Below are 72,089 nucleotides of genomic sequence, written 5' to 3'. Positions count from 1 at the left end.
TGGCTCTATTTGGTTCTATAATTTGTTGGGTTTATTTGATTTTTGAAATTATAATCACAAAGCAACCAAGATTTGGTGATAAATCTTACACCAAATAAATTTTTGAAGAGTTAGGTTAATATCAAATAAGTTTTATTTCTAAATTTATATGAAATTAATGTTAAATAACTTTTGTTCTGAAATAAAACTATTATTTTTATGAGAAGTAAATTATTTATGAGCCGAGTTACGTTATAACAAGTAATTTATTTATAAAAGTAAATTTTTGTTTAAAAATACAAATTTATTTGATATAATTTTTCTCATAATCTAATTGTCTTTAATTCTATTTTGGTCACTTAACTGTTAATTTTTTTAATTACTTACTTTTTAGAAATCAAATATTTCAGTCACCCTCCCGTTAGTTACCGTTATATGAGTGAAACAAAACTAATGTGAGCCTTTTTTATTGGTCTAGTTTATCTTTCCAGCGTTTATTCATCTTATTAATTTGATCTTATATCTAAAATTTTAACAAATTCAACCTTTAATATTTATAAACTGTCATTTTAGTTTGAATTCTAAATATTTAATAAATTTAGCACTCAATTTTTACAAATTTATCAATTTAGTTCTAATTCTTTTTTTTAAAAGGAAAAATATTTAATTCTTTTAATTTTTAAATATTTCTTAACATACCTATAAATCTTGTTGAATAAGAAGAGCACCATTCATATTATGCTCATTTTAAACTAATGCTATCTTCGTTAATATGGTAAAACACAAGTTGCCTTAAATCAACTAAGTGCCATATTTTAAATTAATATAATATCATTTAATTAAATTCTCTAAAAAATTAACAATTTTTAACTATTACAAACAATTATTTTGGATTTCTCCTTATTTTGAAAATATACAAAGGCCTAATATTTAAGTAGAGAAAATAATGTAATGTGAAATTTTTCATGAAATAAAAAACCTTGAAAAGTTTTTTTCTTTTATCTTGTTTTTTTTCGACTTCTCATGTCATCAATAACTTTGAAACTTGGGTAATCTAAATACGCTGATCAAATAACCAAAGTCCTAAAAAATCTAATCTAGAATTGGAAAATACAAGTTGTTTCCATTAGAAACAAAGTGAGGCATGTTCAGTCCCAGTCGTAATACGAGTTGTTTTAGCTCAATTTGTATGCAAGATATATTAGACATAAGATTAATCCTAATCAATTTGAGAGTATTGAAGATAAAGTCCTCTAGCAAGTGAGCTTCCCAAGATTAAAATATTAACCAGTTTAATCAATCTAATCGATGATTTGGTCCAATCTCTTTTTAAATAAGAAATAAATTAAATTTAAAAAGTTAATTATTTTCCTCCTATTCTCAATCTTCACCCTCTTCCTCAGTTCTTCAACAAAACCCAGAAATCAGGAGAGCAGTGCCAAGCAATTTTTCCAAGTGAGAGCAAAGGCAGTTTTACTAGTAAAATTAATGAAAAATCAAATATAAATATATAATAACCGATCTAGAAAAAATGAACCACAAATAAATCAGGCAGCACTAGGGAGATGTAGAGGATATCATAAAAAAGCCAAGAAAACAGTCTTTTTGTTCGATTAATAAAGTCCTTGCTTCAAAAGAGAGATTGAGATTCTAAGATTGGATAATATATAACATGTTAACTTTGATTAGTGGCGTGCAAAATTTAATTTGATTCGAAGAAATTGAAAAAGATTGAATTTAGAGCTAATCGAATCGAGTTATTGAGTCAACTCGAATAAATGATTCGAGTTTCGAGTTCAAATCGAATTGAATTTTACAATTCGAATAACATATTGGTGTAAATACCTCTTTGGTCACTGTCAATTTTGAAAATAAACAAATTAGTCTTTCTCAACAAAAATAAAAAAAATCAAAATAATTTTCAAAAATTCAAAATATTTATAAAATTTTCAAAATTTATATTTTAAAAAATTCTAAAGAATATATAAAGAAGTTAAAATTTTATTTTTTTAAATAATAATTTTGGGACCTAAATAGGTTAATTTATGATTCAAGTTTATTATTGTAAAAAAAATCAAATTTATCATACTAAAGTATCCTATTTTTTATTATTTTTCTTTGAAAAAGTTCTGAAATGTATACGCTCAAACATGAAATTAGTTATATTGTAGCAATATTTTAATTTGACACGTTTAATTTTTTAATTTAACTCAAATAATTTCACTCGATTCGATTCGACTGGAATTTCATTTTACTCGACTTGTTTCGAAAAAAATTCAAATCGAGTTAGGATTATAAAATAGGACTCGCCAACTTGATTAACTCGAAATTTTTTCACTCGATTCGATCGAACGCTCACTCCTAACTTTGATGTGTTAAGTTTTTGATGTAATAACATTTAAGATAAATTATATATATTGTTTTTTCTAAGTCATTTGGTAAAAATATAATTGAAAATTTTATCAAACATTTTCAAAGACTTGCAATATACTCAAAAACATGTTTTAATTTATCTAAATATTTTTTAATTAATATCTAAGTGTTCTAATGTGTTTAAAATGTTTTTAAGGCACTTTGATAGTCAAGTCTCGAGACATGAAAGTTTGATGCAAAATTCTGCTTCAAGGGTTTCATGTCTAGAGATATTGGCTTATATGTCTCGATACATAAGTCTGTATGTCACGAGACATCTTGCCAAGTCTTGAGACTTGGGTTGCAGGGACAATTTTTAAGTTCGAAAAATGCTTTCAACAGTTAGAATTCATCCCAAATGGTCATAAATGTTCACAAACTTGTTCCTTAGTATAAATACACTTCAAGAACATTTCAAGACTTAAAAAGAGATCCAATCTTCAAATCTTCGTTCTTTCATTTCTCTTGTAAACATTCTCTAGGAACTTATTGTTAGATCTTTTATCACTCTCATCTCGTTTCTTTGAGAGTTTATTTTTTGTAAACAAACATCTTGTAGAGGTCTCTTTGTTTACTTTCTTTCATATCACCAATTATAAATTGTAAGGGTTTTATTTGAGCCACAAAAAACTAAGAAAGGTTCTAGTTTAGCTATAAAAGTTAGGGGAAAAGATTCTATGTAAGTCTTGTGAAAAAGTTATACATTCTCCTTGAAAGGTGTCAGTTCTTATAGTGACTTGGAAAATCTTGGATTGAGGTATGCCAAAGTAGTGTAGGTAGGCAATTAGGGTCGAACCACTATAAATTAAAATGTCTAATTATTTTCTCTTTCTCCTTAATTTTCGAGTAGTTTGGAAGATTTTTTAAAAAACACAACTTGTTTTATTTCATTTTAATTTTAATTTAATATTAAATTTAAAATTTAAAATTTAAAATTAAAATTAGAAAAAATATAAAAGAATAAATATTTTAAAAATAACTTTAAGTTTGAACAATTGTTGGTCGTTGTTGACCAATTCGAATTTTAAATATTTTCAAAATTTAATTTTTTCAATATATATTTTCAATTTTAAAAGTATTCAAAATTTCTAAATTATATATATTTTAATTTTTCAATTTTAAGTTAAAATTTTCATTTTTTCAATTTTAGACTTCATATTTTCTTAGTTAAACTTTTTCTATTTTATGATATTTTTATTCATTATTTTAAATTTTTAGAATTTAGAATTTTGGAAAAAAAAAGCAAAATTTTAAAATTTCTAGAATATCTATTTTAAAATTTTAAGCTTTTATTGGCAATTTTCTAAAATATAAATAACTTTTTCATTTTATAAAATTTTCAATTTTTATACAATATTATGAATTTTAAAATTTTGTATTTATATATTTTATAATTTTATGAAATTTTATTTTTAAATAGACTTTTGAAAATTTAAAATTTAAAATATTATATATGATTTTTTTAATTTTTTACTCGATATAATATACATAATATTAAAAAATAAAAGATGATTGATGGGGCATGTTCTAATAGCACCGCATGTCAAATTTTTTTTTTAAACACTGTGGACCATTTTGGATAACACGGGATAGTTTAAGTACTAATATAAAATAAATGAGTAGCTGAAACGAGCATTAAGGGTATTAAAAATTATATTCATATCCAATACAATGCAAGAGTTGTCGAAACTTTTTTTTTTTTGAGAAAGGGTCGACTTTTTGGTTTAAAAATGAAAATAGAGTCGCCACCAATCTTTTTTATTTAGGTGTGATCGGATCACCTCATAATTTAATCATTTTAATAAAATTTTAAATTTACTAAAACGAAAATTTTTGGTCTATAAAATCCAAAAAACGGGTTCGAGAGTCGGTTACGCACGAGGAAGGATTAGCACCCTCGATGCGCCCAAAATTGGTACCTAGTTGATTACTTAATGTCTTAAGTGTCGAAAGTCAAATATTTGAAAGGAAATTTAAAATACGATCCCTTTTTTATAATACTAATTTTTTTAAAAAAAAACTTGAATAGAGAGAAGCAAATATTAAAGACTCTCTCGTCTCGAGATAGCAAAATGTCGCATCCCGTATGTTAGGACACGACACATTGAACCTTTGAGAGTGAGCTTGCCTTTAATTTTTAAAACTCATGCAATGAAGTTTAAAAATGGATATTCAATTGTTTAAGTTAGATGAAAAATCGAAGCCCAGTAAGTTAGGGCACAATTTCTCAAAATTCCAAACATAGAATATTGCCTTTATTTAAAAAATCCTCGTCTCAAGAGAATAATATGTCAAATCTAATGAGTTAGGACACAACGTATTGAATTCCCGAGAATGAGCTTTTTATTTATATGCCTTGATTAAAAAAGATGCTTGATTACTTAGATTCAACGAGGATAATTGAAACCCAGTAAGTTAAGGCACAATCTTCTCGAATCCCAAAATACGAAGTATTATTTATTAATAATTTTTATAATCTTCTTTTTTTTTTGAATTTGAATGAAAATTAATATAATACTTAAAATGACATACGAATAACATATTAAATTATCAAGTGATTACAATGAGGATATTAATGAACAAATCGTGGCACATATAACATCAACGATAATAACATGCATCATTTTAATGCGAGATATTAACAATAAAAGAACAAGATAAATAATAGCCATGAATAGCAATAATAATAACAACAAATAAAATAATATAAAGCAAGACGATATTAAACTTTAAAATAACAAAAGAATATAAATAAATATACAGATAAACAATAATAATAGATTAACAGACAAATAACAATAATAAACTAATCTAAGGACTATATTGAAATCAGAATAAAATTTAAGGCAAAATTCATAATATTTTAAAAATAAAATCGAAATAAGACTAAAATGCAATACGCGCGAAGAAAGAAGGGCTAAATGGGAAATAAACCCATTTCCTGGACACGCGTCACTTCCCCAGGGGATTAGCGCGCTAGGGACTAAATTGCGAAGCGAAAAATATTTGAAATCCAATTTAAAAATAAAGGAAAAATTCTGCAAAGGACTAAATTGGATCAAACTGAAAATGCGGAAGGGCTATCCGCGCAAACAGCCCATTTACCAGAAACACGCGGATTCCCCTTGGGTCGGGTCGCGCGCGGGTCATATACGGACAGAAACGACGCCGTTTTAGCTATTAAAAACCCAAAGCAAAATGACGCCGTTTTGCTTCTCTATATAAATCAAATATTTTTTTAACTTCATTTTCTCACTTCTTCTTCAAAAAAAAAAAAACAAAAAGCCCTCAACATCTCTCCCCTTCTCCCAATTTCTGGTCAGAGATTCAACCGTTAGCCACCGTGGCGGCTGCCAATCGCTGCTGACGGGGCCGCCGTCCACGGTGGCCGAAAAATCAAAAGGAGCCTATTTTTTGGGCTTTCCAACTCCCTTGGCCTAAAAACGCTGATTTTCATCGGAATTGGCACCTCTCCAGCAAAAAAGGTATGATTTTTATCCCTTTTATTTTCTATTTTCTTTATTTTTGAACAAAAATGAAATCGAAAAAATAAAAAAGAAATGAAATGAAACGCCAGAAAAGAGAAAAGAACTACCTTTGAATGTATTTGTGTTTCAAAATTTTTTGATTCCATCTCTTTTTTTTATTTCTATTTTCCGTAAAAAAAACCTTTACAATCGTTTTTTGAATGGCTTTTATAGCCTTTAAAACACACTGTTATTTTCTTTTTCGTTTGTTTTGCAGGTACAAAAGGCCTGCTGTGAAGGACGTGGAGGGGACGCGTGGCTGGTGGCTGGAGGTGTGCGTGGCTGCTGTTGGAGGAGTGGTGGTGGCTGGTGGTGGATGCTGTTAGGGTTTTGTTTTTCTGTTTCTTGAAAACATTATGGGCTAGGGTTAGTTTTTAGTTTATTGGGCTTGTTTTGGGTTTGGTAATTTGGGCTTTAATTTTTGACTTTTTATTGGGTTTTTTATTTTATTTTGGTGATTTGGGCCCAGGCCAAAATTGACCTATTACAGCTGCCCCTCTTTGCTCATTGTCGTGTAACGAGAATGGAGAAAAACTTTAAAGAGGCCAATTTTGCCTGGTCTTGCCGAATCTTGACTTTATGGTGCTTCTTTCTTTCAAGTAGCCTCATTCCATTTCACCGCATCTTCAGAGGTATAGGAATTGTTGTTTTAATCCGCTCCACTACAACTTTAGGGAGATAGGATTGGTCGCTTCAATCTACTTCACTGCAACTTCAGGAAGATAAGATCTGCCATAATTTGTAGGTTTAATCTATTCCACTGCAACGCCAGGGAAATAAGATTCGCTGCCTTCAACTTTAATCTGTTCCACTGCAACGCCAGGGAAATAAGATTCACTGTTTTCAGTCTGCTCCACTCCAACTTCAGGGAGATAAAGCTGGTGGCGTCAATCTGCTCCACTGTAACTTCAGGAAGATAAGGTTCGCCATAATTTGTAGCTTTAATATGTTACACTGCAACGTCAGGGAAATAAGATTCGTTGTCTTCAGCTTTAATCTGTTCCACCGCAACGCCAATAAGATTCGCTATCTTCAGTCTGCTCCACTGCAACTTCAGGGAGATAAGACTTGTTATGGTAGATTTAATCCAACCTACTGCAACTTCAGAGGTATAGAATTCATTGTTTTAATTCGCTCCTCTACAACTTCAGGGAGATAGGATTAGTAGCTTCAATCTGCTCCACTGCAACTTCAGGGAGATAAGATTGGTATCTTCAACCTACTCCACTGCAACTTCAGGGAGATAAGGTTTGATATGATCTTCTCTACTGCAAATTCAGAGAGATAAGATCTGTAATTTATAGATTAAATTTGTTCCACTGCAACTTTAGGGAAATAAGATTCGCTATTTTTATTCTGCTCCACTGTAACTTTAGGGAGATAAGACTTGTAACTTTAATCCGTTCCACTGCAACTTTAGGGAGATAAGATTATTGGCTTCAATCTGTTCCACTGCAACTTCAGGGAAATAAGATTCTCTATCTTCAGTCTTCTCCACTGTAACTTCATGGGGATAAGACTTGTAACTTTAATCCACTCCACTGCAACTTCAGGGAGATAGGATTGTTGGCTTTAATATGTTCCACTACAACTTCAGGGAGATAAGATTTGCCACCTTTAGTCTGCCCCACTGTAACTTTAGGGGGATAAGACTTGCTTTCTTCAGTCTGCTCCACTGCAATTTTAGGGAGATGAGACTTGTAACTTTAATCCGCTCCACTGCAACTTCAAGAAGATAGGATTATTGGCTTTAATCTTTTCTACTGCAACTTTAGGGAGATAAGATTCACCATCTTCAGTCTGTCCCACTGCAACTTCAGGGAGATAAGACTTGCTCTCTTCAGTCTGCTCTACTGTAACTTCAAAGAGATAAGACTTGTAACTTTAATCCGCTCCACTGTAACTTCAGGGAGATAGGATTATTGGCTTTAATCTGCTCCACTGCAACTTCAGGGAGATAAGATTCACCATCTTCTTCAATCCATTCCACTACAACTTTAGTGGTATAGGATTTGTGGTTTCACCGATCTGTTCTCTAGGGAACATGACCCGTAGAATCCATTTCATGGGCCTATTTATGCCTAGTGATTAGGATGTTATGATCGGAATGAATCAAAATCTCCTAACTAGATGTGTATGCATGAATACAAAATGTCATGAAAATGGTCCCTTAATGTTTGAGTTATTATTGCTCGTTGTTCATTAAGATTCTATCACCGACATGTCAGAGCGCCATCTTGTTCGGCGGGTATTTCCACAGAAACACTCATATTTTACTTAATCAGATTGCCCCCACTGTAATCTTCAAGGTTCAATCCACTGTACTTTTGGGACATAAAATTTGAACCATTTTCCTCCCACTGTAATTTAGGAGTATAAGATCTGACTTTTTCTCAATCCTCTCCTACTGCAATTCAAGGATAGAGGATCTTAATCTCTTTGGTCTCCTACACCATTCCCAGGGTGTCATACCAAATGTTTATGCACAATTGCAGAATTTTTTTCCTCAAGAAAACCTCTTCTTGTTACTCAGTGATCATTGTTTGCTTGTTCATTGAAGCTTTATCACCAACACGACATCTTGTCGTTTTGTTCAATCAATATTTTTGACAACAAAATCCAAAGAGATAGTCTTAATTTAGACTTTTCCTCCTCAGATATTTCAACCTTTAAACTTGGTGAATTCTAAACAATAGTCCTACTTCAGGTTCCTGTATTATTTAGAAACTTTTAGAGTAATATGCAAAACTTCTTCTGTGAAAGTATTATTAGTCCATTAATCGTTATTCCAATGCAACATGCTTTGCAAAAATCATAACATTAGATAAGAATAGAATTGATTTGTAACATATCTCGAAATAAATAAATTATCAAGGATAATAATAAGAAAGAATTGGTTGAGAACACATATCTTGAAAAGAATAAAGTATTCCAAGAATAAAAAATTTAGTAATATGAAGACTAGGTGCTCCATATATCAGAGCTTGAACTTCTCTGTACCAACTTTCTAAAAAATCGTTTTTTGAATTTGACATGTGTTTAGAAGATCTACAGTACTTCGTCAATGCCCTAGATGTCGTATTACCTTTCCTGTTAATTCAAGTATAGCAAGATCACCACATGCTTCATTTTGATCAATATTTGAGCCGCCCTTTTTGGGTTTTCAACTCAAATCCCCTTTGGTCTCAAAGCGCCTTTTGCGGGTTTTCACCTTGGCCTCTCCCTTTTTTTTAGGACTCAAAGCGCCCTTTGCGGGTTTTCACCTTCGTCCCTTCTCATTTTTCAGGTGAAGTACTTCTTAACTCAAATCAATGCTCCTCCAGAAAAGGCCTTTTTTACAACATAAGGTCCTTCCCAATTTGGCATCCATTTCCCTCTAAAATCCTTTTGTAGAGGAAGGATATTTTTCAACACCAGGTCCCCTTCGTGAAATTCTCTAGGACGAACCTTTTTGTTGTAGGCTCGCATCATTCGCCTTTGGTACATCTAACCGTGGTGAATAGCCTTTAGCCTTTTTCCTTCTATTAGGTTCAACTAATCATATCGAGATTGAATCCATTCAGCTTCATCTAACTTTAGCTCAGCCAACACCCAGAGAGAAAGAATTTCAACCTCAATGGGTAAAACTGCTTCCATCCCATAAACCAAAGAGAAAGACACTGCCCCGGTGGAGGTCCTGATAGACGTTCGATAAGCTAAGAGGGCAAATTCTAATTTCTCATGCCATTCTTTGTAAGTCTTAGTCATTTTCCCCACAATCTTCTTAATATTTTTATTAGCTACCTCCACCGCACCATTCATTTTTAAGCGATACGGTGATGAGTTATGGTGTCTAATCTTGAATTGACCGCAGACCTCCACTATTATGTTGTTGTTCAAATTCAACGCATTGTCCGATATAATCCTCTCTGGTATTCCATACCGACATATGATCTCTTTGTTTTTCGAGAATTTGCTAACTGCCACTTGGTGACATTGGCGTATGAAGCAGTCTCTACCCGTTTGGTGAAGTAATTAATGGTCTCAAAAATGAAGCGATGCTCATTAGAAGCCTTCAGTGATATTGGTCTGATGACATCCATGCCCCACTTTGCTCAAAATTTAAGCTGCCCTTTTCGGGTTTTCAACTCAAATCCCCTTTGGTCTCAAAATGCCCTTTGCGGGTTTTTGCTTTGGTTTCTCCTTTTTCTTTCCTTTTCTTTCTTCTTCTCTTTTTCTTTCCTTTTTCCATCATTTTCATTTTCATTTATTTTTTTGAAAAATATTTTTTTGATTTGTTCTTTTTTCCTTTTTTTGAAATATTTTTTGATTGGATCTAAACTCATAGGATTAGGCAAGTCCTTGTTATCCCTTCGAGCAGAATTAATGCTTTTCCAGATAAAATCTTCCACACAAGATCTTTCCCATCCATTTTCATTTTGTATACGAAGGATCTTCTTTGGTATCAGGTTTCTCTCATAGAGCTTTCTGGGGCGAAATTGTTTTTGATACTTTTGATTATGACAGAAAACTTTGGATCTTCCTTTTCAATCAGGATAAAATCCAACAAAAACTCGGAGAGATAGAAACTCGACTTCAATGGGCAAAACTGTGATAAGCCAAAGAGAAAGGCGTTACCTCAGTAGAGGTTTTTTTCTGAACATACTGTAAATTTCTGATATCGTGCTGTTGTTCAAATTTAATGCATTGTCAGATTACAATGTCAGTGCTTAATCCGGGCATATCCTGGTATGACCAGGCGAAGATATCTTTGAACTCTTGAAGTAACTCAAGAAGTTCTTACTTCATTTTTTCAGTTATGCATGTTCTAATTTTTACTATTTTTCCCTCCTCCAAGGTCACAATCTCGATTGTCTCCTCATGAGGTAAATTTTTTTGCTCTATCATCCTCAACAAGTCCGGAGATTGGCTATAATCTATTTCATCTTCAAATTCATGAGATCCCTCTAAACACGTGTCTCACTTAAAAGGAAATTCTGAGTCTGTAGCAGCGTCACTCATGTTATTGATATCCAGGGACCTATTGTAGGTACAAAAGAATATACAAAGAATGTATGAATTTATGAATAATTATTTGTACAGTATGATTATGAATGAATGAAAGAATGATTTGGAAGAAAATCGAAAAGAATAAAAGAATAAAAAATAATTAATCGTAAAGAATGAAAGAATATTGGCTCAAAAATGATCGCAAAGATGTATTTCATTAAAATAATAACGTTCAGACATGGGCCTATTTCAAAAAGGAGTTCTTATTGCCTCTAAGCTAAAAGCAACAAGTGTTTCTAAATATTACTCTGAGTAGGCTCTAAATACTATAGGGATTTCTTCTGCAGTCCAATTATTTAGAACACTCCCAAGTTTATAAGGGCGAATATCTAACAAGGTCCCTTTTCAGTTGTGTCTTCATGTATGGCATTGATGTGAACGTTTCCCTCTTTTTTAACTTCTTCACAAAACTCTATTTCTTTATTGTCCATCATGCCTTGAATCAAGACCCTGAATTCTACACATTCTTGGATTTCGTGCCCTTCCTCGTGACGAAATTCATAGTAATTTTTCATCCTTTCATAGCTCCCTTCTAAATCTGAAATTATTAACCCTCTTCTTGCCATCTCCTTCCAGACCCATCTCAAAGGAGTTTTTACTTCTGCAATATCTGGCTTGATTCTTCTTCCCATATTTTCACTCATCATGTTTACCCTATTATCACTATGATTGGGTAGTGAATTTTCTGCAATGGATGAATCATCGAATTTGACAATGCCCATACTGATGAATCTTTCAACTAACTTTTTGAAGGCAGTGCAGTTTTCTATCAAGTGCCTCGTGATTCCTGCATGGTATTCGCATTGGGCATTTGCGTCATACCATTTGGGGTATGGGGGTTGTAAAGGTTCTAAGTAGAAAGGGGAAACAACATGTGCATTAAATAAACTCTAATACATCTCCCTATATGACATTGAGATTGACGTAAATTGGAATTTCTCGGTATTATGCTTTGCGCGGGATTCTTGCCTTGATGAACCTTATTGACCAGCAACCACTTTTCTTGGCTGATTTACAATAATTGATTTTCCGTTCTCCTTGAGGCTGAATTTTTGTTACTCTCTCCTGCATCTATTTTTCCATTTTTTATGGCATTCTCAATCATCTCACCATTCATGATTATATCTGAAAAACTTTTTGTGGCACTTCCCAGTATGTGCGTGATGAACGAGGACTTTAGCGTGTTGATAAAGAGCATAGTAGTTTCTTTTTCTAGGAGCGATGGTTGGACCTGGATGGAAACTTCCCCCATCTCTGTGTATATTGCCTAAAACTCTCACTCGATTTCTTCTCCATATTCTGCACAGTAATTCTATCAGGAGTCATGTCCGTTGCATGACTATACTGTTTCATGAATGCTTGATCTAGATCCCTTCATGAACCAATTCTGGTATGGCTCAATTGATTGTACCATTTGGATGCTTCCCTTACCAAACTGTCTTAGAAACAGTGTATTAACACTTGATCATTATTAACTAACCAGTCATCCTTCTGCAAAACATATGGTTACAACTGGTTCCATTGTATTTTTCAAAGTCTAGCATTTTAAACTTGTAAGGAAGTACTAAGTCTGGGACCAAGCTCAGATCTTTAGCGTCAATTCCATGATGACTATCAACACTTTCCATGGCTTTGAATTTTTCCTCCAACCATTTACATCTGTCCTCCAGCTGCTTTGGCAATTCCGCCTTCACTTTTTCGTTCTCAGCCACTTCATCAAAGTCGGGTATAACAGGATTCGTTGGGTTATCTCTTGGGTTTGAACCTGATCCAGTTTGAAATTTTATTGGCATTGAAGCACCGGCCTGAAATTATTAAGGCCCAATTGTGACGGATGGTCTCCACGGGTGCATCTCAGCTTGGGTATGTACATTTTGTGGAGTAAAACCCGGAGGATACAACGGCTCCTCACTATCTTCCTCAGGATTGGCCATAGGGGCGTTTCCCTTATCTACTCCTGCAGTTAGTAATGGGTCAACTGAACCATCATATTTCTTTGAGATTCCAGCATCTGTTCCGTCATATCTTGCTGAATTTTAGCTAGCTGCTCTTGCATTTGCGTTTGTAGTTGATCTTACATCTCCTTTTGAATTTGTTCATGTCTTTCCAATCTTTGGTCCATGCTTCTTAACTTTGCTCGAGTACCGTAACGGTGTTTGGTTGGTAAATTTTTGTTGGTTTCCAGATTAACTGAAATGATTTTAATCAATTAGGATCTTTTTGGTGGACTTTAATGCATATGATGTAATGTAATGTAAATGCATGAAATGAATGCAAAAAAAGAGACGTTGATTCTGATTCAATTCTATTAGAACAACTTTACTAGAAAATAAATCTCTTTACATAAAGCAGATATATGTACAGTTTTGCCCTCATACTTCAGGCGAAGACATCAATCCCTTTCTTTATATGGATGTTAAGATAAATCTCGCGAATTTTCCAATGGATGGCTCTACTAGCTCTTTTTTGCTTGATTCGGGCCATGACTCATTGCTCACTCATCCTCGTAATGCTCGTTAGCTTCTTTAAAAAGGTCGAGATATTGACGACTCTCGAATAATTTTTATCAACTTGAATCCTCGGGCAACGAAGCAAAGTCGTGTAGTCCTCCATTAGACTATCATCCTTCTCTTATCATGTTTCCTTGGACCATATTTAGACAACCGTATTGTATTCCACTTTATCAAGAAATCTGTTTTCCATGACAAGCTCTCTATTTAGCAACTGAACATGAATCAACACTTCTTTTTTATGATAAAAATGCAATGCAATTATAACCAAAACAAAACAGATTAGTACAAAGAAAAAGCAAGCAAGAACAAATAAATAGAGCACCTATTTAGGTGACCACTAGGGGTTTGGAGTGGTTCTACCTAGGGTAGGCTCTTAGGGCTCACTATATGCGGTTCGGTTCTAAAGTAAAGGTACCTGAACCAGCAGATTCCTTGATCCTCACCCATTATAGGCTCATATAGACCAAGTTCAGTTCAAGGGAACACATTTCCCTATGGCTGCACGGAGATGAAAATCTCACGAAGACATAGGTACAGATGTATCCCAAAAGCGATCCACTATCCTGCACGGAGGTGAAGACCTCACGAAGGAATAGTTTCTCACTCCCATTTAAAGGGTATAACCGAACGGTTATGCAATGCAATATGCAGAGATTAAAAGACTTGAATCAATAAGGAAAACATAACAAAATGATGCAGACCGTAAAAATGCAATGAAAAGATTGTAAATTAAAATCAAAATTTCAAATTTCGACAAAAAGACAAAAAATAATCAATTTGTGGCTTGACTCTCTAATCATGCTCCCATCGGAGTCGCCAAGCTATCGAAACCATTTTTTTTTGAGAAAGGGTTGACTTTTTGGTTTAAAAACGAAAATGGAGTCACCACCAATCCTCTTTATTTAGGTGTGATCAAATCACCTCATAATTTAATCATTTTAATAAAAGTTTAAATTTACTAAAACAATAATTTTTGGTCTATAAAATCCAGAAAATAGGTTCGGGAGTCGGTTACGCATGAGGAAGGATTAGCACCCTCGATGCGCCCAAAATTGGTACCTAGTTGATTACTTAATGTCTTAAGTGTCAAAAGTCAAAGATTTGAAAGGAAATTTAAAATATGATCCCTTTTTTTACAATGCTATTTAAAAAAAAACACTTGAATAGATCGAAACAAATATTAAAGACTCTCTCGTCTCGAGATAGCAAAATGTCACATCCCGTACGTTAGGACACGACACATTGAACCTTTGAGAATGAGCTTGCCTTTAATTTTTAAAACTCATGCAATGAAGTTTAAAAAGGGATATTCAATTATTTAAGTCAGATGAAAAATCGAAGCCCAGTAAGTTAGGGTACAATTTCGCAAAATTCCAAACATAGAATATTGCATTTATTTAAAAAATCATCGTCTCAAGAGAATAAAATGTCATATCCAATGAGTTAGGACACAACGTATCGAATTCCCGAGAATGAGCTTTTTATTTATATGCTTTGATTAAAAAAGATGCTCGATTACTTAGATTCAACAAGGAAAATTGGAGACTAGTAAGTTAAGGTACAATCTTCTCGAATCCCAAAATACGAAGTATTATTTATTAATAATTTTTATAATCTTCTTTTTTTTTTTTGAATTTGAATGAAAATTAATATAATACTTAAAATGACATACGAATAACATATTAAATTATCGAGTGATTACAATGAGGATATTAATGAACAATTTGTGGCACATATAACATCAACGATAATAACATGCATCATTTTAATGCAAATATTACCAACAAAAGAACAAGATAACTAATAGCCATGAATAGCAATAATAATAAAACAAATAAAATAATATAAAGCAAGACGATATTAAACTTTAAAATAACAAAAGAATATAAATAAATATACAGATAAACAATAATAACAGATTAACAGACAAATAACAATAATAAACTAATCTAAGGACTATATTGAAATTAGAATAAAATTTGAGGCAAAATTTGTAATAATTTTAAATATAAAATTGAAATAGGACTAAAATGCAATACACGCGAAGAAAGGAGGGCTAAATGGGCAATAAACCCATTTCCTGGACACGCGTCACTTCCCCAGGGGATTAGCACGCCAGGGACTAAATTGCGAAGCGAAAAATATTTAAAATCCAATTTAAAAATAAAGGAAAAAGTCCGCAAAGGACTAAATTGGAACAAACCGAAAATGCGGAAGGGCTATCCGCACAAATAGCCCATTTACCGTAAACACGGATTCCCGGTCGAGTCGCATGGTCATATCTGACAAAAGCAGTAGCCGTTTAGCTATTAAAAACCCAAGGCAAAACGACGCCGTTTTGCTTTTCTATATAAATCAAAAAAAAATTTTAACTTCATTTTCTCACTTCTTCGTGAAAAAAAACAAAAAGCTCTCCACATCTCTCCCTTTTCCTTTTTCAGTGGGGATTCGTAGCCAGCACACCGTGGCGGCCGTCGATCGCCGTGCCGCAGCGTTCTTCATCCACAGTGGTCAGAAAATTAATAGGAGCCCTTTTTTTGGGCTTTCCAACTCCCTTGGCCTAAAAACGCCGAGTTTCATCAGAATCGGCACCTCTCCAGCAAAAAAGGTATGATTTTTATCCCTTTTATTTTCTGTTTTCTTTATTTTTGAACAAAATGAAATCAAAAAAAGAAAAAAAGAAATGAAATGAAATGCCAGAAAAGAGAAAAGAGCTACCTTTGAATGTATTTGTGTTTCAAAATTTTTTATTCAATCTTTTTTTTATTTCTATTTTCCGTAAAAAAAAAACCTTTACAATAATTTTTTGGATGGCTTTTATAGCCATCAAAATACACTGTTATTTTCTTTTTCGTTTGTTTTGCAGGTACAAAAGGCCAGCTGTGAAGGACGTGGAGGGGACGCGTGGCTGGTGCCTGGAGGTACGCGTGGTTGCTGTTGGAGGAGCGGCGGCGACTGCTGGTGGATGCTGTTAGGGTTTTGTTTTTTTATTTCTTGAAAACATTGTGGGCTAGGGTTAGTTTTTAGGTTATTGGGCTTGTTCTGGGTTTGGTAAATTGGGCCTTAATTTTTTACTTTTTGTTGGGTTTTTATTTTATTTTGGTGATTTGGGCCCAGGCCAAAATTTGCCTATTACAAGAGTGATATTAAAAATTAATTTAAAAAATAACTAGCAAAACACCCTATATATATATATATATATATATATATAAACACTTCTGGTTTTTTGGGTACACATATATGGTTTAAATTACATTTTTGTCATCCAACTTTAAAAATATTATATGGTTACTAACATAATTGATTTGTTACGTTATGGTCACTAAGTCGTTAGTTACCATTAATGTTGTATCAACAAGTTGATCGACACATTAATATTATCATTTTAGATTACAAAAATAGGTTAAATTGTAAAATTAATCTATGTATTTATTCTTTTTAAGCGTTTAATTCATTTAACTTTCCTTTTCCTTTTATTTGTATAGTTTCATTCTCTTCTTCTCCTCCTTTTATTTCTCTCTTCTCCCTTCCTCCATCGACTATCAATCTTTTAATTTTTTTAATTTTCTTCGTTTTATTCCATAAAAAAACTATTGGTTGCATCATCTAACCCTTCAAATAAAAATCTTTTACTTTTTTCATTCCTAAAACTGTCATTTCCCTCCACCAACCACAACATGAAGTTCAAACTCATGGGCCTTAATACAAAAATAAAAATAAAAATGAAGATCCAACTACCCAACTTGATCCACGATGAAGCCTCCTCCAAAGACAACTGTCCATTTCTCACATCTACCACCAACACCCACGATGATACCATGGGGGCATGGGGGCTTCCATTAATGTAGAAATTGCAGAGTAGAATCGAATTTGTAATGTTGCTCCCTTTACGTATCATATTGGGGGTGACTTTTTAGGTCGTGTACTACTTGATTTGTATAATTTGTATGTAGTTCTCGATCCCAATCATGATGAAGGCAAGAGGATATACGCATTTGGGTAGGTGGAGGCAAACTGTGATTTTTCACGTTGATCAATACTTGTAGAGGATGTTGCTTTTTCTTATGATATTTTATTGGATCAATGAAACTCATTAAGATTCAACAAATTCTCAAATATAACTTGAAGACGGAGGTATGCCCAAGTTGCCAACTTTTCTTTTCAAAATATACTTCTTGGGCATTGATTGCATCAAAATTGTTTCATGGTCCAAAGTGGTACATTTAAAGAGAATTTATGAGACTTCAATTGTACAAACCTCTCAATCTTCAATGGACATTGACATAAAAGGGTGATTGCCAATTTTATTCTCAAAAATTTAATTTTTGGGTGTTTAAGTTCAGTATAAGGTATTCATAAGCCCCTCTAGTGGTAAAGACAATTGAAGGTTATTACCTAAACAAGCTAAAGCATTCACACACTTGTTCCCATCCTGGAAAACATGTCTCTAGCAACTACAACTCATAGGACGAGGAGCATCCTACATTTATCAATCAAAGGAGATAATAGAGGATTCTAGTTAGTAGTAGACCGCATAGCTTCAACTCTATTGTTAAATACAACCATAGTTTTGAAATTAGTTTCTACCTCATTGTGTTATTCAAAATAGGAAGTAAATATTCTGAGTTTTTCTCATTCAACATGTTTGGTTCCTTCTACTAGTGTTGTTTCCTCATCCTATTTAAGTCCTACACTTTTCATCTATCGTGTGGAGAGTGCACCATCACACTGGAAGACGTTGCGATTCAACTCGGATTCCAGTCGACGGGGTTGCGGTCATGGGTCAAAGTCAAGTGGTTGAACCTTCGGCCCTTTACTACCAGTTGCTTGGACGCTCACCCGGTGGTGGGGAAGCAAAATTTACCACTTTTAAATTTTCATGGTTGAAATAAATTTTCCAAACGTTATCGAGCAGTGCCACTAACTCATAGTTGATGTGCATTGCTCAAGCATATATACTTAAGCTAATAGGGGGTACTAATGCTGAACGTAAATCAAAATAAAGTCCACTTTATGTACTTGCCTTTATTAGGTGATCTATACAATGTACAATCCTATAGTTGGGGCTCAGCGGTATTAGCAATGTTGTATCGTGAGCTTTGTCAAGCTACAAAGCATGAGACACAAGATAATAGCGGCTACCTGCTGTAGTCCTAGGCTCTATGCAGGATGTCATTTTTGGCATCAATGAGTCACCAACCACACGTGGGGCCTCACGTAAATAGGTAAAATAAAATATGAAAAGTTATTCAATATAAAGTTTTTTTATGTGAAGTCAGAGACACTCATGGTATATCGCCAGATGATTGAGGCGTACTCCGGAAACAATGTAATATTTTTTTTAAAATTAGAATAATTTTATTAGATTTAATTAATTTGACCATGTTATTTGACATACGTAACAATCAAAATTCAAAATATTGTGTAGTTTGTCTGGATGCCATATTCTGGTGCAGGCGTTATAGTTATTATTCCACCGCGGATTCAGCAGCATGCACTTGTGTGGACTATCAAAATTCAAAATATTGTGTAGTTTGTCTGGATGACATACTGGTGATCAGGTTCTGCGATAGTTTGGATGCATACAACACGTGTCGAACCTTCCACATGGGAAAGGAAGGAAAGAGTTAGGCAGTCAAACATCAACAATATATTTCCTTGTGGAACACCCGATACGAGAGGCGGCCTCAGTTGGAGTCCTGTATGTTTAAGTTCACGCCTTCGATCGAGTACCAACATTGGTACATGGAGCACGGGTTGCCATGTTTATATGGTGGGTAGTTAATGATAGTTCCGAAACACTTGCATTGACGAGGGTCTCAACAAGTACAATCGAGTGAACCACGCTATCCCCGAGGTCACCAATCTCATTTAGACCAAACTGTTGTGGAGCCCGAGCCATAACCTTTGGGGTTCGAGATCTACAGATATCATGTGGAGATGGGTGGTTTCAGTTTTACTTATCAGCAATCGCAATCATCAATGATGGAGGATATGTTTAACTCGGCACCCCTGTATCCGCAACACTTCATCCCCCGGGCTGATCCGACATACGATTTTACAAATTTCTTGAATACTCCTCAATGAAAAACGGATGATGCGTGTGCTGGCTTTGGTAAGGAGGATATAGACTGCGAAGTTGCACCCCGACGCTAATGGAGGTCGCCGCAATGTTTTTGTAACAGCCTAATTTTAACCCTAATTGGACATAGTGGTTTTGAAACCACAAATTTGAGTCAGAAAAATATTTTAAAATTATTTTTAGTATTTTCAGTATGTTCATTACTATGTGTGAAAATTTCGTATGAAAATTTGATCGTTTGAGTGCTCAATTTGATAAAAAGGGCTTAATCGCATAAAATAAAAATTTAGGGGTCAAATTTTAAAAGTACTTGAATGTTGTTGTCTTTTAAAGTATGAGGAGTTAATAAGCAATAAGACCAAAAGAGCTTATAGTGTTACACCCCTAACCCGTAACTGTCACTGGAATAGGGTTACGAGGTATTACCGAACCAAATTCAAATTTAAATAATCATAGATGTACACATGTTCAACCTACTAAACCAACCAAATCTTAAATCAAAAAAGTAATATCAACTTATTACGAGTCATTTCGTATCATGCATCAAAAATATTCGTAAACACATAACTCATAATTAAAAATTATGCAGAATATTTCAAACACCACTTTTGGTCATACCTTATTTAGCCTACTCGACTAACAAATCAATTAAAAACAACAATGACACAAATGTGTATATAAAACTCACATTTAAAATTTTACCTATTTTACATGTAATCATTATATTTTAACATATGTACCTATATCAACCCTTATAAATACAAGCAATTATAAATATTGGGCCGAATATGCCATAAGCATCTGTATAATTATCAAAATTCAAAATCTTCCAAAGCATAACATCACTTACATTAGTCTCAACCATTTACGAAACATAGCCAAATCATCAACCATAATATTTAACCAAAGCATGAAACCATTCATGTCAAAATAAACAAGCCATTTTTGCATGGCCTATTATATATATACACATCATTCAAAATATATTCAAAAGGGGAGTATAGCGTATACATGCCATAGATTTTAAATTTAACTTATATAGGTACCGATGGATGGATGATAGTGTGATTGACTACGCTGACGATCCCCGAGCCCGTAACTAGCTTCCAAAATCTATAAAATCGAGGGAAACACACATACACAATAAGCTATCACAGCTTAGTAAGTCATAAGAAATTAAACAATTCAATGAAGTTAATAATTCAATAACAAAATTGAATAATGCAAGCATATTTATATATATACACATTCGAGCTTGCAAAACTTAAATATCAAATATGTAACTATAAACCAATTTCAGCTTGGCCGAATATACCTTTAAATAATAACATAGTTATTTTTCATCTTCAAATCATATACCCACTATTTACCGAATGTACTCATTCATAGACAAATGCAAATAAAACATAATTATGACTTCACATATACTTATCCCTTTTGCCGAATATAAGCTTTTCACACACAGACATACTTCTGTTTGCATCAAATAAATAGTATCAAAATTGACATAACCAACTAACTTTGATAGCATATATTAATTAACTATTACGTACTTATACTAACATATACATATATGTCACATTTATCATTCATCGGATCAGTACAATTTGTGCTAAATAATTTATCGAGGCCATAATGAAGTTGCACAATTAGTGCTCTCTCTCATTTAACCAAATTGATCTCGATTTCGCACACTTAGTGCCCGTTATTAACATAATTATTTGGTTTCGCACACTTAGTGCTCGTTATTCAACATCAATACTTAGTTTTGCACACTTAGTGCTCGTTATTCAACATCATTATTTAATTTCGCACACTTAGTGCCAATCATATAGCCGTAGCTATTCTATACTCGCACACTCAGTGCTAAATATTGATATATCACATCCACATCTATTTCTACTTCCCGAGCTTAAACACATTCGGCTACACACATATAAATATGTATTTGCATATTTTCATTTCAGCATATATATATTTAATATTTATTTAAAGATTATAACATCTATTTGCTTATAAACTTACCTCGTACGGAAACGAACGGATCGGATCAACTACTCGTCAACTTTCGATTTCCCCTGATCTAAATCTGATTTCTTTCTTTCTTGATCTATATGAATTCAAATTTAACTCATTTAATCACCTATTTAACATTTATATTGTAAATTTATTTATTTTCACTACTAACAACCGAAATTTAGTAAGAATAACATAATATTTTAGCTACTAAACTCGATTTATCAATCCCTATAACCATAACTTACCTGCATGCAAACATCATAATTTAAACATGAGAATTTACAAAGTTTCCTTTGAAAAACTTACTCACAAACATATTCAATTTGTCCTATTTTGGACAAAACAAAATAGCAAACATGTAGGGCATTTGTATCCACTAGAATACACTCAATAGTATTAAAATTTACTAGCTTATCACAGCAAAAAAAATCCATGCTTTTTAATCCTGTAATAACTCAATTAATTCATCCTAAAACTGGACAGCATAATGCAACAAATGGGACTATTTTTACAGCCCCCAATCGGCATGAAAATAGAACCATTAATTTGTTCAAATTTTGGACAGCTTAAAAAGGGCACAAAATTGGGCAGCATTAATTTTTACACTATTTCCGAGCAGCATTTAAACTTACAATAAAAGAATCTAACCAATGCTAGATAGTAAACATTTTCAACCATTAAATCGAAACCGAAACATCAATGCTAATTTAATAATAATTTAGTTTAATTAATTAATCCAACCAACGAAAATATTTAAACACCAGCAATTAACCCTTCTTAGTATTTTTTTGAATTAAATATTAGCTAACCGAATTTACAGTTTTTACCATGCTATTTTAATTTTAATTTTTTTTTGTAACACCCAACTCCTGAAAGATAAATGCTAGCAAAAATCATTATACAAAAACTATTTTTATCCACCTCCTTAACCAAATTCCCAGCTAATCGTACATATACAACTCTCAATTAGTCCCCCCAAACCTTGGCAATTTATTGATTAACACCATGTTATTATAGATTTAAAATATCTAAGTCACTAGGGATTAATACAAACAATAATTACTACCTAAAGTAGCTAAATTGCTCAAAAAAATATTTAGCCATTCATCTACATTTTTCCAACACAACGTAATACTTCAAAAAAAAAACTAGTCCCTAAATTTATTATAATTTAGCAATATAATCCCTTTATTAGTTGGGCCTAACATCAGTGGTTCCAAAAATACAAATTTTACCAAAAATGAAAGCTAAAAACACTTACATGCATTCAAAGTTAGTAACAAATAGCTAAGCTTTCTCCAAAGCTTTCCATGGTTTTCGACAGCAACAAGAAAGAAGAAAAGCACCCCTCTCCCCCGCTAACCTTCTTTTTCTTTATTTTATTATAATAATCATTAATTACCAATTTACTTAATTAACCTTTAAAAACTTTAAAAATTACTCAAATTCCAAGCCATTAAAATCCGCTATCAAATCTAATGGGTTAATTACCATATAAGGACTTCCACTTTAAATCCCTATAGCTATTTAATACCTTTAGCTAGTAGAACTCAACTTTTACACTTCATGTGATTTAGTCCTTTTTATCAAATTAAACACACAAACGGATAAAATTTTCACACGAAACTTTCACACATCTTAATTCATCTGAGTATTTTCTTCCACGGCGAGACTTTCAAAAATACTTTGTCTCCGATCTGAAACTCAATATCTTTACATTTTAAATCTGCATACGATTTCTGACAATCTGACGCAGCTTTCAGACTATCACGAATCACTTTCACTTTCTGTTCAGTCTCTTTGATTAAATCGACTCCGTGTAACTTATTTTCACCGAGCTTAGTCCAATACAAAGGTGTTCGACATTTACGACCGTACAAAGCCTCGTAAGGTGCCATTTTGATACTCGATTGAAAGCTATTATTATACGCGAATTCAATCAAAGGCAGGTATCATTCCCACGAACCTTCGAACTCGAGAATGCCACATCTCAAGAAATTCTCAAGTATCTGAATGATTCATTCTGACTGACCATCTGTCTAGGGATGGAAAGCAGTGCTAAAATGTAATTTGGTACCTAATGCAACTTGCAGTTTCTTCCAAAATCGTGATGTAAACCTCGGATCTTTATCCGAAACGATAGAAATAGGTGCCCCATGTAATCTCACAATCTGTGAAACATATAATTCAGCAAGCTTATCAAGCGAATAATTCGTACAAACCGGAACAAAGTGAGCCGATTTAGTCAATCTATCCACGATAACCCATATCGCATCTTTCTTACTCGATGTTAGTGGTAAACCGGACACAAAATCCATCGCGACTCTGTCCCATTTCCACTCCAGTACCATGACCGGTTGAAGCAATCTAGAAGGTACTTGATGCTCGGTTTTTACTTGCTGACAAACTAAACATTTCAAAACAAATTCAGAGATGTCTCCTTTCATACCGTGCCACCAGTAAAACTGTTTCAGATCATCGTACATCTTTATGCTACCCGGATGAATAGATAACTGACCGTTATGAGCTTCGTTTAAAATCATCTGAATCAACTTTGTATTTCTTGGAGCACATACTCGGTTTCTGAACCATAGACATCCCTCAGCATCAATTTGAAATTCTGAGTCAACATTCGAATCACATTGAGCCCTCTTTGCTTCCAAATCATTATCGGCTTTTTGAGCGTCACAAATTTGTGTAATAAATAATGATATTGATTTTAATTTTGCTATTATTGCTCCATCATTTTACATAGCCATATGCGCATTCATTGCACGCAAATTAAATAGTGATTTTTGGCTTAGAGCATCAGCAACAACATTAGTCTTTCCCGGATGTTAATCGATCACAAGATCGTAATCTTTTAGCAATTCTAACCATCGGCGCTGTCTCAAATTCAGATCTTTCTGGGTCATCAAATACTTCAGGCTTTTGTGATCGGTATAAACATGAAATTTTTCACCAAACAGATAGTGGCGCCATATTTTCAACGCAAACATAATAGTGGCCAACTCCAGATCGTGCGTTGGATAGTTCTTTTCGTGTTGCTTTAACTGTCTCGAGGCATAGGCTACAAATTTGCCTTCCTGCATCAAAACACAACCCAAACCATTTAAAGATGCATCGCTATAGATAACGAACTCTTTACCCGATTCTGGCTGAACTAGTACTGGAGCTTCGGTCAAAAGAACTTTCAACTGATTAAAACTTTTCTGGCACTTTTTTCACCACTCGAATTTAATGTCTTTCTGTAGTAGCTTTGTCATCGAGGTCTCAATCATAGAGAACCCTTTCACGAACCATCTATAATAACCAGCAAGTTCCAGAAAACTTCAAACTTTCGAAACATTTCTCGGAGGTTTCCAATCAAGTATAGCCGAAATCTTACCCGGATCAACCTGAAACCTAATGTTGATATAACATGCCCCAAAAAGCTAACTTCACTTAACCAGAACTCACATTTACTGAACTTCGCATACAACTGTATGTCTCGCAAAGTCTGTAACACAAGTCATAAATGTTCTACATGTTCGGTTTCGTCACAGGAATAGATCAAAATGTCATCAGTAAACACGACCAATAACCGATCCAAATACTGTCTGAAGATTCGGTTCATCAGATCCATAAAAATAGCAGGTGCATTAGTAAGTCCGAAAGGCGTAACTAGAAACTCATAGTGTCCGTACCTCTTTCGAAAAGCAGCCTTTGGTACATCACAGTCTTTAACTCGTAACTGATAGTAGCCAGATCTCAGATCTATCTTCGAGAACACTGAAGCCCCTTTTAACTGATCAAACAAGTCGTCAATACGTGGCAACGGATATTTATTCTTCATAGTCGCCTTCTTGAGCTGCCGGTAATCAATGCACATTCTCATCGTTCCGTCTTTCTTTTTCACAAACAACACTGGTGCTCCCCAAAGAGAGAAACTCGGTCGTGCGAAACCTCTATCTGTCAACTCTTGCAACTGTGCTTTCAACTCTTTTAATTCAATCGGTTCCATACGGTACGGAGTTATCGAAATCGGAGTCGTCCCCGGTACTAACTCAATACCAAACTCTGCCTCTCGAATAAGTGGAAAACCCGGCAATTCTTCGGGAAACACATCCGAATACTCACCCACAACTGGTACAGATTCAATCTTCTTTTCATTCACTTTACTATCAAGTACATATGGAAAGTAAGCTCCGCAACCATTTCTTACGTACTTATATAGGTAACGATGGACGGATGATTGTGTGATTGACTACGCTGACGCTCCCCGAGCTCGTAACTAGCTTCCAAAATCTATAAAACCAAAGGAAACACACATACACAATAAGCTATCACAGCTTAGTAAGTCATAAGCAATTAAACAATTCAATGAAGTTAATAATTCAATAACAAAATCGAATAATGCAAGCATATTTATATATATACACATTCGAGCTTGCAAAACTTAAATATCAAATATGTAACTATAAACCAATTTCAGCTTGGCCGAATATACCTTTAAATAATAACATAGTTATTTTTCATCTTCAAATTATATACCCACTATTTACCGAATGTACTCATTCATATACAAATGCATAGAAAACATAATTATGACTTCACATATACTTACCCCTTTTGCCGAATATAAGCTTTTCACACACAGACATACTTCTATTTGCATCAAATAAATTGTATCAAGATTGACATAACCAACTAACTTTGATAGCATATATTAATTAACTATTACGTACTTATACTAACATATACATATATGTCACATTTATCATTCATCGGATCAGTACAATTTGTGCTAAATAATTTATCGAGGCCATAATGAAGTTGCACAATTAGTGCTCTCTCTCATTTAACCAAATTGATATTGATTTCGCACACTTAGTGCCCGTTATTAACATAATTATTTGGTTTCGCACACTTAGTGCTCGTTATTCAACATCATTACTTAGTTTCGCACACTTAGTGCTCGTTATTCAACATCATTATTTAATTTCGCACACTTAGTACCAATCATATAGCCGTAGCTATTCTATACTCGCACACTCAATTGTAAATATTGATAGATCACATCCACATCTATTTCTACTTCCCAAGCTTAAACACATTCGGCTACACACATATAAATATATATTTGCATATTTTCATTTCAATATATATATATATTTAATATTTATTTAAAGATTATAACATCTATTTGCTTATAAACTTACCTCGTACGGAAACGAACGGATCGGATCAACTACTCGTCAACTTTCGATTTCCCTTGATCTAAATCTGATTTCTTTCTTTCTTGATCTATAAGAATTCAAATTTAACTCATTTAATCACCTATTTAACATTTAATTGTAAATTTTTTTTTTCACTACTAACAACCAAAACAGAGTAAGAATAACATAATATTTTAGCTACTAAACTCGATTTATCAATCCCTATAACCATAACTTACTTGCATGCAAACATCATAATTTAAACATGAGAATTTACAAAGTTTCCTTTGAAAAACTTACTCACAAACATATTCAATTTGTCCTATTTTGGACAGAACAAGATAGCAAACATGTAGGGCATTTGTATCCACAAGAACACACTCAATAGTATTAAAATTTACTTGCTTATCACAGCACAAAAATTCCATGCTTTTTAATCCTGTAATAACTCAATTAATTCATCCTAAAACTGGACAGCATAATGCAACAAATGGGATTGTTTTTACAGCCCCCAATCGGCATGAAAATAGAACCATTAATTTGTTCAAATTTTGGACAGCATAAAAAGGGCACAAAATTGGGCAGCATTAATATTTACACTATTTCTGAGCAGTATTTAAACTACAATAAAAGAATCTAACCAATGCTAGACAGTAAACATTTTCAACCATTAAATCAAAATCGAAACATCAATGCTAATTTAATAATAATTTAGTTTAATTAATTAATCCAACCACCGAAAATATTTAAACACCAGCAACTAACCCTTCTTAGTATTTTATTTTAGTTTGTTTTTTGAATTAAATATCAGCTAACCGCATTTATAGTTTTTACCATGCTATTTTAATTGTAATTTTTTTTTGTAACACCCAACTCCTTAAAGATAAATGCTAGCAAAAATCATTACACAAAAAACTAATTTTATCCACCTCCTTAACCAAATTCCCAGCTAATCGTACATATACAACTCTCAATTAGTCCCCCAAACCTTGGCAATTTATTGATTAACACCATGTTATTATAGATTTAAAATAACTAAGTCACTAGGGATTAATACAAACAATAATTGCTACCTAAAGTAGCTAAATTGCTCAAAAAAATATTTAGCCATTCATCTACATTTTTCCAACACAACGTAATACTTCAAAAAAAATCAGTCCCTAAATTTATTATAATTTAGCAATATAATCCCTTTATTAGTTGGGCCTAACATCAATGATTCCAAAAATACAAATTTTACCAAAAATGAAAGCTAAAAACACTTACATGCATTCAAAGTTAGTAACAAATAGCAAAGCTTTCTCCAAAGCTTTCCATGGTTTTCGGCAGCAACAAGAAAGAAGAAAAGCACCCCTCTCCCCTGCTAACCTTCTTTTTCTTTATTTTATTATAATAATCATTAATTACCAATTTACTTAATTAACCTTTAAAAACTTTAACAATTACTCAAATGCCAAGCCATTAAAATCCACTATCAATTCTAATGGGATAATTGCCATATAAGGACTTCCACTTTAAATCCCTATAGCTATTTAATACCTTTAGCTATTAGAACTCAACTTTTACGCTTCATGCGATTTAGTCTTTTTTATCAAATTAAACACACAAACGGATAAAATTTTCACACGAAACTTTCACACATCTTAATTCACATACTGTAAACACCAAAAATAATATTAAATTATTTTTTTGACTCGGATTTATGGTCCCGAAACCACTGTTCCGACTAGGGTCTAAACCGGGCTGTTACATATAGTGGGCAGCATTTGACAAGTTTAACCTTATGTAATATGTTTTATAATTTATTTATTTAAGGTTAATTTAGTCATTTAGTAATTATAGCATATATTAGTTAAAATAAGTTAAGAAAAGATGATTTTTATCATCTTTGAAAGCCGAATGTGGAAGAGAAGAACTCATCTATGGCTTTTTGAATGTACGGCACTTCCAAAGCTAGGTTAAGGTATGGTTGGATTTCAGTTTTTGATAATTTTTTACGTTTTTGAGATGATTGCTTTGTGTACTACATGACCCATGCTTTAATTTTAGAATTTGATGGTGATTTTGAGATATTCCATTGATGAATGTTTGAGCTTTTTGATAGTTGATGATGAAATATGAAAGATGGGTGAAAGGTTAATATGTTTTGTCTTTGAATTTTTGGTGAAATTGAGTAATTAGGGCTAAATTGTGAAATTAAATTTTTGAGAGACTAAAATGTGAAATAAATGAAATATGTGGACTTGTATGAGCACTAGGGATATTCGGCCTTGTATAGTATGGACAAATTTGTGTATTTTGTGTTTTATGCACTAGGGACTAATTGTAAAAAGTGTAAATGTCAGGGGCAAAATGGTAATTTGCCCATTTATGTGTTTTTTGACTAAATTGAATATAATAATATTTAAACTAGCTCATTTTAAATATGTTTAGATCAAGAACCAAAGAAATCGGAGTTAGATCGGGGAAAAGCTAAAGTCGTCGACTAATTGTCCCGTTTCAATTTTTCACTGTCCGGGGTAAGTCTATTAGCTATTTAATTTTAGTAAATCAGTATATGTGTATGTATATCAATTGTATTTTTGTTGAGTTTAATTTAAAAGTATAAAAAAATCAAATTGAAAGTAGGAAATTATATTTATACATATATATGTTAAATTCGATTATGTATGAGTATACAGGTATAAGTTCTTGTTTGAATATAAGTATAGATTAATATATATATTTGTTAGATTTGAATATGTATATATGTACATGTATAAGATCTTGTATTGAAATGGTATATGAAATTATATAGGTATATGTGGAATTGAATGTTAAAGGTACATAGTATATTATAAGTTAAATCTTATGATATTAGTAGTGGAATCTAAAGTATAAGGTTATATATATAAATATGTTTCGGTTGAATTATTGAATTATTAAAGTTAGTTTTGATGATTGGGATTTATATATCCATGTGTTTCAAAGATATAAGTTATGAATTTTGAGCTGAATTTTAATGCATGGATTTTATAAACATATATAGTTTGAAAGTAAGATAATTCAGACTCGTCTAGCAGGCTTGATGCCGGTGAAATATTTCAGACTTTAGGTCTAGCAAGCTTGATGTCGGTGAAATATTTGAAACTTTATGCCTAGCAGGCTTGATGCCGGTGAAATATTTCAGATTTACGTCTAGCAGGCTTAATGCCGTTGAAATATTTTGGACTTTACGTCTAGCAGGCTAATTGCCGGTGTACTGAATCAGGTTTTAAGCCTAGCAGGCTAAGCGCCGGTGAATCTGTTTAAATTATGGGAATGATTAGATTTAAGTGTTTGAAGAGGGTGTGCATATATTCGGCATAGGTGGTTGATAAATATATATATGCATCTGTTATATGTAGTTGAAAAGTATATATATATGTGTGTGTGCATTTAGCATATTAAATTGATTAGTATCCTTATATGCAATTGGGGATATATATATGAGTATAAACATTTTTTATAAGTAAATGTTGAATAAGAATGCATTCATTATATGCATTATATATGAGTTAGGTTAAAATTTTATGATTGATATATATATATATATACAGATATGAAATGTAATAGGTATTTTTGTATAGGTTTAGTTATATGTACATGTTAAGTACATATATGCATTTGGATACATGCAGGTGATAAATACATATACACAATTGGTTTGTAATATTTGTTAAGCATATGTATATATGCATTTGGCTATTCATGTTTATAGTAAATATACATTCGGTTCACGTTCAAAGTGTATATACATTTGGAGCTAATATTTGTTAAGCATATATGTATATATACATTCAGCTATTCTTGTTTATAGTGAATAAACATTCGGTTTTAAGAGTTGATGATTAAGTATGCATTTGACTATATGTAATAAGTTAATATATATAGTATTTGTGAATTCATTAAGTGTACCAGGAAATTATATAATTATTTATATAATTTTTGTTATGCTATAGACTTAGCTATAAAAACTTACTTTATTTGTTTATGTCTTTCTGTTTTATAGACTTAAAGATCAAGCTTCAAGCTCGAGGATCGTCAGAAAGTTCATCACTCTATCTACTGTCTCGGTATTAAACTGTTTAAATTTTAACTATCGCATGTACAGGCTAGATAAATGTTTTCGAAAGTCACACTTTGATATATTGTATATGAAATTAATAGCCATATGAAAATGGCTTATTTTCTTATGCTTTAGTTGGAATGTAATGTTTTTGTTTTGTTTTAAATGGTCATAGGAGAAGCTTAAAATTTTTCATTTTTAATATTTGACCTAGCTTATTATATGTAACTGTTAAAAATTGATTAAACTATACTGAATGTCTGTTTTGAGTTGTGTTTGATTAGTAATGCCTCTTAACCTTAATTCGGCGACGGACACGAGTTAGGGGTATTACAGTTTCATTCCATGAGACAAGTCCTCGGTTCCTAGAATTTTTATATTTATAAATTTTAGATGATAAAAGAATTTGTACAACACCGCAATTATATTTTTCTGTACTTTTATTTTTCTAAATTTTGTTATAATTTTTTGCTGATTTTTCAAAACATTGAGTATTTACAATATTTTATATAAAAATAATAATGAAAAAATAAAATTTCATATAAAAATTTTAACTTTATCAAATATTACATTATTTTCATAAAAATAAAAAATCATATAAATAATAATGAAAATAATAATAATTTCATATAAAAATTTTAACTTTATCAAATATTATTTTATTTTCATAAAATAAAAAAATCATATAAATAATAATGAAAATAATAATAATTGCATATAAAAATTTTAACTTTATCAAATATTACATTATTTTCATAAAAATAAAAAAATCATATAAATAATAATGAAAATAATAATAATTTCATATAAAAATTCACTTTATCAAATATTACAATATTTTCATATAAATAATAATGAAAAAATAATAATTTCATATAAAAAATTTCACTTTATATAATATTACAATATTCACGAGTATTTACAAAATCCAATTTTAAATAACAAATTAATCGCAAAGAATGATAAAATTAAAAAATTGGTAGTACAATGGAACATTGGGTACATTATTTTAGCTTTCCCTCGACCGTGAAGATTAACCAGCATGGTAGTTATGATGTTGACAATTGTTTCAATTTTGGCCAATTGTTCTACACAGCCGGTAACGCTTTGGTTCGACCATCTCCTTAATGTCCGTGTAACCACGAATCCTAGTGATTTGCGGTCAAACTTTGGGTACCCTACATAGTCCCTGGTCTGGCAACAACTGGAATGCAGGCGGAGGCACTTCCCAAGTCGAGACATCCCGTAGTACGATAAAATCATTCCCCCAAATACGCAATGTGCGTTCCAACGTGTACACCCCGTCAATATATTGTTCAACATTCAGATTGACGGACGCACACGCTACATGGGCATGTACAAACGGATATTATAACACCTCTTACCCAGTCTGATCTTTGAACTCGAGTAATAGAATGCTACAGACAAATACAAAACATTTACATAAAAATTATAGTTCAAAATTTCAATTCAATATCAGTTTTCCACATATGATCATATATAACACGTGATTCAATCAATTTTAGGTTTATATCAAGCTTACTAAAGTTTAAAATTAACTCGATATCAATCAGGGACAAATTTGAAATACATACAAAAAGTTGGTAAAATTTTGTAAACAGAGGTCTCACAGCCGTGTCCCAGACCATGTGAAAGGATGAGACCATGTGATGATGGGACACACGACCGTGTGGGCAAACCGTGCGATAGACTAAAGCCGTGTGGAGCTAGAGTCAAGCGGCCATGCGAACAAACTGTGTAACTCCTTGAGGCCATGTGGGTAAAAAGTGTAATTACTCAAAAGTTGACAAACGATCGTGTCACTAGTCTGTGTAACAGGTTGTGGTCCTGTGCATCGATTATCATCCAAAACATACAAACCACACGACTATGTCATATGCCCGTGTATGTGGAAACATGAAAATTTATATGTTTTTACATGTCCTTTTTAACTTAAAATCATGCTATTTCGGTTAAATTCTTGTCAAAAAATAATTAAATATTATAAAATAATTAAATTATGTTAAAAATATGAACATGATGAATTTTAATTAATTTTATATTTAATTTTGATTAATTTTGACTATTTTCGACAGATTCGCACAAAGGGCAAAAATTGGCTCGGTAGACAATGCTCGAAGAATAAAACTGAGAAGCAATTTGAAGCATCAAGGAAAATTTATTTCCAGCCTAAGATGGTCCAAAAATGTGTGTTAATTCATAATATAATTAATTTTAATTTATTCCCAATTTAATTTTGGCTAAACAAATTATTATTAATTAATTATGGAAAAAAAGGGTCTAGTTGAACCGCATTGGTTGAACCGAATCTAATGAACCGAACCAGCCACCAATTGGGCTGCCAAGAACCGTCCATATGCTGACCCAAATCAGAATTTTAGCTGACTAAATAAGCTTTCAAAGAAGCCCTTGAAGAACTTTCAACCTTACATTCAAACCCCTCCAAAAAATGTGGCTTTATGGATTTGCCCTAGGCTATTTTTAGCAAAGTTGAATCTCTCAACTTTGCCATGTGTGTGGCCGGCCAAGGGGTGTCTCTTTGGCTGATGGAATTTGCTATTTTTAGGAGCCACAATCAGCTATAAAAGCCACCCCTTTCTGATCATTCAACTCATCCCTCACACTCTCATTCTCTCTTCTCCTCTCTCACTTTCTCTCAACTTTTCCTTCCCATTTTCCCTTTTGTTCAAGTGCCAATTTCTTCTTTTGGGAAAGAGGACCTCATCAGCCATTGTTGAGAATCAATTAAAGTGTTCATAAGCCACCTTGATAGCTGAGGACAACGGAGAAATCAGTCAAGCCACGGAGAAACACCGGATTTGCTTATTGTTCCCTATCTCTTAAATTTCGTTGCTGTTTTGACAAACATATTTATGAATATTTATGCTATTGAAATGGTTATTTTAATCAATCTAGCTTGAATTTAATCCGTGTTGGGTTGATTATATTTTGCCTGTTTGAATTATTGAAATTGTGTTTGTGCTGTTATAAGCCTCAATAAAATGCTTGATTAAGTAAAATCATGCCTAAGTTATTCTTGCAATCTTAATTGTTAGATAACTAATGAATTAATTATTAAATCATATTGAAATTGTAATTAATCGACACAATACTTAACCAGTGCATGTTTATTCTTCTAAGGTAGCTGAAGTTAATTTAGCATTGTATTTGGCGATACATATGCCTTGCATAACTTGCAAGATTATTGTGATTAAACTGTTTCAAGGTAGAAATACTCTGTTACCTCACTTGATATTTTATATGCTTGTAAAGATTGATTAATCGCTTGGATTGACATTGAAAAATGTTCAAGAGATTGATTAATTTAATAAGTATGTATGACCAGTAGTTAGCAAATTACCGAGTTGCCGTGAATTTGTTCGTAGCAGTATAAACATAAGTTTAATAATTCTAAGTTAAAGGAATGTAATTAATCCAACACAATTATATCATCTTGATTAAACCTTATTTGAAATCGTGCATTAGTTTTTTTTACTTAGTTTTTAACCCTTAGTTTTTAATCATCTTTAAACCAAAAATATTTTTCATCACCAAAGTGTTTTAACATTAATTTCATAAATATTCCTTTTTACAATCCCTGTGGGTACGATAACTCGACATTTACTTGTCACTTTATTACTTGTTGTGATTGTGTACACTTGCACATTTTCTTCGTTCCAATATGGCACACGATCGTGTATTCTAAAGAAACCTTTCAAAACAAGCTTTGTAGTCCTAGTTCACTTAAGCCACAAGCAAGTATTATATCATTTCTCAACCAATTCAAAAGTATCAAAATCATGCCTAAAACATCAGTTATAACAATGATCCTAAGTGCCTAACCAATATGCCACAATTGAAACCTCAATTAAACAATTCAAAATAAACCAAAACACCACATTCAAGCCATTCCAATATGCCTTCCAAGGCAGCTCAATACAACCAACAAATTTGAATAAATTTAGTCATTCAATCAACTTCAAATTCAACCTTGTAAGCATGCATTAATATTACCAATTTACTTCATCTCAACATAGGCATACCATTCATCTTTCCATACCTATTTCATGGCACATCACATAATCACCATTTAAGCAAATAGACATACATGCCTAAGCTACTAATCAAGATCACCACCAAATAAGAGCTTTACCAACGCATATACATATATATATATATACAAGATTCTCAAGATGCCAATAAAATCCAAAATAAAACATTGTATAACCAAATGATACCTTAGGTACATGCCATGACCAAAATAAAAACATCACCAACACTTGAGTCTGAGATTGCCGTTGGATGTTGAAGTTGACAACTGAGTTGAAAAAAACCTAGCCTATGCACGGAAAACAAAATTGTACGCCGAGTATAAATCAGTGGTATTTCTATAATCCGAATATTAAAACATAACATAATTTATTTAAAATGCCTAAGTTAAAAATAAATGATGATATGCAATTAACATGTCAATTATACCAATTCACACATTTTTTTTGTTCAAATCTAACACAATTTACTAATTTAAATACATGGTAAATCCACTTAACATATCATTTGTTATCTCAATTCATAATGTAGCACTTTCCATTTCATATTCTAATTTCATGTATTTAATGAACATACCTATCATTTTTCAACTCATTTCACAAATAGACATTCTGTTTCACATTTTTCTTCCGTTCTTATCCATTTGCCATCTCAATATCAAATATCGCATCTCATATTCAATTTTCCAATCTCATGAGTTCAAGGGCTTATTCATTATCATCATTTCAATTATGAACATTTCATTTTTATCTCCCTATTAACACGACTCGGACTCGGACGGATACACGGATCCAACCAAACACCAGTTCGGCACCTAATGCCTCATCGGATAAATCTGAAGTAAATAGTTGCGCCCAACACTTACCAGTAAGTTTGATACCCAGTGTCTAATCGGTATAATCGCAGCAATTTGGCACCCAGTGCCTCGTCGACTCGTAATTGAAGTAACCCTGAACTCTTCCTATCCTATAGCATGCTAACTATATTCGACTCTGTCCGACCAGTTAATAGGGTATTCATTACTCAATTTATTATCAACCAACATCTCAATTCACATAGAGTTTCATCATGAATTCATTTATCCGTGCTCATGACAACATCAATTATCTCTGTATATAGTCAATTACACATTTATATAAACATACACATTTTTCACATAAATTCAATTTAGTCCTCCCTAACCTTATTCAGTTCAAATCAATCCCAAAGTATCACATTATAACAAAGTGTCTCACCTTATGTTCTTACCATGCACAAAAAATTCAATATGCAGCAATTAGAAAGTAGTTTGGATTATAGAAACACAAACCGTAAACTCCGAGCTATTCGCCCACGATTTTTCTTTTCCTTTCCTTTTCAAGGAATTCGGGTCGATGTTAGCTATGGATTAAGACAAACATATAAAATTATTAATACACAAACAATTTTACATTCAATTGCTAACTTATGCAACTTTTGCATTTTATTCAATTTAATCACTAAAATCAAGACTAACATAACTTTCAATTCTAGCCTCCGTTTTCCATGTCAATTTCATCCTAATCCTAATTGAACCTTCTATTTCTAAATTCCACCAAAAATTTCAAAATTTATGCAATTTAGTCCCTATTGAACAAAATCATCAATTGCCTTCACAATTTAGTCTTTTTTCAGTTTTAAACTTAAAATCTATCAAATTGACACCTAAAAATTCAACTATACAATAATGGTAACATCCTCAATCTTTAACAATACCAAAAAATAAGACATGGGTCAACTAGCTTAAGCTTCCTAGATTCTGAAAAGATAAAAATTACAAGAAAATGACTAAATTGAACTAACCAAAATGAAGCTTGAAAACTTGGAACTCTAACCGTTCGTCTTCTCCCCTTTTTCTTTGTTTCGAAATTTTGTAAATGTAAAGAGAAAATATGTTTTCTCTTTCATTCCACCCAAGTTAACATCTTTTTCTTTTATTTAATTAAAATGTATTTTATAATATAATTAACTAATGTTTTATGATATATACATACATAATATTAATTCCTTAACCGGCCATTATATATACTAAGGGTATATTTACTATATATGCCCCTTACATGAGTTCTAATTATAGATTCATAAGCAAATTACACTTTTATTACTTATGTGATTTAGTCCCTACACCTTAATTAATCCCTAATTCACAAAATTTTCTGGATCGAAATTCAATCTACTTTTCATATAGCTCCATAAATATTATAAAATATTTACAAGTTCAGTTTATGGAAACGAGGTTTTGAAACAACATTTTTCAACACCATTGACTTTCGGGTCGTTACAGACATCGAAGGTTTAGAACCTCTCACACTCGTACCGCCTATTTTGGAGATCAACTCCGTAGGACTTTTCATGAAATTCTTCGTCTTGAATAATTGGACTTTCCTGTATCTATCTTTGGCGAATACATTCCTATTTTCAGTTATGCACCTCTCATAATTCATACCATATCCTCATTCATTTAACCATTTGGCTAACTCTAGGTCTCGACATTCGAACACTACACTTTTTATTTCCCTTAAAACATTTTTCAACGGTTATTCTCGAACAATTAATCACAAGCACTATTCTTCGCAGATATCACTTTCTGATCATACTTTTGGCAGACACCCTTACTGGTCATACTTTTGGCGGATACCCTTACTGATCTTGATAAATCAAATCATAATCCAATCGAACCTTAATTCAGCCCAATACATAACCATATAGGTAAGAGTTTTTCTAGATTGTTCAGAAGAATTATACACATCTTTGTAACAAACACTAGATATCCAATTTTCAAACATCATATATTCTAACAATTTTTAAAACAATACATGATTCTAAACAGATATGTCAGATAGCTCAGAATTCTACCATAGCAGCTGTAACTTGAATTGACAGATTCTTGTATCGAATACGCCCATATACTAGGTTGGCAGATTACTACATCAAATACTCTCATTGAATATGTTGAATCATACTTTGTTTAAGGTTTATTCGTATTTATCACAAACTTCACAAATTAAAGCTTCAGACAAAACATATTCTTGTTACATATTTACCATAGTATGCCACTATGGCCTATAAAAAAATACGCCATAAAGGCAACATATAGATTACGCAACAAAGGCTAGTAGAATGCCACAAAAGTCATATTAGAATACCACAGAGGCTAACAAAATTTCACAAAGGCCATATCAGAATACGCCATAAAGGCAAGATCACAGTATGCCATAAAGGCCAGCAAAATGCCATCCAGACACCCCATAACTATCGAGTTTGCGATATGAATTTGCCTAAACTCATATCGCATGAGGTTTGCCCATCATTGGCTTAGGACACACAGAGAACCATAGTCGATAAATGCAGCCCATACGTCCTTTCCAAAATGTGCCATAGCCATGGACTTTCTTCAGAATTTACATATCAAAATTCGTGTTTACTGTCCCGACAGACTTCATCGTATACCAGCGCAGTGAACAAACTCACAACTAAACCTCTGCACACTCATAGACACCCCTATTCCCCCAAATAATTTCCAATCATAAATTACACATTCAAGTGGACTAACTCATCTTCTTAAGCAAAACATACTTCATTACATACTACACACACATCATCACAATCATATCTCATAGTACACATTCCAAACACATACACTTCGTTGCTCCGCAAAATTATATTCACCCATACACATAGTTTATTATGTTCTACACTCACAGGGACCAATATCAAATACACATACTTATTTTTAGCAACCATTCATCTACACACTCATCGTTTCTGAGACATCAATCACATAAGACTTGTATATAAAAAATTGTAGGAATAGATATTAGGGACTCACCTGAGACTCACCTACTGTAGCTACCAGCTTCAAACTTGGACATCCAATTTGAACCAGCAACAACAACTGCATACAAAACACCAATTCATCATTAAACCCATTTACACACAGGTTGCTAACATTTCAATTACAGAAAATCCCTATGCAAGGCTTCTCATTCATAACTTACTACCCATATACTTCATAATATCCTTATTCCTAACATGCAAAGTTACCATACTTACCAGGAGATGGAACACCTTTATCTTATTCAAGAATCCTTAGCTTCCATATCACATAAGAAGAGCAACTAGAAATAACATTTAGTACTTAGGAAAAGAAAGAATTAAAGAATTACTCTGAAGGAAGAAGAAAACATTCTCACGAACTTTTCTCACACATATATATAATCCACTTCCATTTAGTAGAATTTGACAAGTGTACCAAAATTTCAGAACATGCCCTTAATAATGGCCTATAGAATCTAAAGAAAACATAAATGAAAGTCTTTTCCAAATGCCATTTGTCCAATCCGTTTAGTTGGTTTATAACCAAATTTAGTTACTGAGACTTGCCCTTCACAGTAATGGAACAAACTAGGCGTAATATACATTTAGCGGTTACCTATATAAAGCTTACTTTTCCTATATGTCGTCTTCTTTCTTTACTGAAGAACACATCGAAGATTGAATCCTAATATACTTCTCTAGGTGGATACTCAATTCGCCTAAAACATTAGTTCGCCAGAAGCTACAATTTGGCGAACTAACTTTCGGAGTGCGACATAAAAGACATCTTGTCGCCTATACGCCTAAAATTTGAGTTACTCGAATTTAGGGTGTCATAGTAGACTTCGCCACTTTGTAGTCCACCGAGACCTTTATGTTGTACCGCTTGATGGCAAATACATAGTCTGCCTTATTTTTGAACTGTTGCCCTACGAGCAACTCTCCAAAATTTGAATCTGCCTCCAAGTGGTGAGCAGGTATTATATCTAGATACTCGGGGAATCGAGTGCAAGCATCGCATCAAGGTTTGCACTCAAAATGTGGTCCCTAGGATCATTCCTTATAACTATACCATGACTTGGGATCACGACTGAAGGAAAGTGTACATCTCGGTCCCTCTTTGCGCCTTCATCGTCAATATCGTTTGAGACTTCATCCAGATTGGGGTCACTGTATTCTTCACCATCATGATGAAAACCATCGTCATTATCGAAACCTTCTTCACCATCTAAGTTGGTGGCTTTCACCTCTGGATGTATCTTTAGACGGGGACCCCAAATAAGGTTGTTATACAAACTCTCAGCATTGTTTGGATTTTTGGGCCTTTGTAATGTCCTTCGACATCCTGACTGATCTTCCCATCCGACATTAAGATCAATGTCGAACTAGACATTTTGACTTATTAGAGTGACAATTTGAATGGGCTTGGGATCGCCTAACTCAGGGAATAAATCAACTGGTACTAGGTTGTCGATCCCAGTCGGACAATACTTGAGATTATAGTGCCAAAGTCATCATCATCTACAAGTTCCATCTCCATGACTTTCCACGGATTTGAGGAAACTAGAAACTTGTAGAATAATCTTGACATTATATTTCCCCAACGGAGAGCTATTTCCGCACTAATATTTCATTTCAGTTCTTCCATCATTGAATCTTATTGAATCTCATCCCTACTTTCTAGCAAGCTTGAAATCCACATCCTTCTCTAGTATTTTGTAGAATTGATCTATTGAAAAGAACATATACGAAAAACATTTGGTTATTCATCTTCAATAAAATTTGTGTTCTCTTCAACTAAACACTGATCATTCCTTTTTTTTTCATTCCCTCTTAAACAATTAAAACAACCAAAACTGACTCATATATATCCTGGTGGTCCCGGCAACAAGAAAGCCCTAATCATATCAATCTTTAGCTCCCTCTCATTTCCCTGAAATTTCTTTTGCAATCAAACTCTTTTATTGTCACAGGTTTCTTGAAGATTAGAAATTGTTGAAGTTTTTTATCGTAAGATTTTCAGGGATTTCACGATTTGAGAATTAGAGTTTTAGGGATTTCACGATTTGGGAATAAGGTAATTTTAGGATAGGTTTTAATTTTAGGGTTAAAAAATTCATTTCTTTTTAATCTCATATTTAATTCTTTATTTTTGACACTTCATCTCTATCATCGCACACCACATAAGCTACTTTGTTGATCGGAACTTGACTGAAGGTCAACTGACATTTTTCATTGAAATTGGGCTGATTTGTGAAAAACTCATAACGTTGAGGACATTAATAAAAAAAAGGTCAAAGGCATAAAACTGAAAACCCATAAATGTTGAGGGTATTTTTGATAATTATTGCTTTTAAAAACTTTAACTTTTTTGGGAAACTTCGAAGATTCTACCAGTTTTTCTGTTGATTATTTGGTTCATGGGTGATTTTGAAGAAATCTTTGCTTGGGTAAGTCTCTAGTGTTCTTCCTTGTGTTGTATTACCATTTCTTTATTGTACTACTTTGTTTTCTTCTATTGCACTTTGTTCTGGTCGTGTTGTTGTCGTTTCCTTTATTGTTTTGAGTTGGGTTTTTCTACCTTTATTGTCTCGTTTTTTTATTTTATTTTATAATTTTTGTGTTTTCTGTCAATTTTTTAGATAACATGGTTGATAAAAGGAAAATAGGTTAACTAGCAACTTTAGGAAATCTAACAGTGAAATTGTGGGTACCTTGTGGGAATGTAAGACCACAGTGGTAGGATGAAAAGTATGCTAAGAATTAGGGGAATCCAAGCTCCCATTTCATGTATGAAATTTTTGTGCCTACTGCTATCTACTGATTGACCAATATGGAATTCAATGGGTAGGGATGTTACTCGCCTCTATATGTTTTTTAGGCAGGTTTCCAATTATCCTTACACTAGTGGTTTGTTGCTATCTTGAATGATTTTGGGATTACTCTTGGACAATTGGTGGGGTATTCCTAGTAAATATTTTTGGCTTTCTTCTTAGACTAACGTATAAGGGGTGAGCTTCTAATTCCTAGTAGATATTCCAATGCTTCTATATATTTAGTGCCTTCAAGAAGCTGTATAGGTTTGCTTTTGCAAATATTGATAGAAGCTTAGGGATGTGTTACTTTGTTGCAAAGAAACGCGATGAGGGGTTTTTAGCTAATGCCACAAATGAAGATGATTTAACTAATAATTTTGATTATAATTTTATGATTTTTGCAGACACGATTGCTATTGAAGAGAGGGACAAATTCTTTTATTCCAATAATAGTTCTTGAATCTTCTGATGATGAGGGGATAACTCCTTTAGTCCCAAAAAAAAAGGGATTAATGTCATGGCTCCCTCTCTCAATATTGAAAGGTTAATTTTGCTTTCCTTTAATTTCAGGTTTTTTTTATATCTTCTTTTTTCTTTTATATTATTTCTTATCAAAAATAGAAAAAGGATAAAGTTTAATGAAAAACACTGAATCACGTGTGACAATTTATGTGTATTCCATGCAGCCAAATAATTAATAGTTGTACACATATCAATTCATTGTTGCCAAGTTTTGTGTTAAACCCATAGTATTAAATTGTGGATGCGGAGTCTGTTGCGATTGCGGATGCTGTGGACGTTACATAACGCAAAATAGTTGTTGCAGACGTAATTTTTTTTTCAAAAATCACGATGTTTCAAAAATATTATATTTTTACATTTTACAATCATATTTTATTATTCTAATAATAATGATACTCTTTTATGTGTTTTATTTAATTTATAAAAATAAAATCTAATTTTATAAATAAAAATTCATTGAAAACAAATATGAACCATACAAACATTATCACAGTAAATCATGAATAATAGTAACTATAATTTTAATAAATAACATATAAATTATCTCATATTTTGATATGAAAAGTTAATTTTACATCAATTTAAAAAAGAAAAATATAAACATACAACTATAAAAACTCCATTTTTTTATATAATTCACCACCATACTAAATGACATGAGGATTTAAATCATCTCTATTTTCATCACTCCCTTGGTTTCAATCACCTCTCGTTCCATGTGAAAAAGGCATCACATTGTATGCAAAATGTGGAGGGATAGAACCATGAGATGCATCATTGGTAGGAAACATGTGATGAGGTAAATGGTAACCAAAAGATCCATAGCTTGAATTATGTCCAAAGTAAGGTGGATAAAATGCATTTGGTTGGTAGGAATGAGAACTCTGAGATAATGATTCATTAATTTCATTCTCATTTGTAGCTAAACTACGTGATGATGAGCCTGTAAATGAATCATGAAAGTGCTCTCTCATCCTCCCATGAGTTCTATCATCTCTACCTCTTCTATGTTGTGAACTAATAGATGCATTTGTTTCATACAATCTTAGATCAACAGCATAATGATATCTATTCATACCTTGGCCTCCATAAAATGTGTCAGAATACATGTGCTCAAGTTCTGTTTGGCAGGCATTTTCATTATTTCCACCAGGATAACCACCATCACCACCACTTGATGTCGATAGTTGAACACTTTCCTCATTAGACTGAACAGGTGAAATGTCATCCATATTGTTGCCTTGAGTTTCTTCATCGACATTGCAACACCCCTAACCCATATCTGTCGCTGAAATAGGGTTTCGAAGCATTATCGAAGTTTATCGATCAAACAGACAGAATTCTCAAACATTTCAAATCATCAAAACAAGTCATCAAAGCATCATTTTAATGCAAATTATAAACATACCAAATCCAAATCAATTTGCCTAGTTCATGCGCACTTAAACAGAATTAAATTCACATGCACCTATATATATTTAATTCAATTTACCATGCCATAATATGGCTTCAAAAACAAACACATATTTATATTTATAAAACCAACCAATATTAAACTTATAACCTCATTTAAATTCAATCCACAAAATAACTATTATTTAGACACCCTAGGTACATATCGACACAAAAGAGTAATCATCACTAGGTTTGAGTTCGGGAGCGTTGTTGGATGCTGAATCGACGATCAAAATTGAAGTACCTAATCTGCGCATGGAAAACAAAACCATACACTGGATAAAACTCAGTGGTATTTCTATAATCCGAATATTTAAAGACAGGATAATATAATATGCATATTTTAATTATAAGCACATTTGATTTAAGACCACATTTATTCATAAAATGGCATTAGCCATTCAATATTCAATTCATAAATACATCATTTCATACCATTCTCAAATCGCATCACTTGCTATATAATAACTTTCACAATTTAATATATATATTTAAACAATAATATTATTCAATCCATATTCAATTCATGAATACATAATTCATGTGTCTCATTTTCATGTTTCAATTCACTATCCCATTTTCTTTTCACATACAATATCATCCAATATCAATCATAGTACTATTTTATTTAATTAACCCTATTAGCACGACTTGGACTCAGACGAATACACGGATCCAACCAACATACTAGTTTGGCACCCAGTGCCTCATCGGATAAATCTGAAGTAATAACTACGCCCAGCGCTATATAAATTTGACACCCAGTGTCTCATCGGTTAAACCGAAGTAAATTTGCACCCAGTGCCTCATCGACTCAAAGTCGAAGAAATCCCTGAACTCTTCCTATCCTATGGCATGCCATCTATATCCGACTCAGCCCGATACAGCTAATAGGGTTTAATTTCACTTTCTAAATACAACCAATATTCAATTATCATATTTGCACATATATATATTCATTTCAATTCAAATAATCAATATATTCATAATATTTATATCAATTCAATCCATTCAATCAACTTTTAATTCAATTCAATGTCAAAGTGCCAAATACTCACCTCAACACTTACCATATGCATTAAATAAAAAATACAACAATTAATAACTAGTTTCGGATTATAGAAATACAAACCAGGAATTTCGAACTATTTCACGTCAACTTTATCTTTCTCCTTTTAGTTGAGGATTCTGGTACGACGTTAGCTACTGAATTAAAACAATTAAAATTTATCAATACAACACAATTCAATTTCATATTGAATATTTCAATTTTCATTTAATATTTGCCTAAATTTCAATTTAGTCCTTAAACCGAGACTAATTTTTATTCTTCACAATTAATTCTATATTTTCATACAATTTCCACTTTAAACTAAATTTAACTCTCTATTTTACTTAAATCCTTAAATTTCAAATTTTTCACAATTTAGTCTCTATTACTCAAAATTTACAATTTATTCTACAATTTAATTATTTTTCATTTCTAACTTAAAATCTATCAATTTAATCCCTAATACTAAAATTATTCAACATTAACAACACTTAAAAACTCAATAATTGCTAAAATTTTGACATGGTTCGGGTAGTACTTAACACCGGGATTCAAAAAACATAAAAATTACAAGAAAAATGGATTAAATTGACTAACCAATTGAACTTGGAAACTTTGAAACCCCTAAGCCTTGCGTTTCTTCTTTATTTCCTTTTCTCTTTTTCTTTCTTTATTTCTGTTTTGTTTGGCTTCTTTCTTTCTTTCTATTTTATTACTTGTTTTATCATAATTATATATAATATATATACTTAATACTTAAGATTTTATATTATAATATATATTGAATTTACAAATATATTACCTAATGTCGCCTCATTAGAGAACAATGGCATAATTGCTTCTTTAGTCCCTTTAATTATTCTTTAATCTATAATTCAACTTTCACCCTATATGCAATTTAGTCCTTATACCTAATTACTGTTAATTCATGCAAATTCACTTAACCAAAACCTAATTAACTACACAACTAACTTCGTAAATATTTTTAAAAATATTTACGAGTTTGATTTATGAAACGGAGTCCTGGAAATGCACTTTTTGACACCCCTGACTATCAGGTCGTTACAGACATTTTCTTCACAGTTTCATTAAGTAACTCTTCAAGCAACCATGAAAAATTGGGTTCACTATCAAGCGTAAAATCTTTTCTTTCTTCAATCCATGCATCTAATGGGTCCTCCTCTTCAAAAATATTATCGAGATTGATTGGATTAAATTCCCATTTCTAACTCTTTTGCACTTTTTCTTTTCACGTGTCTTAGCTTCAACTTCATATTATAATGGACATAAACTAATTTTTTAAGCTTTTTATGCTTGAGCCTGTTTCTCTTCTTTGTGTGGATCAAACTAAATGTACTCCAATTGTGCTCACTATTTGAAGATGAAGTTGTTTGACTCAAAACTCTAACAACCATGCATTGAAGTTGATGAGCACAACCTCCATAATTAATCAACCATTCAGCTACACAAAAAAACATAAATAATAAGATACAATTCGTAAAGTATCTATAAATATATCTTTATTATCTACAAAACTATAAAGGTAAAATTCTTTTTTACTAGGATTAGTCCTCAAAATTGTAGCTTGAGCTAATGGTGTTCCAAAAGAATCCACTTTATCTCGATATAGCAACAACTAAAAATAAATAAATCAGTAATTACAATATAACAATTTATAGGTTCCTTTACAAATTTAGGTATATAAATATATACCTGATTCATTGCCAAAACTTGATTACTCATGTTAGGCTTTAGCTTTTGTATAACATTTCTAACTCAGTTCATGGTTTCACAAAGCACATGGTTTGTGGAACTGCCTCCATACAGAAATTTTGGATTTAAGAAATATCTTGTATAATAAATAATATAGTAAATATCTAAATAATACACTTTACAAATTAAAATATTTAAAAGTTTTACGACGTACCAACAGAATGCAAATCATTATGAAGTTGATTACTCTATGTCTTACCAATAATATCCCAATATTTCTGGTAATAGCGACAATCTCTTTGAATTGCCAACTTTGCTCGATCCATAGCTTCATAAATAAAACCCATAGTTGGTTTTTCAGCACCATCACACATTTTTAACACTTTAACCAACGGTTCTTGGATCTTTAAGACATCAACAACCTTTTTCCTTAAGTCACTTGAGTTAATGACTTCCGTCATTTCTAGTCCAGTTGGTTTTCTTGCATATGTGGACCTTTTCCATGCTGAAGAAGTCACCATTTAACCAACGGTTCTTGGATCTTTAAGACATCAACAACCTTTTTCCTTAAGTCACTTGAGTTAATGACTTCAGTCATTTCTAGTCCAGTTGGTTTTCTTGCATATGTGGACCTTTTCCATGCTGAAGAAGTCACCATTTCCTTTAGTGCTTGTTTGCTTCTAACAATTCTCTCTAAAGCAATAAAATTGGTAGCAAATCTAGTGATCCCAGGTCGTAAGAAATCTGCACCCCTGGTATATTTTTTCATATAATCAGTTGTCCAAGTATGATTGTATATGAAAGAAGTTATCTTTTTTGCCTCATCTAAGACCTTTTTCACACTTTTCCTATTACTAATTTCTTCCAAAATAAGATCCAAGTAATGAGCAGAACATGCAGACCAATACAAGTGCCTTCTCTTTTGCATCAACATATGACCGTCGGCTTTGATAGCTGCTTCATTGTCTGTAACAACCTGAACAAGAAATTCTTCACCGATTTTATCGACTATTTTGTCCATTAAACCAAAATAATACTCAGCAGTACGGGAGGTAACACTGCTAGCATCAATGGATTTTTTTAAAAACAGTACCTCTTGTACTATAAATCAAGAAATTGATTATATGTTGATTAGTTGTCTCTTTCCACCCATCACACATAATGGTCACCTCTCTTTCTTCCCATAATGGCTTAAAGGTATTTACCCATTCTTGTATCTCTTTATACTCATCTTCCAAATACACTCCTGTCACCTCATAAGCTGAAGGACCCCTGACCAATTTTTCAACTTCTGCTGCAACTTGAAGTACAGGTTGGAGAAATGGTGACTCTGTGATTCTTACAGGTAAAGCTTCATGCAATATCAACTTGGACTTTGCTTTCCCTAGCTTAGCTTTTGCACTTTTAAGAAAGCTCAAACTAAGTTTTGATTGCTTCGAACTTTTTGATCTTTCAAGAACAGGATCCATGTTTGCTAATCTAGCTTTAGAAGGGTCAAGAGTAGTCCATTGACGTTCCCTCCCACTTATTTCAGAATTACGGACACTAAATGATTGTCTAATTCTTTGAGTTCTAGAATTACTACCTCCTCCAATTTTAAAAACTGAATCTTAACCAGTTCTTACTCTTCGACATTGCCTTTCTTCCCATTCAACTTGAGATCTCATACTCTCACGTCTTGTGATAGTTAACGCATCATCATCATCATCACCACCACTATTACCATAGTCTCCATGGTCTCCTAATCTTATTCTTTCCTCTAATTCTTCTTTCCCCTCTGCTTCGCAACTTTTTCAATATGATATTCTTGAAGCTGTTGTGCAATGGCTTTTCTAACTTCTACCGAGACATGTGGACAACGTGCTACATTCTCTTTTTTGCAGCCAAATGCTCTTTCAACTGTGTTATTCCTCCTTTAATCATTCTTCCACAAAATCTGCATTTGACATTATTATGATTACCTTCAATAGGTTCTCCCCACCTCCAACCATAATCATCACTAGGAGATGCATCTTCTTTATTTCTTGAACGTGGCCTTTTTTCTTATATTTGCATGAAAATCATTATTAATCATTACTTAAGTTCAAACCAACTAGTAAAAGATTCATAAAAATGAAAAAAATTTGTAGGACTTAAAACTAACAATAAAAATATTCACCAAAATGAAACAAAAATGATAAGGCTTAAAACTAAAAATGAAACAAAAATAATAAGACTTAAAACTCTAACAATGAAACACACGCTAATAAGACTTAAAACTAAAAATGGAAAAAAAATTATAAGACTTATAATTAATAATACAAAAGATTCACAAAAATATAAAACTTATAATTCACACTACAAAATATTTACAAAAATTTAGATAAAATTCAATATAAATATAACTAATTATTAATTAAATATGTAAAAATAATAATTACATAGCAAGTCTAAATTCAACTAGTAAGACAAATATATTATTTAAACTAAGTAAAAAATAAAATAATAATATTTTAAAAATAATAATTACATAACTTACTTGTATTTCTTGCCTCACAAATGAGTTGAGATGATGTCGATTCCTCACTATTAACTCAAGAACGCAACTCTTGAAATAGAAAACAGAAGAAATAGCTCTTGAAATGTTGAAGAAAATAGTTGAGAGAGTTTGAAATTCAATACTCCTGCTCTTTCACCCGAAAATGTTATTCTGTAGTAGACTAGTAGTGTAAAAAAATTAGAGCCTTTACAATTTTTGCTTTAAAGCTTTCAGCTGAATTTTAGAGGAAAAGGAAATATATATATATACATAAATACATGAGTTCCTGTTCTTACACAAAGCATGTGATAGTGTCATTTCATTTCATTTCACATAGCTTTAGATAGCTTTATTTTGTAAAAATTCAAAAGAAACATCAATACCCACATGCCTAGTTCCTGCCAAAATAACTGTACAAGTAGGCACAACTCTTCAAAATAATAATTGATATAAAAATTTGATATATTACCAAAAGTTCAAAACTAAAAATCTCGGTCAAACTAAAAAAAAGTTTTGTAGCTTACATGAAACATGATCTAGATCTGTCTACTTTTAACAAATTATATTTATGCATTTTATGAGTTTTGTTTAATTTTCAAGAGCAAGAAACCTAATCATTTTAATTGGTTTATTGTATCTTATTAGGGGAACTTAGTTTTCAAGTCTCTCACAATGTCTATTAGTTTCATGCTTGCTACTGTCATACTGCTAATGATTATTTCTGGTTCTTACTTTAAAATTATTAAGATTCAATGTTGTTTTATTTTGATTCCCTTATTCTTTTGACTCACAAACAAGTATCTTTGGCCATTAATTATCTTGGTGGTTGCCTACTATAGTTATCTCGTTATAGCCTAAACATTGAAAAACTCCAACATTAGTTTGTAAAAGCTTTAAATTTGATTATTAGATGTAATTAAGTTTGCAATTAAGCAAACAAAGCTCTAAGCGGTTGCTGCGGTGCTAATGCGGCGTTGCACCGCTTTTTAATAACTATTGCGGCATTACATAACGGATTTTAACCACAATAATCGTGATGCGATTTCTTTGATGCGTTGCGCCGATATTGAATCGCGGTAATTTCCATTTCCATTACGATGCTGCCGTTACATTACGTTACGGCCACAATTTAATTAAACCTTTCTAGATCAACTGATACGTGGAGGATCAAATTAGTCATATTGATAATGTATCAAATTCTATTGAAATACTAGAAAGCTGGTGATACTCGTATTCCATCTCTTGGAAATGACTACACGACGAACTAATTAAACAAAACTCCAGATTCCATGTTTAAGTATTATAAGGAAACGAAATTACCCTAGATGATCCAAAACAAAAGAAATAAGAAACAAGCTATAGGAGGAGGATTCATATAAACTAAACATTAGTTCCCACAAAGAGCAATGGATAGATCTAAGTTTATAGCACTACGTCGGGTGACTGATGAAGATGACGATGACGATGAAGAAGTAGAAGTAGAAGAGGAGCCCCAGCAGTCTTTATAATTTGATCTTAAGTACGAAGAGAATGCCTCGCTGCTGCTGGTTTCACTTGTGGAAGATGTATTATGATATTGCAACGACAATGACAATGATAACTCACAGCCACCACCTCCACCATCCTCTTCTTCCTGTCTCCTTATATTACGTTCGACAAGTTTAGCGTCTTGCGCATGTGCACGTTTCTGATCTTCTACTTCTACCTTGGTTGCCTGAGTCAAGGAAAGCTCTGGTTTAATTACCGCTACATGCAAATTCATGTCACAACATTCATATTTGACATCCATTTACGAATTGGAGTACCATACATACGATAGGTCACAGTCCATGCCCAATGTAAACATATATGCTAGAAATCAGATGGCTGAAAGCCCCTAGGTGAATCAATTTGATTAAATAAAGCAGTCACAGAATAGGGGAAACATTTACTACCATGAGAAATTTGATTTGCCCGTAACAACTAAAAACTACAGTAAAATAAAATAAGAAAATAGAACTTGCGTCGATTAATCTATGGAGGATTTTGGATAGGAATAAAAATTATTAAAACACAGATTAATATAAAATATGAATATAATATATTAATATATAATAACTTAAATATTACTATGATGCATGGAAATAACATAGGATGAAAGAGAAGAAAATCTATATTACTTGGATATAGATGTAATTTTTTAATATAATTTTAGGTCTAGCACATGAATTTTTTACTCTTGAACAAATTTTTCGACGGAGCTAAAGGGTTGGCAGGGGCTGCGGCCTTCTTAAAATAGATATCTTTTAGGCCTTTTTATAATTTATAAAATTTTAAATTAGTGATGATAAAATAATAAAATTTTAATTTAATTTTTTAAAATATAAAAATAGAAATTATTAAAACGATCAAACTACATTTTTATCATCGTAAAAATATATAATTTAATTTTACTCTAAAATTTTTTTTAAAAATCATTATATATGCGTTCAAAAATATATCATGAAAAAAGAATAAAAAAGAACTATGAAGAAAGTCAATAGAGTGGTAATCCTAATTCCTTTTTAATGAGTGAAGACCATAGGCTTTAAAGAAGCAATGTGTGAGTTTGAATTTCCATAAAAAAAGGGTCCCCTAATCGTTAGAAATTAGAATTGCAGTGGACCACATAATACAACTCTTTCCTTGGAAAAATAAAGCAATTTTATCAATGTTGATTTTTATATTAATAAAATATTACCTATTGTGTTAAATTAGTTGGCTTGATAAAATATCAATTATGAACAAAATTATTACCTAAAATTATTTTAGTTTTAAAATTATGATAGCTTATATTAATATATGTGAACTCTACCATAATATTTCATTTTATTTAGATAAATCATCTATTTCAAATTTAGAGTAAATAAAAATTTACAGAAATTTTTTACCAATATATTAATATGCAATATCCTAAACTTAACAATATTTATATAAATATTAATATCTTAATAAAAAAAAAGGAGAAAATCACCCCCATAAAAATTAAAAGGAAAAGTTGGCAAAAGAAATAATATATCGAGTGAGGAAGAGAGGGAAGCGTTTTATCTAGCGTAGCTCAAGGAAATCAGATTGTACCAATGAATATGATCTGAAAGCGTTGAGACTGTAAAGATCATGTGGCAGAGACAAAGCTAAGGGTTGACCCAATGAATGAGAATCGTTGATTGTTTGATCCCATACGTAACCCCCATTGTCTTGTTTTATCCTCTTACGTGCATCCATGGTTTGCTTATAATCATCAAAGGAGCACGTATTCGAGACCCTCGTCTCACATATTCCATGCCTGCATGCATAGTGCAGATTCTCATCAGATCAAAAAGAAAAACATCATGCAACACAAGTCGTTTTGGTTTGATTGTTTCTTGCATTACAATATCACCTTTTTTTTATCTAAAATTTGAAAAGTCAACCCATCGGATATTGTTTTTGGTCGGGATTTTGTCTCGAATCTTGGTATGTTCATAGGGTGAGAGTGACCCAAAGTGTTTGGATAAATGAAACCATAGAAAACTGAAAAGTTGGCCTAAGAGCTATAACATCTAGGGCCATTAATGCTAAAGTTAAGCTGCTGACCTTTTAGAAGGAAATGGATTATTGTAGATCAAATGAGAACATGATTCTTCAATCGGTACAACACGTCCATCAAAGTCATGGTTATCATCAAAAGATTGTCTTCTTTCATAGGTTGAGCTCTTAACTGTCATTGCAAAAAAAAAAAAAAAAAGCCAACAAATCAAACACAAAAAAGTCAATAAAAACTTTGTTAGGTAGAGGAGGCCAATTTTTCTAATGTAAATGAAAGAAAAACTGAGTCGACGAAGTTTGGGTTTATGATAATATGCATGCATATATCTTGGGATTTTCTTCGTTTGATTTGATTCGGACAAGTGAGTCATGGGTTTTCATCAAAGATGCCAATAGTAGAAGATTTGCAATTAAACAAGTTATTAATAATAAATGAAGAAACTGAGAGAGAGAGAAGATAATAAATGAAGTTAAACACATGGTTTTTAACTCCAAAATACAAAATATTCCGGTAAAATATCATAGAAATTCTGGGTTTAATTTAAAGAAAAAAAAGAAGCATTTAAAAGGAGATACCCTGTCTGCCATAATCACTTCTCATGCTTCGATACATCTGGTTAGAAAGGAAAGAAAAAAAACCATATGAACAACAAAGATCAAAGGACAAACGATTTCAAAGAAACAAATTAGGAGTTGAAAAGCTAAGGAAATAAACCTGAAGATGACTCTTGACATGTGAAATGGTGAGTCCTTTCACATCCATCAACTGAAGAACAAGCTTTGGCGTAGCTTCTACCATGAATGAAATAAAAAACCCATTGTTAAATGGCATTTTCGTCTCTCTCATAATCTTAAAAGTAACATTAAAAAAAAGAGGAATAACTTACTATGTTGGCCACCAAGTCTGTCAACGGCATGAAGAAAACAGTGATGAAGTTGAGGAGTCCATCTTAAACGAGGCACCTTTGATCTTATATATTGCCTCACTGCACCATTATGCCTCCCACAGCGACCCATCAATCTTTTAAAACAATCCAATTCCCTTAACACGATCGATCAATCTTATCTGGTTTTCTATCCGCTGTTTCTCAGCAACTAGTTCTTTCAGTCTTGTTGAAGTTTTTGTCTAGGTTACAAAGCAACAACAATGGTCAATGGCCAGAAGAGAAGAAGAAGAAGAAGAAGAAGAAGTTTACAAGAAGGGTAAAAAAGGAAAGATAACGAGAAAAGGAAGAGATGAAGCTGAAAATTCCCTACTAATCCCTGCAACTTACTGCAGATTATAAACTCTGAACATTATTACTGCTGATAAAAATCAAAAATTAAGAAAAGAATGAAAATTCCATCACGAGATTTCTGATCTGCCCCTCCCTTAAATCATTACCCCCTCTCTCTCTTCAACTGTCTTACTTTGACCTTTGCTTCACTTTCTCTGCATATCCACAGAATTATCAGCTATTTTATGTACGGCCAGGCCAACGTCGTCATGATGACAAAAAGCCCCATAAATATATAATATCATGTGATGTGAGTTTATGTGATTTTATATTTTTTTTAATCTATTAAATAATATATTTTATAATTTTAAAAATATATTTGTGCTAATTAAATATGGGTTATTTTAATTTATATTAAAGTTGAATTGATTTTGAAAAAAATTGAGAGAATAAAATATCACTTTCAAAATAATAAAAATAATAAATTAAATTAATACATAAAATTATTAACATAATATATATATTGGAAACTATATAAGAACCAAAGCTAAAGATATTTACACTAAATCAATGATTATATTTAGTAATACCTATTAAAAATAATTGTTGAATTTTAATTTTCTATTCAAAACAAATTCACAAAATATTTTTTTTCATCTGGATTAAACGACTTAATCATGAGTCGAGTTCAAGCTCGGGAAATAAAATTTGCTAAACCCGAGTTTGGTCTAGTTCACTAGTATTGAAACTTGTTATATTATTTTTATATAAAAATAATTTTTTTTTAAATATAATACATCAAATACGCTAAAAACATTAAAATAAATATTTCCCAACAAATTGAAAATATATTTAAAAAAAGTCTTTATACTTAAATAACACTAAGATAGTTACAACTTAACAAGCAAATGCCTCGAAAATAGTAGAAAATTTAATAATAAAACAAGAGTTATACAATTTCCAAACAACAACAACAAAATAGTAGTAATATAATAGCAGAATGGTAGCAAAATAACATCAAAATGGTAGCAAACAACAACAAAACAGTAACAAATAATAGCAAAACAGAAGTGGAAATTATTTTAGGCAAATCCGGGTCGGGCCCGGGCCAACAAAACTTACTCGAGGCCCAACTCATTTCCTAAATGGGCCTTATTATTTGTCCAATCCCACTTTTCAGGCGAGATTTCGGGCTTGGGCAAGCAGCCTGACTCGTAGTCAGGTCTAGACCAAACAAATATATTCTATCTCTCTCCGATGTCATTGTTATTCGAATATGGTTTCATATTGCCTCTTCGAAAAACCATTACTTTAACCATTCTTTTCAATATAATTCTAACTTATTATTGCTAACAACCTCTATTTTTTACTAGTATTTTTTCTTAGACGTTATTTGATTGAATATACTTAACTACCGAATGTTATTTATAAAGCTGAAATTAAATTTTAATTGGCATATAACTCTAATACTATTAAGCGATATTTAATATGCTTAAGGTTCTACTCAATTAATAACTCTATTTTGCATAAATAAAATTAGCACAATTTTTAAAAAATAAAATTTTAATTTTATAATAATTTCAAAATTAAATTATAATTATTTTTAACTAATAACTATAAATTAATTTATAGTTATAATTATCAAAAAATTTCACATATTCTATATTTAGAGTTCTTTTCCTAATAATTCTATTTTAGAATTGGCAAAACTTTGTTTACATAAAAAAACTAATATTTCCAAAATCAAATATTATAATTATTTTTAAATGTTAATTTTGTAATATGATAGAAAATAAAATGTATTCTCGCTGATTTAAAATTTCTCTAAACACAAGCTTATATATATTATAGATTATAAATTGTAGATATATAAGAATAAGTAGTGAAGATTTTTATTTCAGTAAAATAGCGACACGCAATAAATTTTTAAAAGAATATGTAATTATTAGTATACACTCAATTATAATATTAGTATGGTTATAAAAAATCACATTTAATGTTCTCTCTAAATCAGTTTTAACTAATTTTATTTTTCAAAAAAAAGAGTAAGTTATAATTACAATTATAAACAAGATTTACAATTAAAATAAAAAGTTACAATACATCATCAGCTTAATAATTATAATATATTTGGATTTAAATTAAAATAAATCTGGAAATTTTGGGACTTAAATATGAGACTTTAAAATTCTAATAGTCTCCTCAATGCCATGAATATTTATATACATTAGTTTTAACTCTGGTGCGTTCTCGAAGGATATTATATTATATATTTTAAATAATAAATGAAAAATAGAAATATTGAAAAAGTTATAATTAATTTTTACAATATTTAATAAAATAAAATGATTTGTAAATTTTTTGAACCACCTCATACTAAAATAATTTTATTTTACTTTATTTTAAAAATAAAATACTATCAATTCAAGGATTTAAAAATCATATACATTAATTCATCGTAATTTCAAATAAAATGTTGATATATAATAATACATGTAATAATAATTTAATATATATTTATAATATATAATATTTATCAATAATTTATTGTCCAATAAAAAATTAATTACAAATAATAGTGTGTAAAAATTCTTTAAATAGGTAATTTTCCAATAAAATCTAGTGTAAAAATTCTTAAAATAGATAAATAGATAATTTATCAATAATTTATTTGAAGAGCTTTTACTCAAGATTTACTTTGAATTGAATGAACTTCAATATGATAATTGAATATTAAAAATATTTTTTCGTGATTGAACTGATCTATGATTAACTTATAACACCAATTTAACCGAAATTTTATAAACACTAGATAATCTCGTATCCAAAATGTGGGTTAAAAATAACTTTATATAAAAATATACTTATAAAATATATATTCATCAATTGAATCACATGTGGGGTGGTAAAGGACTTGTATGCAAATTTCACTAATATGAAGTTTGATCTTTGGGCAAATAGTTTATTTTGAAGGTAAATTATATTAGTAGTCACTCAACTCTTTTTTTCTTTTTTGGTCACCCAACTATGAAAAGTTACAAAATGGTTATCCGGCTATTAGTAAATTTCTTTTTTAGTCACTCAACTATCTTGGTTTTTTGGGTATTTTCATTTTTACATTAGTCATTTGGTGAGAAAAAAAACAAAATTATAAGAATATAAGATTATGGGGTAAAATGTTGGAGACTTATGTTTGTCTGTTTGGTTCATTTGGTTAGAATATAAAATTTTGGTGTTTGATTGATGAATATAAGATTATGTATATTTTATTAAATTGTCATTGTTATAGAATTTATTTATTTTTATATAACTTTAATAAGGCGATGCTAGAAAATTTTTTAAAGGGGACAAAATGAAATTTTAATTTTTAATAGTCTATATCTTTATAATCTTTAAAGGATTAAATTAAATTTTATAATTTTAGGGGCCAAAGTGCAATTTTACTTTTATTAAATTAAAATTTTAAGATTTTTAAAAAGCCAAAACAACAATTTTCTATTTTAGGGCAGACCTATTAGCCCCTTGAATTAAATCTTTGACTTTAGTTACTTTAAAATTTGTAGTCTCAATTTTCATAAAATTATGATAATTTTATTTTTATTATAATTTATATATTAAAAAGTAAATGTATGATGTTAAAATAAATTTATAAATCAACACCAATCATAAAGTATAACCCATAATAATAATTATAATAAATATAGTAGTAAACAAATTTTAGAATAAATATAATAATTATAACTTTAAAGAATGGAATTTAGTGTTTCACAGTTAAGTAAAAAATAAGTTTGGATTTAATTAGACTTAAATTTTATTTGAAAAACAGGACGAAACTAATTAAATAATAAAAGGATAAAATTATTCAAATTTTAAATTACGCCCGTGATATTATATGATATGAATAATGACTCCATATCCTAATATTTTGATATTATATAAAAATATGAGATAACCGGAAGATTTCGAATGGAGATAAAATAATTTAAAATATGGAATTACGAGATGTAAGATGGTATAAAATTAACCAAACATACCCAACTCTCTGTGATGATTTAAAAAAAAAAATCAAAACCAGAATCGAAATTGGTTGTCAACAATGATGAAGTTTTAACTTTACATAGAATGCAAGAAATAAATGAGAAAGCCAAGAATGCATTAAATGGGTGAGCAATTGCAGTTACGGATAATATTGTAATATATTTTATTTGTATAAAATAATATTATGTGGTAAATATCTTTATAAAAAATTTAAGTTCAGTTTTTATTAAATTGTAGAGTATAATAGAAGTTTGGGTTCAAATTTTATTACATGTATATAAATTTTTTTATTTTTTATAAAAATTTATAATGATAAAAACACCCTTAAAATAATAACACCTTCAAAATAATATGATTTGTCTTGTTATAACCCAATTAAATTGGTATCTAGTTGAGTGATGACACGAACCTCAATATCTTTTTTTTTTTGGTTTCACAAGATATTCACTGGAGCGAGCTTAATGACTAATCCTCCGAAATTCGCAAGCCCATTAAGGGGTAGACACAAAATAATAACACCATTAAAATAATATAATTTACCTTGTAAATTAAGGGTATTTTCTTCATTAGCCAACTGAGTTGATGCTCGATTGATTGATAACACCAAACTTAATATTAGTAGAGATAATAAATATTATAATTATTATAATAAAGTAGATCATGGTACACTCACAATGTGGGTGAAATTTTTTATATAACAAATCTAGATAAAGTACCATAGAGGCCTTTTGTACTAAGAGTCAAATTGCATTTTGCCTCCTCTACTCAAAAAATAGAGAAACTAGTCCTTGTACATTAGATTAAAGAGTAAATTGATCTTTTCTGTTAAAAATTTCATCCATTTATACTGTTAAAAACTGGCGTAGTTGATGGAATAATCAGACAGTGACATGCCACGTGTTCCTTATGCTAATGAATAAAAACCAATTTTTAACAACAAAAATGATGAAATTTTTAACAGAAAGACCAATTTACTCTTCAATTTAATGTACATGGACAAATTTACTCATGTTTTGAGTAAATGGGGTAAAATATAATCTGAGCCTTAATATAAGACCTCTATGGTACCTTTACCAACAAATCTATAAAAAATTATATAAAAATTAAATGTGGTTTAAGTTGAAATGGGAAGTTGAAGGAAGAAATATTTTGAATTCTTGTGTTTAAATCTTATTGTGTGTATATTTATGTATCTTTTAAAATTTGTACGTGAAAGGATAAAATATTCTCAAAATTATATTTGTTGATTTATAAAAATATTAGACATTTGATAATTTCAGTTAGAAATCGATTAAATTTAACAATTATCATGAAATAATTATCATATTATCATGTTCTTGTCCTTATTCAACTTAAAAAGAAAAAAGAAACTAATATTTAAATAATTATTACATCAATCATGACAATACATTATTAAAAAATAATTATGCATATTGAAACTCAATTTTGTACTACTTCAAAATTGCTATCACCTCATTAGATTAAAATTTTATTAAATGATTGTGGATGAGATATTTTAATGTAAAAATGAATTGAGGAATTAAACTAGGTGACACCTTCAAAGATTAAATAGGAAATGATTTAATTGATGGGGATGTCGTGGATAGCCTTAATTTCACAAGCTGGTCACCAGAAGAAACAAAAAACATGAAGTACTAAAATGAAAAAAATGTTGAGGAAAAGTAATAATTTAATGGGTTTGCAGAAGGAATTATTAGTATGAAAGGGAGAAAAAGAATGGCAGAATCGTATCTGCAGAAAGAATGATGGATTTCAAACTTTGCTAAACTCCACAACAGTCCCCAATTTATTATCTACCTCAACCTTTTTTTTAATTACATTTCTCTCTCATGTAATGATTAGAGTACGTAAATATAAGATATGGTTTTCGAATAAATTTAAATATGAACCTTGGAAATTCTAATCATCAAAAATATGTTAGTTTGGCATTACAGAAATATTACTTTTAGTTTTTAAATTTATTTTTTAAATCATTTTAAAATGATGTAAAATTAACGTTTTATTATTTGATAACATAATATACAAGTAAATTGTTACGTGGATGATATGCCAATGTTTAATTTTATATCTTTTAATAATTTTAATTTTAAAATAATTTATATATTTTTAAAATTTTAAAAATTAAGTGTCATGTCTAGAAAACGTAATTTCTTCATGATTTGACAAAAAATATAAATTTAATAATTAAAAGTATAAAAAAATTAAATGAAGTATGAAATAAGTAATTATGTCAAAAATTGACGCATCACAGATGACTCTCAGATTCCTTGAAAGTCCTCAAGTTTGAACATCTTTGCTACCCACTAGCAACCGGTAAATAGGCCGGTGATGATAGGGTCTATTTGAATTGAGTTTAAGATTTATTTAGATAAATATAAAAGCTTAATGTAAACTTTTAGTTATACAATCTTATGTAATCAATTGAAAATTGGATTAAACTGTAATGATATTTAGAGTTGATTATTTATTTGAGTTGGAAAATGGTTTGGTTTGGATATTTCAAAGAGTTAAGTGTGGAACTGAAAAAATATTATGTAATTTGAACAAGATAAATCATTTGAATAGAAAACTGATGGCTACCAAACAATTTCAATTAGAAAACATTGGGGTGAAAAGTAATGGCGAAGGATGGTGATAAAAAAAATGATTAAATTATGAATTAGGAGGGGGTAAAATAGATGTTTACCATTTTTGTGTAAAGGATTACTTAAGAACTTGGGAATGCTTGAATTTGCCAAAGGAAACCAAAATCGCTTCCTCCCTTTTTAGCAGCTGAATAGAAGAGTTAATCTCGAGTTTCCAAACCTCGGAATACCAATTTTCTTTTAAGATAATTAAGTTAACTAAAACTTTCACTAATTTCATTTTTGTCAAAAAGATGGGTCATCAGAAAAGACAACAAGCCAACCACCCCCCTCCATTATTAACCCATTTCTACCTCGACTCAAGGTTACCTAATCAATTTTAATAATCCTTCAAAATCACAATGGAATTATGGCAATTTGCATATTATTACCGTATCTTTATGATTTGAATAAGATTAGATCGAGTTTCAGTTGAGCTATTCTATTATATCAGTACATTTTTATATTTATTTAAGCTTTATTTGATTTGAAATATAAACTTCAAAATTTTTCATACTTATTGATGGCTAAACTAATCTCATTCATACTCGTATTTTAAAAATTCAAAAAAAACTTATGTTATTTATAAGTTGCTACTTAATCTCCTACAAAAGAAAGTTGCTATTTAATAATTTTATGTATTTTTATTAAGATTTTCTTTATAATCAAGGTATCATTTAGATTTGTTTTACAGTTTGGAAAAATTAATTTTTGGAATTCATGGTTACCTCTCTTGATAATGTTATCTTCATGATTCAAAACTAAATTCTCAAAACCAATTAATTTAGGAAGATTTGAGTCTCAAATATTAGAGCATAAGCTCGACCCATATTTTAAACAAACTTCATTTTCTTGTTCAACCTCTATTTTAAGATTTAATCTTTTTATTCAAACTTACCCAAGATGTATGGCCAGTCCAAGTCTCAAATATAGTGCTTTATTTCGTTTTTTTTTTATAGAAAGATTTAATTTGTTTGGTTTAAGCATTTTCATGTGTTATAACTAGTCAAATTAAGAAGTTGGGAAGGGCAAGTTAACTAGCTTGACCACCTCTCTAGTTTCTTATGTTTTGAACCGTACGCAAATATTGTTAGCCCCCAAGCATGATATCGTATATAATCATTCTATGTATTTGTCAACTCGAAATATCTTCTTCACACATAATATTTATCCTGATTAAAGACTAGAGCTTTGATATATAGTCATTCATGGTTCTAATTTTTGAATTAATATAAAGCATGAAAGCTTATGTTATATATGCATAATTTGACGGAATTTACAATTTAGATTTACCTTAATATACACTTTGTTATTAGGTATTATTTTTCATGTGCATGGAAACATGAAGAAGAAATTTCAGTGTTAGTCCCACCAAACATCCTTAAATTATAGTTTTTATTTTAAATTGGTACTTAAATTTTAAATCATTCTATTATTAAAATCGTTAATGTATGTGTTAAATGACAAGTAAGATCTTATGTGACATAATTTAAAATGAAAATTTGAACAAAAATAAATATTTTAAAATGGATGTTTTAAAAACCTTAGTTTTGGTGTTCTCAAGATTTTACAAAGCTTTATCGTATACACTCTTTTTCAGTTTTACATTATTATTATTATTAATTTTACTTTTAAAAGTTATATGACAAGGATCTATTTCTTTAAAATTCTCATTTTTAATTTTAGCTACATAAGAATTGGTGTGTTATTTAACAATTAAATTAACGATTTTAATAAAAAAAGGACTTATTTGATATAATATTGATAGTTTAGAGATATAATTAGTGTTGTTAAATTGATTAAGAAAGAAATTTTTACAATTACAGCAAAAGTTTTAAGTTTTTCAAAACTGAGCCATCTTGTGATATTTATAGTAATAAACCCTAATTGGAATAATATCGATGCTTTGTATGAGACAGATTTAGTTTATCCTAGCTTTCAATCGAACGACCTTCTCCGCTATTCTCGTGCCATGAATTACACCAAGTGTGGGCTCGAGCAAACCGAACCAAATCGCAGAAATGAAACAATCTACTTACTTCTAATAGAAGAGTAAGTTCTCTCTAAAAAGAATAGGTTAATACCATAATTCCCAGAAAATAGAATTTATTTTAAGTAAATAAATCCCCACTACTTTCTAGCAGAATAACAATAACTCTAATAATATATGAAGTGTGATTTTAGGTCAATCGCCGCTCTCTATTTATAAGGAGAGGTACAAGAATCTTGGTCGAACAATGCTTTGATAAATAATACTATTTAAATAGAAAATACACTCCCACTCTAACTAGAGTAGGGAGGGGTGGCACACCCTTGATAATATTACTAGGGTTGCCGCCCCTTGTGTTCACACAAGGGCTAAGATGCGCCTCTCATGTATTGGGTCAAATTATATTTGATTTCTAGACTTTTGACCCAACACTTTATAAATTAAACCAACCCAATAGTTATTTTATATTTCCCAAAATAAATATTATTTATTCAATTAATTTAATTAACTAAATTAATTTCTCAAATAAATAATTTTTTCAACTTAATTCTAATTTTGTTAAAGTCATGACAACTTTACCATAAAAGAATCTATGAGTAAATATATTTAATGTCCTTATTCAACTAATTCATAACTAATTAATTGAATTCAATTTTGAACTCCAACTATTTAATTATTATTAATTAAATAATAATTCAAAAAACATTAAACTAATTCCCAAGTCATTTCTATACTCGATGAGAAAACGCATTCACTGCGAATTCAATCTATTTCTGTTACTTCATTGTTTCCATTCATTTATATTCATTTGGTTCTATATGCAATTCTTTTCTTGTTTCAATGAGCTAGCGAAAAGACCAATTGAACATATATAAGTAGGGCTCAAATAATTTATAATTAAGTTTAGCCTGTTAATTATAAACTTATTTAGTCATGAAATCATTCTAATAGAGTATCTTGACTAAGTTCTCCCTTATTATATACCATTACGAAAGCTACTTAATAAGTGTCTATCCAATGACCTTGTCATAAGTGCGTTACCTTAATAGGATATCCTTTATCACTTTGGGATAAATTCGTTCTCTTAGTGTGATCCTATTTTACCTCACAATAGCCATTACATTTTCCTTCATGAAAAGTCAATTACTATCAAATATTAATTAAATCATTTATCATAAAGGCAAATCACCCATGGTCATGTTTTCTTTTCATCTATCATGTAATGTCGATGAGAGAATATCATTTACCCTTTAGTAGGGCTATAAATCCCACTATTGTGGAATGATGTTACATATTGTAGAAGTTGTATACCAAACATTCTAGCTTTTGGTTTCTTATCTATTTGAACTTAGGCTTTCACTTACATCAAAGTATATGAGTCATGCATACATAGTCCATCGTCCACTTAGAATTAAAGTATGCCACACTATGAATGTCACAAGTGAATAAATCTATAAACGAATCTAGGATTTGTTCTACTTATGTTTTATGTTCTGCCAATCCAATCAGTCATGTTTATGTATCTATCTTCTAGGAGTCAATCGTTCCAATACTTAAGACATTATATCTCCCCAATTGGACTTGAAGGACGACATATTATTCTTTCAATCGATTTGCTCGTTTCTGATTAAACTAATGACATGTTTGAATTATCTAGTAATATAAGTTATATTTTCGTATTGTGATCCTACCACGTAATATCACTCAATATTAGTTAAACTTTATATAATCTGTGAACCAATATTTACTTCTATTTTGATTTTCGTGAAAAACCATTTAGGATAATATTCAAAGAATATTAATGTAATCAATAGATATTTTGCTAAATCAATTTGTTTGATTAGCGATGCACGACTCTTATGAGGTTGGTAATAGACTGGGAAGGGCTATAAATAGTTGGGAAATGATTCTTAGGGATGATTTTCTTCCTAGCTTTGTTTCATTTTCTTCCGTTCTTCTTCTTATTTGGTAGCTTGAAAAAGGAGTAGCCATGGAAGGTTCTGCATGGAGTAGACTTCGTAAGGACGAAGCTAGGGAAGTAGGGAAAACAACAAGTGGATAAGGTTTTTAACCCTTTTGTGTACATAAGAGTTAAGAAATGAAGCTATGGAGCTTAAGAACTATTTTAAGGGTTCTATATGTTATAAAAGTTTAAGCTTTTAAGATATAGCGTAAATTTAACTAGTAGGTTTTGGTTGTAAGTTGCTGCTAGGAGAATGAAAGCTCTGGTGCTCGAGAAAATGAATAAGCTATGGGAACGAAAAGGGTTCAGGTGAGTTCCAAACTCTAACCTGTTGTTAAGGTCTATACTGTTTAAGTAGGCCATGGTTGCATAAATATGAAACATGATAATATGAGCATGCATTGCACGAATGTAGGACACCTTGAGGGACTAGAGGAAGATAGGATGAGAATAAGGAGAGAATCCATTAGTTACTGCCTCGGGTGAAGCTCTAGACCTTGCGGAGAGAACACTGCGATGTCTGAGTACCAATGTTAGGTGTGTAAATGAGGTAATAAGAGGAAGATTCGGGAAATGAAATAATAGAATGGTATTTACCGCGACAACGATATCGATTGGTCCTTCGGGGCGACACTGTGAAAACGGTATATAGCATAAGACCATAGATGAATGAGGCTATGACAGTTTGTGATAAAGGATGAGAAGGATGAACGCGAAAGCATATCATAAAGTTTGTCAAAGTTTCAGATTTGACTTAGGGCAGTAGACGTTCGGGAAGAAACTTGGATTTTGACACAACCTGAAACAAAATTGAATCCAAGTTAGATAAAACAATTAAAGTAAATAGCTAAAATAAAATAATAAATCAAAGATTAAGGAAGCGAATAAAAAAGATAAATGGAAAAATAGAACGTGGCGTGTAGAAGTCCTAATAAGCCTTGGAAACATGAAGAATCCACAACCCCCTTCAAGCGGCTCTAATTTCCTCTCCAAGATAGAAACCTTGGCAAGAAAAAGTTTGAAGATGATCCCCACAATCTAAAAAGATTGTTAAAACTCTTCTAAAAGAAACTCAAGAGAAATTCTTGAAAAGAAAAACCTAGAGAGAATTTATTAACTCAAAAGAGAAATAGAATAATAATGAATTGTTTGAATTGTGTATATAATACCCAATTTGCCCGGCACAATTTTATAAATAAAAACAAAATATTATTAAAAGTCCATCAGGCCATAGTTACAAGCCCAAAATATAATAAACTCGAATTACATCAGCAAGCCCAATACCTAAACAACCCAAACTCTAGCCTAGCCCAAAGCCTAATCCAGCCCAACCTAGCCCAAAATAGTCCCCAAATGCCGAAACCCTAGCAGCCACAACGAGCCTTCAGCGCTGCAGCCACCAGGGCCTTCCCTCACACGTGTGCCACCGCCACGTGCCACGCCTCCACGCCCACTACTCCGTACGACCGTACCTGTACACAAACAAACAAGCAAAAACGAACAGAAAACAGCAGCAAATAAAAAAAGAGCGAAATATATTTTGTTGTAATTTTTATTTCGTTTTACCTTCGGCTATATAAAGCCATTTTCCAGAATTTGTAAGGGTTACGCGCAATATCAATACACAAAAGGAATCAAAAAAGCAATAGACTGAGTTTTGAAGGTGTTCTTTCCTTCTTTTTCTCTCTGCATTTTTTTCTTTATCTGCTTTTTTTCTTTATTATTATTTGTGTATAAAAAAAAGAAAAGAAAGAGGAGTTAGAGGGTCAAAGCTTACCTGGTGGCCGACTTTCCTTCTACTCTGTTGTAATCAGAGTCGGTTGGAAGACAAATGGCCTCTAATTAGCCTTGGCATGGAGCGGTGCAGAGAACCTTTAGGGTTCTTCAGTTTCTTTTTAGGAAAAAAATGATAGGAGGCTGATCTGTTTAGGTTTTATTTTAGTTTATATTTGTGAAGGAAATGGCGCCGGCTTAAGCATGCTTCAGTAGCTTTAAAAACGACGCCGTTCAGAAGCCTCCGACTCGCGCGGTGACCCTACCCGGGGAGGATCCGCGCGTTTTCCAACACTTGGGTATATTGCGCAAAAGGGCCTTCTACTCTTGCATGGTTTTTAAATCGGTCCTTTTTATTTTTTTAATTTTTTGCCCTGCATTTTGATATTGTCTTATTTCGGTCCGTGTCACTACGCTACGTTTTGGGGAATGGAATAATTTCCAATCTGGCCCCCTTGTAATTCGCGAACTGCAGTTTAGACTCTCCGTGTTTTTTTTAAACTACATTTGTGGCCCGTTATTTCTGTTTTGACTGCAGTTTAGTCCCTCTTGCGTTTTCTAATCACTTAATTATTTTTATTATTATTTGATATTATTATTATTTTACTATTTATTATTGTTATTATTATATTTGATTATATTTACCTATATATATGTGTGTGTTACTTTATTATTTACTATTATTTTTAAACTGTTTTTATTATATATGTACATATGTAATATATATTATTTAATTTTAAACTATATACATATATATTTTATACATATATAACTTTCATTAAAATTATTTTACCTCACATACATGATGTTGTTGGGTTTATATTATTTTATTTAGTATGTAATACTTATTTAGGTTAAGTATATATTATTTTGTATGTTATATTTCATATGTTTTTAACTCTATTTTGAATTTCCTTTTGAAACTCTCATATATATATATATATATATTATTTGCTTTAAATTTATTTTTATAGTGTTTATTAATGATCTTTCCCATTCTTTCATGCTATTTATTTCTTAAATTATTTTTAAATTTGTATGTTTTATTTTTGCTTATGTAAAATTGCTTGGTTTCAATTAGCTTCCTATTACTTATCAATGTTGGTATTTGTATGATATATGGTTAAGATAATTATTGCTATGCTTGTTTAAATTTATTTATTGATTATTCATTATCCATTAGTGTACATTTTAATCTCGAATTATCTTTTCGCATTGTACGTTATCACTCCATCACACTTTATTCGTTTAAAAGGTCATGTCTAATATCGTTTAAGTGTCAAAACCAATTTATTCAAAAACTTCCAAGATAACGCAAAGCTCGGCATTTAAGATCTTCAAAAAGATTGAGCCCTAACGTATTGGGTTCCAATTTTCCTCATTGAATCTAAATAATTGAGGATATGCTTTAATCAAAATATAAACAAAAAGCTCACTCTCGGGAATTTGATACGTTGTGTCATAATGTATTGGACATGACATGTTGATTCCTCGAGACGAGAATTTTTCAAAAAATAATAAGGGCAATATTCAATGCTCGAAATTTTGAGAAATTGTGCCCTAACGTATTGGGCTTCGATTTTTCATCTGACTTAAAGCAATTGGATATCCCTTTTAAACTTCACCGCACAAGTTTTGAAAGTCAAAAGACAAGCTTATTCTCGAGGACTAAAAATGTCGTGTCCTAATGTATTGGGTGTGACATTTTATTACTCTGAGATGAGAAGGTCTTTAGCATTCGCCTCGATTTATCCAAGCATCTTTTATAAAATTAACATTAATAAAAGGGAGGATTGTATTTTTTAAATTCTTCACGAGTTTTCGATATTCGGAATTAAGACATTAATTAATCAATTCGATACCAATTTTGGGCGTTACGAGGGCGTTGACCATTCCTTGTGCGTAACCGACTCCCGAACTTGTTTTCTCAAAATTTCGTAGACTAGAATTGTCTTTAAGGTGAGCCGATCACACCCCAATAAAGGATTGGTGTCGACTCCAATTTTCGTTTCATTTTTAAGTCGACAATAACATTTTTTTAAAAAAATGGTTTCGACAGCTTGGCGACTCCGCTGGGGACATTAGAGAGTCAAGCCGTAAAATTGATTTTTTTTGTCTTATTGTCGAAAATTGAAAACTTGATTTGAAAATTACGATCCTCCCTTTGCATTTGTTTGTATGATCACTGTAAATTAAATTTTATATATTGGCATCATATTGCATAGAGACTGCTTAGTCTTACCCTTTTAAGTGGAAGTGAGAAGCTACTCCTTCGCGAGGTTTTCACCTTCGTGCAAGATAGTAGATCACTTTCGGGATACATCCGTACCTATGTCTTCGTGAGATCTTCATCTCCGTGCAGCCATAGGGAAATGTATTCCCTTGAACCGAACTCGACCTGTATGAGCCTATAATGGGTGAGGATCGAGGAATCTGCTGGTTCGGGTACCTTGACTTTAGAGCCAAACCGCATGTAGAAGACTTTAGGAACCCATCCTAGGTAGAGGCACTCCAAACCCCTAGTGCTTATCCGATTAGGTATTCTTTTTGTTTGCTTTTATTTTGTACTAACCCGTTTTGTTTTGTTTTGATTATGATTGCATTGCATTTGCATCTTAGGAAAGAGATGTTGATTCAAGTTCGAATACTAGCTTAGAAAGCTTGTCATGAAATACGAATTTCTTGATAAAATGGAAAACAATACGGTTGCCTGAATATATTTTGAGAAACACAAGAAAGGCGATGAAGGAGTTCGTGACTTTACTTCGTGACTTGAGGATTCAAGTTGATTGTCTAAGAGCCTTCGACGTTCCAATTCCCTTAAAGAAGCTAATGAGCATTACGAGGATAGGAAAACGATGGATCGCGACTAGGATCAAGAAGAGGGAGCTAGTAGTGGCATCTATTGGAAATTTGTGAGATTTTATTTTAAACATACAGATGAAGGAAAATATCGATGTTGTCTCTTGAAATATGAAGGCGAGGCCGTACATGCATCTGCTTTTTGTAAAGAAATTTGCCTTCTAGTAAAGTTTTCTAAATGTAATTGAATCAGAATCAACGTCTCTTTAGGCATTCATTTCATGCATCTGCATTACATGATATCATATTCATTAAAATCCATTGAAAGAGTCTAATTGAGTAAATTTATTTTAGTTAATTTCGAAAACCAACACCCTTACGGTATCCAAGCAAAGGTTAGAGAAATGGAACAAAGGTTGGTGAAATTAGAGCAAATGCAGATACAGATGCAGGAGAAATTAACCAAATTTCAACAGGAAATGAGAGATCAGATGCTAGAATTACAGAGAACTATGATGAGCCAGTTCAACCGATTGCTAGCTGGAGAGTTAGAAGAAGTGAAAGACTCGGTAGTCCACTTTGGGGTTGATAATGAGGATCTGGCCTATTCCCTAGATTGTACTCTGATAAGTGTCCAAATCCAGCCAGATGGGCGTCCACAAGGGGCACTCTTTACTATCAGATCCCAACAATATCAGACTTGTACATCGACACTAGTGAATTGCCTGACAGGCCCATGATCCAATATGAGGAACAATTTAGCTAATTCTGTTGCTAATCTAGCAGAAATAAAATAGGCGAGGGTAGAGTACCCAGATGCTATAAAGACCGTAGGGAAGAAAGGGGATAATGCAAACAGATATAACAAGGGCCACTCAAAACCAATCACTGTGGACAGGCCAAAGACAGAAACCACCAGACATCAGAGTCCTTTAAAACCACCAGACATCAGAGTCCTTTAAAGCGAGAATCTTAAACAAAGACAAATACAGAAAGGCTTCAGTTCACACCTATACCGATGTCATATAGTGAGCTATACCAAAGCTTATTTAATGCACATGTGGTGTCCCCCTTCTACTTAAAACCCATGCAACCTCCGTATCCCAAATGGTATGACGTGAACGCACAATACGACTACCATGCGGGAATTATGGGGCACTCAATAGAGAATTGCCCTGCCTTCAAGAAACTAGTTGAAAGACTCATTAACATGGGTGTTGTCAGATTTGATGACTTGTCTAGCGCAAAAAATCCACTACCCAATCATATTGATAATGGGGTAGACGTGAGGGCAGGAAGGGGATTAGTTATTTCTGATTCAGGTGGAAACCATGGAAAGACAAGGAACCATTGTGAGTTCTATCACGAGAAGGGGTACGAGACCCAAGAGAGTGTGAAATTCAAGGTCTTGGGCATGATGGAGGACAAGGAGATGAAGCTCTGTGAGGAAATTAAAGAGGAGAAAAACATACACACAATGTTGGGAAGTGTTCACATAAATGACATATATGAAGACACAAATGAAAAGAGATCTTGTTAGATATCTACCCTTATAAATCTAGAGTGTTCTAAGCAATTGGATTGCAGAAGAAATTCCTATAGTATTTAGAGCTTACTTAGAGTAATATTCAGAACACACTTGTTGCTTTTAGCCTAGAAGTAATAAGAACTTCTTTGTGAAATAGGCTCATGTCTGAACGTTATTATGAAATACATCTTTGCGATCATTTTTTAGCCAATGTTCTTTCATTCTTTTTGAATAAATATTTTTTATTATTTTATTCTTTTAGATTTTCTTCCACATCATTTATTCATTCATAATCATATTGTACAAATAATTATTCATAAATTTATACATTTTTTTGTCTATTCATTGGTACTTATTATGGGTCCCCAGATATCAATTACATGAATGACGCTGCTACAGACTCAGATTTTCCTTTTGACCGAGGCATGTGTTTAGAGGGATTTCATGAATTTAAAAATGACATAGATTGTAACTTATCTCCTGACTTGTTGAGGATGGTCGAGTAGAAAGGAAATTTTACCTTATGAGAAGACAATGGAGATTATGACCTTAAGGGAACGTGTATAACTGAAGAAACGAAGCAAAACCTTATTGAGTTACCTATGAGTTACCTAAAGAGTTCAAAGATGTCTTCACATGGTTATACCAGGATATGCCGGGTTAAGCACTGACATTGTAATCTGAACAGCAACACGATATCAGCAATTTACAGTATGTTCAAGGTTAACGTCATGAACGATGCTTTGCCGGGGCAATGCCTTTCTCTTTGACTTATCATAGCTTTGCCCATTGAAGTCGAGTTGCCATTGCTCCATATTTTTTTGTTGGATCTCATCCTAATTGAAAAGGAAACTTTAAAGCTTTTTCGTCATTTTGCCCCAAAAGGTTCTATGAAAGAAATTTGATAACAAAGAAGATCTTACGCATACAAGATGAAAGTGGAAGATCTTATGTGGAAGACTTTACCTAAAAAAACATTGATTCTGAGTGAAAGGGATAACAAGGACTTGCCTAATCCTATGAATTCAGATTCAATAAAAAAAATAATAATGATGAAAAAAAAAAAGAAAATGAGAGACCAAAGCGAAAACCCTCAAAGGGCACTTTATGACTAAAGGTGGATTTGAGTTGAAAACCCGAAAAGGGCGACTCAAATTTTGAGCAAAGTGGGGCACGGAGGACATTGGTCCAATATCACCGAAGGCTCCTAATGTGCATCACCTTATTCTTTAGGATATCAATTACTTCATCAAACGAGTAGAGGTTGCTTTATACACCAATGTCATCATATGACGATATAGACTGTCAGAGAGGATTATATTGGATAATGCATCGAGCCTGAACAATAGCGTGATAGCTGAGGTCCGTAATCAAGTCAAAATCAGACACCACGATCCATCACCGAATTGCCTAAAGATGAATATCAAGAAAATTGAAGGAAAATGACTGAGACTTGCAAGGACTGGCATGAGAAATTACCATTTGCCCTCTTTGCTTGTCGAACATCTGTATTAAGGCAACACATTTCTCTTTGGTTTACGGGATTGAGGTAGTTTTACTTATTGAAATCCCCTGTCTCCGAGTATTAGTTGAGCTAGAGTTGGATGAAGCAGAATGGATCCAATCGCGATGTGATTAGTTGAACCTAGGAAAAGGGTTAAAAGCTATTCATCAGGGTCGGATGTACCAGAAACAAATGATACGAGCCCATAATAAACAGGGTCATCTCAGAGAATTCCAC

At 31.7% G+C, this 72,089-nt stretch overlaps 2 protein-coding genes across 2 annotated transcripts; both read right to left on the bottom strand.

Annotated features, from left to right (window-relative positions):
- Positions 1-46,842: 46,842 nt before the first annotated feature.
- Positions 46,843-47,797, bottom strand: LOC128041038 (uncharacterized). Its single transcript, XM_052630336.1, has 2 exons — positions 47,422-47,797; positions 46,843-47,336 (listed from the first exon to the last, which is right to left on the bottom strand). Exons 1-2 carry the CDS (start codon positions 47,795-47,797, stop codon positions 46,843-46,845), a joined length of 870 nt encoding a protein of 289 aa, XP_052486296.1.
- A 2,257-nt stretch (positions 47,798-50,054) lies between these two features.
- On the bottom strand, positions 50,055-53,858 carry LOC105765801 (putative Myb family transcription factor At1g14600). Its single transcript, XM_012585050.2, has 7 exons — positions 53,667-53,858; positions 53,280-53,518; positions 53,108-53,184; positions 52,969-53,005; positions 52,441-52,564; positions 51,943-52,150; positions 50,055-50,560 (listed from the first exon to the last, which is right to left on the bottom strand). Exons 2-7 carry the CDS (start codon positions 53,407-53,409, stop codon positions 50,234-50,236), a joined length of 903 nt encoding a protein of 300 aa, XP_012440504.1. The 5' UTR covers positions 53,410-53,518; positions 53,667-53,858; the 3' UTR covers positions 50,055-50,233.
- Positions 53,859-72,089: the final 18,231 nt, after the last annotated feature.

This window comes from Gossypium raimondii, chromosome 5, assembly GCF_025698545.1.
Source record: "Gossypium raimondii isolate GPD5lz chromosome 5, ASM2569854v1, whole genome shotgun sequence".
Lineage (NCBI taxonomy): Eukaryota > Viridiplantae > Streptophyta > Magnoliopsida > Malvales > Malvaceae > Gossypium > Gossypium raimondii.
Note: the sequence above shows the minus strand (reverse complement) of the source record. Positions and strands in the feature narration are given on the sequence as shown.

Bases quoted from the DNA above. Each gene is read 5' to 3' on its own strand.
- LOC128041038 (XM_052630336.1), bottom strand. From the start codon at position 47,797: ATGGATCCTGTTCTTGAAAGATCAAAAAGTTCGAAGCAATCAAAACTT. The intron at 47,337-47,421 runs GTACTGTTTTTA...TGGACAAAATAG, and splicing joins CTTGATTTATAGTACAAGAG to TCGATAAAATCGGTGAAGAA.
- LOC105765801 (XM_012585050.2), bottom strand. From the start codon at position 53,409: ATGGGTCGCTGTGGGAGGCATAATGGTGCAGTGAGGCAATATATAAGA. The intron at 53,185-53,279 runs GTAAGTTATTCC...CATTCATGGTAG, and splicing joins CAGACTTGGTGGCCAACATA to AAGCTACGCCAAAGCTTGTT. The intron at 50,561-51,942 runs GTACAATCTGAT...TCCTTGACTCAG, and splicing joins CTTTCAGATCATATTCATTG to GCAACCAAGGTAGAAGTAGA.